Here is a 71415-nt window from a genome sequence, read left to right on the forward strand (position 1 = left end):
TGAATGAACTAAATGTGATATGTATATATAGAGGAATGCTGTTCAGCCTTTGAAAGAAAAGGAATTCTGATAATCCTGCAATATAGATAAACTTTAAAGAAGTTACACTAAATGAAATAAGCCAGTCACAAAAAGACAAATCCTATATGATTCCACTGATATGAAATACACAGAGTAGTCAAATTCGTGGAGATAAAAAGTAGAATAGTGCTTTCCACAGTTGAAGGGGGAAGGAAATGGGGAGTTAGTGGCTAAGAAGTGCCATATAGAATTTCAGTTTTACAAAATGAGAAGAATCCTGAAGATGGGTAGGGTGATGCTTGCACAGTATAAGTGTTGTTAAAGTCATTGAACTGCATACTTAAAAATGGTTAAGATGATAAGCTTTAAGTTAGGCACATTTTACCAAAATAAAAAATCTTTTAATAAATGAATATGAGTACACTAAAATTACATTTTAAAAAATTATCTGCTCTAGACATCAAGTACATTTGGTACCCCAGGGGAAGGGGATTAGAAAGTCAGATGACAGCACAAATGAAAATGATACTAATTATGGAGGGCTCCCTGGAGGAGGTGTGGCAGTTGCACTGATGCTAGGTCAAAGGAGAAGTTTCTAGTGGTAAATTAGTCCACCTTAGGGTCCATCTGAGTTACTTCTTAACAGTTTCCAAGGAGACAAGGAGCTTAGAACATCCACATTGCTGTCACTTGGCAACCAGAAACTGGTGGCTTCGGCTACCTACAAAGTTATTTCCAGCATCCTCGGCTTTTATCTCTGACATGGGATCTGTTCTACTTAGTACTGGGGGCCCAAATGGGGAGACACGTGTCACCTGCTTCCCTTCTCAGTAACTCATAGACCTCATCGGGCACACAGGACCCTCACTGATATCGGTAAGTCCACAGAAAGTGCTGGATGATCCAGGGCAAGACACAGGCGTCTTCCAGCCCCCGAATTACTTCTCATTTGTTCCCATTCATGGAAGACCCTGAAGTTCAGGATGCACAGAACACAATCCTTGCTCTTGGAGACTCAGCATGTTGTTGGAGTTAGAGTTCACCTCATTCTCAGTTTCTATGTATCAATGCCTCTGCCTTGTTGGTGGGTAGGACAGACTTTCTGAGGTCTGACCGTTCTTAAATGGAAGTGAGAGAGCCACAGAAGATGCCACTGCAATGCCCTGCTCCTCCCTGAAGCCACTTGTATCACTTCACTAAATTCTGCAACTCTATGCAGGATTTTTCATGACCCCAAATGAAGCTCTCACTTTTAGCAGTTGAAAATGGGAGTGAAAATAAATTACCCTAGTTCTCATGGTGTTATTATAGATTTCTAGGTTAGGCAGAAATATTATAGGCGGTCAGACAGGACTAGGTCTTCCAGAGAAAGTCAGTATAGATGAGAATATATTACAACTTGGCTGAAGGCATATCTGTTAAAGGCCAAGTCTTAAGATAAAATGACCAGGCCTATATACCTCTCCAAGTGACAAGCAATATACCATAATTTTTAACACCTGATCCAATAAATCTAGATATACATCAGTCAGCCAAGTTTGTGACCAGGACTTTTTGACTCATCTCTTCCCATAAAAGTCCATGTTCTATCTGTATACACTTGCTACATGACTTGCTTCCCCATCGGATCAACATTGACTAAGCAGCTATACTTGCAATCTTATTGGTTGATCATAGTTTCATGATTTTGTACCCATCTCATCATTTTGCTTTATAAAACTTTCTTTGAAAAGTATGCTTACTGGCAACCTTCTTAGGCCCCCATCTATCTCTCAGGAACTCTCTTTCCCAATAAAGTTTTCCTACTTTTAACCTCCATTGTTACTTAGAATTCATTCTTCGATTTGAGGAACACAAACTTGGTGTATGTGACATCAAGTAGATTATGATATCACTATAACTATATCATTTGGAGGTCCTATATCAGCCTCACATGAGACAAGTCTGAGCATGTCCTAAACGTGCCTCACCCCCATCCCCCGAGTTCCCCAGCTGCAGGTGTCTGGCATGTTTGTGCACTATCCTTCTCTGCTCCTTGCCTTTCCTGCCATTTCCTGGAATCAGCTCCCAAATAAACCACTGAAGTCTTTGTCTCAGCATTGGCTAAGACAGGGATGATGTTGTACAACAATAAGTCAAAGTTCTATAGGATGCATGTCATGACTGATCTCACACAAAATAATAGAGAACAAGGAGTAGGGCAAGGAGCTGTCTTCTCAGGGACAGGCATCAAAGAGATGTATTGTCAGTAAAAAACCTGAAAAAGGATGATAGAACTGATAGAAAGCTAGTCTGTTCTTCATTATCATGAATCAGCAATTCTAATCAAATTCAGTGATAAAATACTCCTCTCCTTTCAGGCTAATAGCTTTCATTGTTGCATGCCCACCCCTTGGTACCCACTGAGATCCAGCATGTTGAGGACAGTGGGCAAGAGAGAAAAGAAGGCCCCTTGTAGCAGGGCTGACCTGACCATCACACAGAATGAGATGTCTTTCATATCTTCATCCATGCCTTTACAATTGCTCTTCTCTTTTACTGGAACACTTTCTGTTACTTAACCTATTCCCAATCTACCATAAAGGTCTGTACAGTCAACATTTACCATGGACCCCTGCAGTGATCCTCCAGTCCCCTGCCAGGTATTACAGAGCACAACAAGAGAGAAAGAGCAAGAGACAAGATGGCAGTACAGTGGGGATCTGGGATGACCAGTTGTCCAGGGAATATAAAACACCACGAGTCATCCAGAACCTTGGCATTTATTGATTGAGGAGGGGATTATCAGATGACTCAGAGGGTGGTAGTGATCTTAAAATATTGAGGATCTTCTCCTGGAACATCTTCAGTCTTAGTAGTCTTTGTCTTAATCTTAGTGATTTTACTCTTAATCTTAGTGGTTTGAGTCTTAGTTTTAGTATGTGGGAGAGAATGGCCCACCCTTAATGGGATAACAGGAAATCTCAAAAGTGAGATACCAAAAATCCCAAACTTCTATTCATCTCTTAGAGAAGTATGTAAAACTAGCTATTATGAATTTGTGGTCCCCAATAAACCTCCTCTTCATGCAAAAAGTTCTCCCTGGCCCTAAGACTGGCTTGTATGCTTCCTACTTACATATATCTCTGAATACTTCTTTAGCATGGCAGTTTTCACATTGATTTACATTGTTCTGTAATTTTTTAAAACCACTAGACATTGAGCTCCAAAGGGACAAGAGTTATGACTTATTCATTATCTATTGCAATAGATATTTAAGGATGGAGCTGAATGGAAACTTTTGCACAGTGCATAACCTACGACATGATCTATGGCAGCTTCACCTATGGAGAGTCATGGAAAGAAAGAATAAAAATCTGGGAATGCTCCATAATGGAGGAATATTGGGGACCCTTGCAGTAAGCCTTCAATCTCCTGCTGGGTATTAAGGAACACAAAAAGAGAGAAAGAAAGAACAAGAGACAAAATGGCAGGACAACAGGGACCCAGGAGGACCAGTTGTTCACAAGGAACAAAAGGCCATGAGGCTGCCAGAACCTTAACTTTATTGATCAAACAGGGGATTTGAGGAGGGAACTACCAAATGACCCAAGAGGGCCGAGGTGATTTTGTGCTAAGAAGGATTTTGCTCTAGAGTCTCAATCTTAGTGATTTGAGTTTTAGTATTAGTGGGTGATAAAGGATGGTCCATCCTTAAAGAGATAATGGGAAATGTCAAAAGAATGATACCAACTGTTCATCCCTTAGGAAAGTACACAAAATTAGTCACTGAGAATTTGTGGTTCCCAACAGGGGAAGGATATTAGGATCAGAAGGGGCTAAGCAAATAACGTCAGGGAAGACTGAAGGTAGAGGGCTTCTTGGTAGAAACAAAATAGCTTTACACCATAAGAGAGCTCTGTGGACATGAACTTTAGCATCATCTGGATTATGATCAATATCCCAAAAGTCCTTCTCTGAAAGTGTTATCTAGTCTTTGTAGATGGACTTCAGGAATCTGCACAGCCTAGGAAAATCTTAGTTTTGAGAGACAAAGAGCCAGCTGACAAAGTGGGTGGTGGTCAAGGGTCAAATTGGTTAGGTGTAGGTCAAGAATTCATTCATTCATTCATTCATTCACTCATTCATTCAATTTGCTCATATTTTTTCTTTCAATAAGTGTGTAATGAGCCCAGATAGCATTCAAGTACAGTTATACACAAGTGAGACATAGTCCCTACTCCCTCATCACAGTCATTGAATAAATGAGCAAACAAATAAATAATGTAGTATAACGTTATACTTTATAATTTATAGAAAAGAAAGCATGGTAAGAGGATGAAGAGTGGAGAAGGTAATTTTGAATGGGTTAGTTAAAGAAGGCCTCTTCTAGAACTAGTAGGTGAGATAAGGAGCTACTTAAAATGAAGAAGCAAACCATGAAGATAAAAAAGAGCACTCTAGGCAAAGAGAGCAATGTAGTTGCCCACCCTTTCCACAGCGTCCTTATGTATGGATCCAAGTAATAGTGCGCTGAAAATATTCAAGAAAAAAAATAGACTTTTCCTGACACTAGTCCCTAAAAGATATGTTACATCCTGGGGTGAGCAGTTCACTACACCATGCTATGCCATGTCACTGCTCTGCTGAAAATGCAGCTCCCAGTGACCCTAAACCTAAACCCAGTGCCAATAAAGAACTAAAAGAGAGTAAAGTTTAATACAACAAAAGACAGTTTGGGAAAAGAAAGAGGATAGATAGCTCCCATGAGGTAGTGGGGGCTTCAGAGCTAAAAGCCCAGGAGCTCTTATTCCTTGTTCCTTTTACTGGGAACCAGTGTCTTTCCTATTCCCCAGGTGGGCACTTGTCAAGAGAAGTGATCTTCTCTTAACTGTCTTTGATCCTAAACTTGCCTACATTCCTTCTGGCCATTTGGTTCCTTCCTGTCCCTTTGTAATGAATAAGGAGGGAGAGCAGCTTAATGATAGAGGACACATGTGTACATGTGTCTATCCAGTGCAATATTATAATGATGCTAAAATGAAAACATATATACATATGTACATATGCATAGGTTTCTCTGTATGTGTGCATGCACATGTGTGTGTGCTTGTGCATGTGTGTCTTACATATGACATAAGAGTCCTTAAGAGGCTGTGTCTTATTCCCTTGCATTCTGTCAGGTGAGTCAGGTGAGCTAGCCCTTCAAGTCCCTCTTGTCCCTGGTTTTCTCAGTGTCTAACTGATAAATGAATTAACAATTTAGCTTTTCTCTCCTTTCTTTGCTTTTCTCCAGTTTAGCTTTTCTCTTCCTTCTTTGCTTTTTAACTGCTTTAATTGCAGTCTACCTTTGAAGCCACAAACTGCTTTTAGTAAGTTTCCTTATTAATCTTAATAAAGCTCATTGAGGCCCCTTTCCTATCTTTCCCCTATTATGGGTCCACTATCCCTACAGATACAGTATTACAACTATTTGCATAGCATTTACACTGAATTAAGTAACATAAGTAATCTAGATATGATTTAAAGTACAAGCTAGAAGAGGATGTGCAGGTTATATGCAAATACTACACCATTTTATATAAGGAACTTGAACATCTGCAGATTTGGGAATCTGAGGGGATCATGGAACCAATCTCCCATAAAATACTGAAAAACAACTGCACATACAAAGACCTAGAGAGCAGAACATATGAAAGAGGAAGACTGTTAATAAGCTATTACAGTAACTGAACATGAGATGCTGGTGGATCAGACAAGGGGAAGGCAGTGGAAGTGGTGTGAAGTGGTCAAATTCAGAATATATTTTGAGAGGGGAGCCATCCAGCTTTGCTGTCAGATCAGATAGTAAGAGAGGGATCCGGAAGTTAAAATCATAGCAGTCCAAAGTAGTACAGGGGTTGAGAGGATAATTAGAAATGATAGCTACCCGGGGAAGAGGAAGTCCAACCATACACACTTTTCTGCAGACCATGGACTGAACTTTTATTTTTTAGTGGGCTGGGAACATAGCAAGGTTTTGAGCAGGGAGACGAGAGCTCACTTGTGTTCTAACAGGATTTCTCTGCTTGTAGGATGCAGAATAGATGTATGCAGTCAGGATGGAGTTCAAGGCTGCTATTTGGCATCCAAGTGAGAAAGGACAGTGGCATACCCCATGGTGCTGCCCAGACTAATGAAACTAAATTTATTCGAGTAGAAACAATAATTGAACTTCAAGAAACTTGTTAGAGAAATAATAGGTATTCAAAATAGGGCTGGGGGTTTACCTCAGTGGTAATAAGTGCCTGCCTGGCAAGCACGGTGTCCTGAGTTAGACCCCTGGTACCAAAATAATGATGATGATAATAATAATAATAATTTTTTGATAGGCAAATAAATGCCTGAATTTGGTCAGGAGCTTTGTTTTCCTTAGTGACTTGAACTCTCTGCTTTCATTTGGTCACTTGCAAAATGGGGATGACAGTAGATCTATCCTTTAAGATTTGAGGGGAGTGTGCAAAGGTTTGGGCACAAATTTTTGCTACCACACGATAAACATGTAATGAGTGTTATCTTAGGAGCCACACGGCTAGGTTCTGGTATCGTCTCTGCCATTCACTGGCTAGCTGTACCATCTTGGTCAAATTATCCGTTTGTGCCTCACATTGCTCATGTGTGAAATGCTGCTGCCATTAACACCAACTGTATGAGTTTGGACCAGAAGATGAGCTGTCCTGCCTGCTGTGGGTCAGATGTGCACGCCAGCCCTAGCGGAACCTTTCAGGGTCACGCTCCCGTTTCCAGCCCGGCGCGCAAAGCAAGCCTGCGCAGGGGTTTGGAGCTACTTCCGGCAGCAACGCCACACCCCCCGGGGCTGCCCCATTTTGGCCGCAAGTGGAGGAGACGCCACCTTAACCCGCAGAGTTAACTGAGCAAAGTAAAAACTCCCTCGAGGGCGGAACCAGCTCACTTCGTCACCCTTTCTTCCGCCCACAGAAGCCGGGCGCTCATGGCAGGCTTGGAGGTACTCTTTGCTTCCGCGGTGCCGCAGATCACCTGCGCGCAGGACGCGCTCGTCTGCTTCCTGCACTGGGAGGTGGTGACGCACGGATACTATGGCTTGGGCGCAGGCGACCAGGTACGTCCCGAAGCCGACGGGGGAGAGGGATGGTCTGTCTTCCGCCAAAACTCAGAGCCAAAGGCCTAGTCTCCCCACCCTTCTCCCTTAACTCTATGCCCTGGAGCGCCGGAAAGTAAAACACGGGGACTAGGTGGGTCAGGAGCTCAGCTGCGCCAGCCCTGACCGAGGCTTCCCAACACTGGTAGTGCTACACGATTTGTAAACAAAACCCAAAGACGGAAAGCTGTGTCAGCACAGCTTGGCAGTCTTTCTGGGAAGCAGCTTAGTACTGTGCTATACCCAACCCAGCCTCCACCAGACAGTCGATCCAAGCATAGGTATAGGAGTAAGCTTTAATCTACTCAGCCCCAGTCGTGTCCGGGCTTCAGCCCTCAAACATAGCCCCCAGGACACTACACATCCTTCACCCTTTACTGAAGGGCCTGGTGCAGTCCACTTTACTGTCATCCCCAGCTCAGGCTCTGGATAACTACCACCCCACACATACATAAGCACCTCGGTGTGAGGATCTTTCTTCTAGCAGTCACCATGTAGCTATCCTTTCCCACTCTGCCATCCCTTTTTTACCTCTTAAGAACTGGGGCCTTGTTATGTCTCCACAGATGCCCCAGGACTACTGGGTCCAGCCCACCTCACTAATTCTTTACTGTAGTATTCTATCTTCCCTGTCCCTGCTCTGTAACTCTTAACCACCACATCAACTTTCTTGGAGAACTGGGCCTGACCCCTAACTACTACTTGGTTTTCATCTACTTCATCAGCAGCCACGCTCCCCTCATACACACACTTGGGCACTTGTCACTCCAGGCCTGCCTCCCATGGTCACTGTCCTCAAATTCGCAAGACCAAGACCAGCGCCAGAAAGCAAGCCATCCTACTCCTTGCATCTTGCAGTAGGATTTTTTAAACTTCCTCTCGTTTCTAATTGCTTCAGTTCTCAAACCCATGAGTCCCGTTCTAGGTTCTCAGATATACACTGCCGTCTTACTAATTTCATTCACCCTCCTCAAACACACTTTATATATTCTGAGCACTTAACCAGTATCTCCCATCCCCGTCACCACTTTTCCAATCCTTCCGTCCCACAAAACTAAGGATTAAGATCACTATATCTTTACTCCCATCAGCAGGAAACGGAGCAACTGTTATTGCTTTATGGCTCTATTTTTTCTTTTCCAAAATTCAACTATCTGCTGGGACCCCAGATACACATGCAATATCCCCATGCCCATCTCCATACTTATCCTTCTTATGGGCTGTAGGACTGGGATTGGGGACAAAGCGGGGAAAAAATGCCTAGCCTTGTGTACAAGTATGTGAATGCATGCACACCCTTGGAAGCAAGAATCATCTCCTCCTCCAAGATTTATTTCCCTGGACTTTCTTTCACAGTGTACTTCATTCCTGGCTTTTCAGCATCTCAGACCTTGGAACCAACTAAAGAAAGCCTCCTGTCTATTCCCAGATTTCAGGCTCCCCTTTCATTATATAATCTCTCCATTCCTCCAGCAGAAGCCTTAAGTCTCCTTGCTTGCTCCACCTGTATAGTTTTCTAATCTTTAGCTGCTGTTTCTTGCCCCAATTGTTTCATTTCAACTTTTCCTGGAAAGTTCTACCAATATGCTGATACTTACAATGTTGTAAGTGATCATAGGTAGGAAAGAGGAGTACAACTTGGTTTTAACCTTGAAGTTTCCCCATTGGCCACATCCCAAAAATGGAGGAGGTCTGTCATTCCCTGTACCTTACCCCCAGCTCCAAACCTGCTATATCAACTCTGCCTCACTGTCAGAACTCCTACCTCCTCTCTCCCAGGACCAGCAGCTTATAACAGGGACATACATTAACACTTCAGGTTTGCTCTCACCACTCATTTCCTTCACAAATCTTGTGAGCATCTAGGCGGCGCTTTGACAGATTAGAACACCAGTTCAGATAGATTGGTGCCTTCTAGTTGGTGTCGTCCTCTTGCCAATACATTAGACCAGTGATAGCAAAACTTTTAGAGACTGAGTGTCCAAACTGCAACCCAAAACCTACTTGTTTATCATAAAGTGCCAGCACTGCAATTAAACCTGAATGCTCAACTATTGGGTTGATGTTGGGGCACTTGGCTTATAGACCCTCAATTTTTCAAGTAAAATGTACAGAAAGAATATACTGTATTCTCCATTTAATGCCGATTTGTAAAAATAAGCCCCTGGCACATTCCCAAAGGTCTTTCTGCTCAGCATACCCCTTGTCAAGCTCCTATAGATGAGAAAATGATGCTGGCTCCTGACATCTTTGGGGAGGCCAAGGATCTTGGGAGTTTCAGAAGGCACTCCCCACTGGCTCCGTCCACCTCAGTGCTAAATTTTGCACCATCAGAGGGGACAGTTGTTTGCACTGTAAACTCTTAGAGTGTGCTGCTATTGGGCGTCTCAGCCTTTTCTCCTGGAGACGTTTTTGGATTCAGGTTGCTCTCACTTCTGCTGAGTCTGCTCTCATTCACAGTAGAAGTCTTTTGGAGTGACACCTTTCCTCTTAGTTTATTTAAGAGAGGGTTTAGTTTTCCAGCAAGGGTCCAGCAGTTTCATTGTTTTCCAAGCTTGGAGAATGTTTGTATTCCTTTCTAGCACCTCTTGCTCACTACTCTTCTTGTAGGTAAGAGGGAAACAAGGGTCCCAAGAGTATGCACTTGACTGTATAATACCTGAACAGTTGTAATAGAAAGCTAGTTTGTCTAGTTTCTCTTTTGAATTGTCTGAATTTTGAATTATGTGTTTGAAAATTGGCTAGAGGAGCAGTATCTGTTGACTGTAACAAAAATTAATATTTGAATTTCCTTCCTGAAGACAGATGCAATACTCTTAAGAGCTGTGTAGTTATATCAAGTGGTTTAGATGGCAAGGAGACTTAAGCTGTGACCATAAACAGGTTAGAGAAATTAGTTTTCTGTTGTGGGAATCTAAGGATTATGTAGAAAAAGAATATGCCTAAAATGCCCTGTTGGAGTTTCTTTGGGTGCCTTCCAGCCTCAAGAATTTGCCTAAGAAAATTGCTTTTTTGGGGCCAGTCTGGACCTTGTTGGGAACAGTCTTCTCCAGCCATAACCTGGGCAGCCAGGAGCTCTGAATTTCAAACCTAGCTCTGTACCCAACTTGCTATGACCTTGAGCTGCTATAACCTAGGATGAGGCTTAGCCCCTCTAAAGCCTCAGAGTTTTCATCTGAGAAAGTTACACTAGAGGACTGTGCACTTTGGCTACTTTCCAACCATGGGTTCTGCAGTATTTGATATTTGATCTCAGGGCCCAGAAGGCAATCGAAAGTCATGTTTGGCATGATAATATGAGGACTGTCCTGTCTGTCCCACCTTGGTTGTCTGGGGAACATCAGGCCTACTATGGTGAGAGGTATCAGGCTTATCTGACCACAAAAATCCTGCCTTAATCTGGAAACCAAACATGATGGAACTATAAGCAGACCAAATTATCTATATTCCAAGAGAGAGTTCTGGTAGATTGAGCGCTGTGCATGAAGAATATATTAAAAATTAAAAAGAACCTTGACAAAACAAAGATAATATGCATCCTCATACCCCTGGCTTCCAGAATAAATCCATAACACACTAAGCATGTCATAGGAAATTTACCATTTTGGGTAAGAGAATAGTTTCTCTTTCCTGCTCAGCAGAATGGTTTGATAGTTTCACTTTTGTTTTTTGCCAGTCTCATTTCTCTGTTTCAGCCCTATGAATTCCATTGTCATCCAGCCAGGTTTAAACCATGCCAGTTTAACATCTAACATCTTTGGAACCACTTCTCCCAGTAAATACTTGAGCACCAGAGGTGACCAAAGAGTAGAGGCAGCAATTTCAAATTCCTGGCCTCTTTTTGTCTTTGATGTGTGGAAAGTCTTGCATTGCTAGACCTTTGTCTTTTGTCTGTGTTCTTTATGCTTGGTCACACTCCTTCCTTTCTGTATTCTTGTGAATACAGGCTGCCCAGCTACACATGATCTGGTCCATGTTGATAATATAAATAGGCGCCCATGAGAAAGTATGGGAAATTTCTGTGCTTTTAAGTAGTTACTCATAATACAAGCTATGGGCATAAAAGATTCTCCAACCCATATGAGCATGAACCTTCCTTTTCAATAAACCAAGAAACACTTCCTTTTCCTTTACTTTCTTTTCCCTTTGCCCCCTCCTAATTCCTTTTTTCCTTTTAAGCAATTATGTCCCATTTCATAATATCTACTGTACATTCTAGAACTTATTTACCCTCACCAGGGAGACAATATGACATTTACACAGATAATTCTGATTTATTTCACTTATAAGTATGTTTTCAAGTTGCATCGATTTACCTATAAAAGTCTCAAATTTATCCTTCATTATGGCTAAGTAATATTCCACTATATAATATTCCACATCTTTTTTATCTATTCCTCAGTTGATGGACACTTAGGTTTTTCCCAAGATTTGGCTATTACAGATTGTGCTGCTATAAACATAGGTGCACATATATCACTGTGGGATGATGTTATTAATTCTTCTGGAAAGATCTGAACTTTAGACCGTTTTTTTTTTTTTTTTTACTTTTGTTCAGAATACTACAATTAGATCTAGTTTGTTTACGCTGTTATATAGCAATCCCCTGTAAACATGTTTGCATTTTGCATGCAGTGGCTGCCTTACCCCAGGCTAAAGATCCCCTGTTATGTCTCCTGTTTGTGTCTGTGCCTGGGATTTCTTCCAAAGTATACAAGCATGGTGTTATAGCTCCCCCAGTTGCACTAAATATTGCCAGATTGCTCCTGAAAGTGGCCAGATGAGTCTGAATGCCCACCAGCAGTCCCCATACCTACACAGACATCTGGCAGAAAGTAGAAAAGTGGTAGTATCAATCTGATGGATGTAACCCAGTGTCCTTATTTCTGCAGGTACTTTTCTGATTGCTAGTAAAATTGAATAAGCTTCTATAGACTGTTAGGTGCTCTTTTCCTCATTCATTCCTTTTTGCCAGTGTTTTGGTTTCCCAGTTTTTATTGTTCACTTTTTTTAGGCATTGGCTTTATGTGGCAGTTACTAATTTTTTATTGGCAAATGTGGCTAATACTCTCCTAACCTGTGCCTTCTGGCTTTGTCTTTTGAACAGTCTCAAAGGTAGCATTTTTTTTTTCTTTTACAGTCTTATTTAAGAAACTTTCCCTATCTGCAAATCACTGGATTTGTTTTTAAATGTAGAAATAATGCTGGGCATGGTGATGCATGCCTGTAATCTCAGGATTTAGGGAGCTGAGGCAGGAGGACTGCTGCAAGTTCAAGGCCAGCCTGAACTGCATAATGAAACCCTGCCTTAAAAAAAGAAAAGAAAAAAGAAAGAAAGAAATAATTTGAGCACTGTGTTAAGCTTTAGTATCTAAGAATTATTAGAAAGTAAGAGAAAATAAAATACCACAACTCACAGATGATGAATTTTATACCTATCAGGTTGGAAGGAATTAAAAAGTTGGATAATAGTAGTGTTGCCAACCATGTGGAACAGTAGGAGCGCTCAGGCGTTGCTAGTGGGAGTGTATGTCAGTAATTGTTTGTAAACAGTTTCCCATTATCTTTTCTTTCTTTCTTTCTTTTTTTTTTTTTTTTTTTTTTTTGTATAAAGGATCAAAGTCATGACCTTGCACTTGCCAGGCAGGTGCTTGTGCTGCTGAGCTAAATCCCTGGCCTTCCTTTATTTTATAATTTACAAATTTTAAGTTCTTCCTTCAGGCATACTGTACAGAAATGCATCCACGTACACACAAAAATATTCAGAGCAGCATTGTTGATAATAGCAAAACAAACAGGAAATACTTCTCGTCTTCATCAACAAGTGGACATGTAAATTGCAGCACATTCATGCTAAGGAATGCTGTATAGTTGTGAATGTGAATCAGCTGTAGCTGAATGCACCAATGCTGATGAATCTCCAGAAACACTATTGAATATAAAAGCAACAGGCAGAACTGATATTATTTATACAAAATTCAAGATAATTTGAAACAGTATATTTATGTGGTTGCTGCTATAGTAAAACAACATGAAGGAAAAGTAAAAAAAAAATTTAAAAAATATGGAGTAGTGGTTATTGGTGAGAGGAGAAGAGAGAACTGAAACTTGCTGTATCATCTTGAGCAGATCACTTCTTTTGTATGTGTATGTGTGTCTGCGTGCGTGTGCCAGGGACTGAACCCATACCTTGCAATTGCCAAGCAAGTACTTATGCCACTGCACTAAATCCTCGGCCCCAAAGTCATTTCTGTTTACCTTTATAACCTCATCTGTACATTGAGAAGTGGGGTTAATTATATATAAGGTCCTAGCTCTACTTCTGATCCTTTTCTTCTCAACCCTGTATCTTCTCAGCCAGGTCCTAGTGATAAGAAGTCAGAACTGCTACCAGCTGAGTGGAGCAATAATAAAGACCTGTATGTCCTCCGTTATGAGTCCAAGGATGGGACCAGAAAGCTCCTAGTGAAAGCTGTCCCTGTGGAGAACAGCATGATCATCAATGTGCTGGTGAGTTTCTGAGCCCCAAGAGGGGCTATTGAGGGTGGCCGCTTTGAAATGCGTTTAACAGTATGGATCCAGATCCGTACCCAGTGATTTCACTCTGGAACTTTATCCTGAATTGAGAACCTTAAATATAGAAAAAGTTAGTATGTTGAGATGTTCAGTGCCTATATAATGATGGAAGGACTTCCATCCACAGGACAATAGCTAAATAATAGGTAAACCCCTTCAGTGACAACACAGGAGAAAAAAAGCTTATTGTAGCCCCAGGCAGCTATTTGTAGTTTCTTTGACAGTTGAGATTTTGCAGGCTTTGGAGCCTTTATAAATTCTTAGGCTATAACTCCCTGCCCCAGTCTACCATCGTACATACACATGTCCCCATAAACCCATTCTTTCAAGCCTACCTGGAGCCTTCTCTATTTTCACTTACCCAGAAGTTCAGGTCTAAACTGTACCTTAATCATTTTATTTTCCTTTCTGCTACTTGTCAGATCTGAAAAATACAGTGAATGTTTAAGTTTTTTAAAAAAATTATTACAAGTTGGGCATGTAATAATTATAGGCTTATAATAATAATCCCAGCAATTTGCAAGACTGAGGCAGGAGGATCATTGGAAATTTGAGACCAGCCTGGATTACAAAGTGAGCTGAAGGCCAGCCTGAACTGTATAGTGAGATCCTGTCTCAAAAAAAAACAAACTAGTAATAATAATAATAATTACAGTAAAAAAATCCATTGCCATTAATCCTCCTCAGAATACTCCCCCTCACATCAAACACACTCCATCACTCCTGCCACTTTCTTGAAATCCTCTTTCGTGAGTATCTTTAGTTGCACTGTCATGGCTGCCTGTGTCCTGAATCAGCTCAGACATTTTCCCTTTCACGATCATTTTAACTTTGGGGAAAAGCCAGAAGTCACACACTGCTGTATGTGGTTATTCTTACTAATTTACCTTTTCATTGGATGTCATTCAGCAGCAGCATTTACTTCATAAAAACACTTACAGAAGAGAACTTCTAGAACTGCTTCAGAAAGTGGCAAGAATATGGGATAAATATATTTGAAGTGAAAAGAAATATTTTAAGGAGATTAATGGCAATGTGTATTTACTGTAATACATTTTTTAAACTTAAACATTTACTATATATTGTAATCACACCTTGTATTTATTTGTGCTCCACTATAGTATTTGTAATCTGCTACTGAACCAAAAGCACCTTAAGACAGTGAGTTTCTTTGTTATGCTTTTGGTTTTCTGAGTGTGTTGTAAAGTATACTGCTGTATGTATTGGGCAGCACTTTGCTTTTTTCATTCAGTATGGAGGTCTTTACATAGGAACACATATAGATGACACTGCATATGTTTCAGTTATTATGCTCCATTATCCCTTCCTTTATGGATGAACATTTAGATCCTAATGTCAGATTATTAGTTGCAAACAGTGAAAGTCTTCCAGGTTAGTTTAAACAGAAGTGTTTGTTAAAAGAATTGGGACAGCTCACTGAAACAGGTTCAAGGCAGGATTCTTAGGGGCTGTCCTCCAAACCAGTGCTGCTCCCCACCCACTCAGTCTTGGGTACTGGCCAGTATTGCCAGCCTGGTGCTCTCTCTCCTCAGTCACTGATACTGTGATGCCAGCAGCGTCTGCTGCTACCCTGATTAGCAAGATTGCTCTTCCTTGTTAGGCTTGCTTCTAGCCGTTGCTGCAGTTCACAGTTGTGCATCCATTTGAAACTTGATTGCATGCCTGTCCCCAAGCCAGAACCTAAGACACAGGTTTCCTGGTGTGGGAAAGGAAGTATTTCTAAATTAGGAAGTATTCCAGGGGGCTGGGGATTTAGCTCAGTGGCATAAGCGCCTGCCTTGCAAGCAGACAGTCGTGAGTTTGATCCCTGGTACCGATAAAAAAAGGAAAAAGACAAAAGACAAAACAAAACAAAACAAAAGTATTCCATACTTTGCAAAGAGTCCTAACGTATTTCTGTTTGTGAACAGGAGTGTTTCTTTAAGTTGTATACTGTTGTTTTCCCCACCCATGCACTCAGCCCAAAAATATCCCCCATCTCTCATTTTCTATTTTCATTTTTCTAGGAATATGGCTCACAGCAAGTGACAGACTTGACTCTGAACTTAGATGATTTTATCAATGCAGAAGACCTGGGTGACTTCCACAGGTACTTCTAAATGATGTCTTTTCCCTAGGAAAAAGATGAGAGAACCAATGGCAAGAAGTAAGGCACGCAGTTTTGATGCCCAGAGAATCAAGGATAGTTAACAGAATTTTTTACTCCTGGGCATAGATGCTTCTTAGTTATCTTTTTTTATTTATTTGAAGAAAAGACTTACATAGGAACTACCCCCCCCCCATGAAATAAAATGATGCTCCGGTGGATACAGCATGAAACTAGAGCAAGGCGAGGTGGTTCAGTCAAGAGTAAGCATGTCTGGTCAGCCCCCCCACCCAATGTTTGGTTTTTTTTAAATAGATTTTATTTTTCAAACAGTTTTAGATTTAGAGCAGAACGGAGCAGTCTCCCCTATTATCATCCAGCACCATGGTGAGCTTACATTGACATTATCTCTCAAAGAATATAGTACACCTTAAGGTTCATGCTTACTGTTGTGTATTCTGTGAGTTTGTTCAAATGTATGATGACACATGTCCACCATCATAGTACCTTGTGGATTTGTTTCACTCTTGTAAAAATTGTCTGTGCTCTTTATTCCCATGCCCCTTGTATCACTCAGTGTTTTACTAAAGAACTAGATATACTAGATATACAAATATATAAAAAATTACAAGACTAAAGCTAAGAATTTAGCTCAGCAGCACAAGTACCAGCCTGGCAAGCACAAGGATGTAAATTCAATCCCTGGTACCCCACCCCCACCCCGCAAAAAAATTACAAGACTGGTTTAAGATGGTCAGCCACAGAGCTGAATGAGGAAGCAGTTAAAGGTGTCTATACACTGGAGGCTTTCAGTCCAAGATCTGGAGTTAGCAGGGTCTTATACAAGTTCATATCAAGAGACATATAAGTCTGCAGCAGAAGATTGAAGAGTCTAAAAAGCAAGGCACAGGATCCAAGGTGGAAGCCAAAGAGTCTGCACTAGAAGCCAGGAAATGACGTCCAAGCTGAAAGCAAAGACTGGAGCTCTTCTGAAGACTGTCCTTCCTCATTTTTCCTTTACACCATTTAGGTGACAAACTGCCCTAAGGTCGGTCCTCTGCACCCTAAGGTGCAGACAGCCTCCTCAAACAGTCCTCTACATGCGAGGGTATAGAATTGCTGAGCCCACTTAATTAAGCTTCTAAATTTCTCAAATTTCCACCCCTTGTCAAATTGATCACAAGACATTTCTTTACAGTCTCCAGTGGCAGATTTGTGAAAAGTTAACATGTTGGCCTATTCAGATTTACATTAATTAACATGATAGTTACATATATACAACTCTTACTGCACTCATTTTCACACCAAAACAAAATACTCAAAAGGCAATCAAAATTTAAAGTTAAAACCACAATACTCCAACTAATTAACCTGATTAAAAACGTATCTAAAAATTAAGTTGAAGTCATATTAAAATCAGTCACAATCCTTGCTTCCTATTAACTTTTAACAACCGGGGATGGCAACACTAAGAGATGCCTCAAGGGATCTCCTGCATTTCAAATACACTGCCCTTCTGACAAAGGCCTTAGGTCATTTTCACTATCCTGTTCCTTTTCAGTGTTCTTGTCTGTTTTATCCTTGCAGCCCACAGCTCCACTGGAGCTTTCCCTCTGGCCAAATGCTTCAAATCACTTTGCTGACTTTTTACTCTGAATTTCAAACATAGATCTGACCAAAAGCTCTCAACAGTATTCATGACACTGTCTCGACAGTAAATTGCATTTAAATATTTCTGCCATATGTGCAGTATCTCTAAACACAAGCAAAATGCAGACTAACTTCCTGCCAAAGAACAATCCCATTACCTGGGATCCAGCAGCCAGTTCATTCTGCAATAGACACCTCCTGAGCCTCATTTTAACCAGCATCCTTTCCATCAGTATTCTGATTTTTCCAGGCTCTGACTAGAGCTTACCGTATAATTTATAGTATATGGGGCTATCTCTTAAGCCACTCTCAAAAACTTTCCGGATTAATTCCCAAGGCTCTTAAACCACACAGCCAGGTAACGTCACAGCAATGACCACTCTCCTGGCATCAGTTTCGTTGTGGTGAGCATTTTTGAGGAAAAAGATTTAATACAAGACACAATTTATAAGATTGTTTTATAATATTCATCCAGAGTCAAATGCAAAAGAATGCAGGAGATCTGTCCATGCACTCGAGACCCAAAGAATCCAGCTGAGGGCCTGGATCCCATGACAGTGTCCTGTGTGAGTCCAGCTAAAGACCTAGAACCCGTGGCAGTATTTTCCATGAGTTCAGCTGGAGGCCTAGAGCCCACAACAATGTCTCGTGCAAGTCTGTATCAAGGATATGCACTGAGAAGGCCCAAAGGTCAGTCATAGAAGCTAAAAAGTCTGCACCAGTAGGATGAAGGATCTGTGCCAGCAGGCAGAGGGATCTGCACTGGAACCAGGAAGCAATATTCAAAATAAAGACCAAAGCTTTCCCCAAAGAACCACAGCCATCCTCAGGAACATCAAGGACCTGCACTCCTCTGACAGAATATCTGAGTTCATATCAGGACAATCAGCATGACAAGCTTGTCCAGGACAACAACACACCATCTTCTCCAGTTCTCTTTTTATGCTGCTGGTAGTAATCTTCAGGTGAACTATCCATTCCCAGTGCCATGCTGATTCAGTTCAGCTGGGTGTTACAAGTTGACCATTAGTTAATCCACCATATCCCTCTAATTTCTGTGATCTTATTACCGATCTTGTTGCTATCCTCATAATTTTGCTTTTTTCAGAGTGTCAGATAGAAAATGTACCATATGGACTGTCTTCCAGAGTGGCTGTATCTTGTATTCCCACCAATAATGAGTGAGAGTTACTGTTGTTCTGTTGTCGGTGTTTCAGGTTTAAGCCATTCTAATAGGGATATTTTATTTTAATTTGCAGTTTCTTAGTGACATGATGTGGAGCATCTTACACTTATTTGCCATTTTTATTTCTTTGGTGAAGTGTCTGTTCAGATCTTTGCTCAAGTTTAAATTGATGATTCACTTTCTTAATGAGTTTTAAGAATTCCTTGTGCATTTTGGATATAAATCCTTTAATAGTTGTTTTGTAAATGTTTTCTCCCAGTGTGGCTTGTCTTCTCATTCTGTTGTCATCCTAAACTTTTTATTTAGAACTTTGCAAACTGCCATCCCAGAGATGGCGTGCAAAAAGAAAAAAATTATGTATATATGTGTGTGTGTGTGTGTGTGTGTGTGTGTGTGTGTGTATAGTAAACACCCAGTTAATCACCCATCACCTAGATTCATGTTTTTAAAATTTTGCCACTTTTACTTAATTTTTCTTTTTTATTTTTTTGTCTTTTCCCTTTTTATCAGTACCAGGGATCGAACTCACGACTGCCTGCTTGCAAGGCAGGCGCTTATGCTGCTAAGCTAAATCCCCAGCCCCAATTTTTCTATATTTTTTATTCTTGAACTGTCTGAAAATTATTTGCAGCCTCCATAAACTTTCATCTCTAAGTACTACTAACTTAATTTCCTCATTGCTGAAATAAAGTACCTGATACCTGAAGTTAAAGGGAGAAAGATTTATTTAGCTCCCATTTTGTAGAGTCTTTAGTCCATAATTGTCTGGCTCCAAGGCCGGGTAGAACATGGCCGAAGGGCAAAAGCTGATGGCAGTCAAAGGTAGCAAAAGCAGTGAGAGGGTAAGCCTCTTCTGTTCCTTTTATTTTATGCGGGCAGCTGGGCAGGTGTACACTCACATCCTTATTCACAGCATTGGACCATCAATTAGTCACAAACTCTAGATTCAGCCACCTCCAAAAAGCACCCCCCCCCCAGTATTGTATGAGGTTTTGGAGGGACATCTAGACACAAACCATAACAACCACAGCATGGGTATCACAAGGATGACCTCTTACCTATCCTTGATACAGTTATCACACTTAGGAAATGTAGCATCAAAATAATACCATCTAACGTACAGCTCGTACCCTAATTTCTGTAGTCATCCCAGTGGTGTCCTTTTTTTGTTATCCATCCAAAAACTGCACATGGAATAATTACTGGGTCTATTTGGTCCTCTTGGATCTGATACAATTTCCTAGACTTCAATTTTACTGTTTTTCAGGACAGTGGGAAGTGTGTGTTTGTGTATATGTGTGTGTGTATTCATGTTAAGTAAGCATTCTACCACTGAGACACACTCACCCCAGCCCTAACTGGTATTTCTGAAGACTCAAGGTCAGTTGTGCAGCATGTTCAGATTGTTTCCCTGTGATTGGCTTCATCAGATTGTTACCTCATTTGAGTCAGGTTGAACATTTCTGACAAGAACACCACATAGATGAGCTGTTGTCCTCCTCACTGCTGCATTCCTAGGACATGATGTCTGTCTTACCATTGATGCTCATGAATTTGATCATTTGATTAACACTGTATCTTCCAGATTTCTTCATAGTAAAAGCAGCTGTTTTCCTTTGTCTTTAAAAAATAATCTGTGGCGTTAAGCTAGAAGGCTATGAAAGTTCTGTTTTCTAATAGTTTCTTGCCCAGTATTTTAGCATCTATTGATGATTATTGCCTGAATCAAGAGAGTAATTTTCTAGGTCTATTATTCTTTCTTCACTTTTTAAGTTAGTATTTTTAGTATAAAGGAACTCTCCTGATACCCTTTATTTTTAAGGTATTATGTATTTCATGTGTAGGCTTGTAGTTCTGAGGTTTTTTTAAAATCAGTATTATGGTCCATTTATATCATTTTTGAATGTTCAAGTTGTCCTAGAGTTGACCTAGTAGGAGGCCTCATGAGCTGATTCGTTTATTCATTTGACAGCATCTTGGTGGTTGCCAGGGGAGAGGAGAATGGGAAATTAATGTTTTAGTGGCTGTATAGTTTTAGATTAGGGAGATTTAAAAAGTTTTGGACGTGGATGGCAATGATAGTAAAACAATGTAACTGTGCTTAATGCCTCTGAACTATATGCTTAAAGATGGCTATGATGATAATTTTATGTTAATGTGTATTTTACCACAATCAAAATTTTTATTTCTTTAAAAAAATTTCCCATCAGTAAATATTCATAGATTTGGGGGACAAAGAACTAAATCCTCAATGGGACGTTAAAGCCTGGTGCTCACCATCCAGCCTTACTCTGTCACTTCCTCTTTAGTTGCTCTGCCTTAGCCCATGTGGCATTTCCTTCTCTCCCCTTCGGACCTCATCCCTCTGCCTAGAACATGCTTCCCCACCTCATACAGCCTATGCCTGTCAGTCCCTGCATTCCAGTTTAAGTATCAGTTCTCTGAGGGGCTACCCCTGACCCTCACTTTTGGCATTTCAGAATTGGGTATTTTCTGAGTAGCTGCTTGGAGATCTTTTTGAGGGTAGAGCTTGGGTCTGTTTTGTGTGTCATAGACTCATGGGTATCCAACCTTTTGGCTTGCCTAGGCTGCACTGAGTAAAAAAGTAATTATCTTGTACATGTATCTACATATACAAACACACATATATGTATGGTTTATAATATATATAATGAAACTTCCTTTTTAAAAAATATTTATTATGACATTAAGAAGAAATTACAAAAGCCTGCAGATGGAGGTGGTGGGTTGGATGCACGTGTGTGATGCACGTGTGTGTAGATGAAGGCAGGAGGAGGGGAAATGAAGCCAGGCCTGGCTTTGCAGAGAATGCTACTCTTCTGGCTATTACACACTGTGACTGGGACAGAGGAAGGAGCTTGGAGTGTGATGTTTGATACCATCCTGAAATTCCACTAGGAGAGAAGTTGACAAAAGTGTGGAAGAACCCAGGCATTTACCAGCCAGTTTATGCTCATTAGAGCATTTAGTGCCCCCAGCAGTGCTGAAAGAAGGTTGTGATAGTGTCTCATTTGTTTTTTAAAATCCACTTGTTATTGGGGTTTGCATATGTTTGAGGGGAAGATACTTTGTTTTTCTTTTTGATATCCATGAAGTGAGGGACAAATAAGTAACCACCACAGAGCGCTGTTCTCGGAACTGAATGGAAAGTAGTGCGTAGACCGTTTAGTGCTAGGCCTAACTCTTAGTAACAGACAAAGGAGAAAACAAATCTGATTGGCACGAATCATCTCCATGGAAACTGAGGCTCTAGAGCTGGGCTATGGATTGCCTCCTCTGCTCCCAGGCAGCAGCACTGTGTGGTCACTGTGGTGTCTCACTTACCTTTGGTAAGAATTTGTACCCCTTGAGGCACACTGGATTTGCTAAGGAGTTTAAACCTGTTTTGTTCCTTCCTGCCATGCCCTTTCTATGTCAGACAGGATGAGAGGCTTTTGCCACACCAAAATGATAGTTGCTCTACCAAGGCTTAGAAATTATGTAAGAACTTCTGTTTTAGGACTTGACAGTTCTTAAATCAGGGCTGAGTTCTGTAAGTAAACATATATCTGGGTGATTTTAGAGGCCTTCCACCTGTGTCACTCTCAGTTCATCTGATTGAAAGGGAATGGGTGTTACATTTCTCCCCACCAGCTTGGGCAGGGAAGTGACAGAACCCCCAGGTTCTGTGTACCACATAGGAACCTGATCTGTGCCGGTTTATATGAGCAACAAGTCGTAGAGCTTCCAAGCCATTGAAGTAGTTATGCTTCTTAACTGTGGAACTCTTTCTTCATACATAGCATTCTTCAGGATTGACATACTGTGCTAGTAAGAGTGGAGTTGGTCTGGTGAGACGAATCAGTGCAGGAATAGAGGTCCTGTGCCTCATCCATCTTGTTTCTCCATATCCTCCTTGTTATTTTATGGTGATACATAAAAGTATTTTTAAATTCAACTTTTTATTTTGAGATCCTGTAATTACAGACTCAACTTGCAGTTGTAAGAAATACTAGACTGTTAGCTACTTTCCTGTCATTGTTGAGTCAAAATACCTAACAACCAAAGCTCAGGAAGGAAAGGTTTATTTATTTCACAGTTTGCAGAGGTTCCAGTTCTTAATTGGCTGACTCTAAGGTAGCGTGACATGGCAGAGGGGCAACTGTTTATGGTACCTGGAATGGCAGAAGACAGCAAAAGCATCAAGAACAAACGGAGAGAAGCAAACCTCTTTTCTGTCCTTATTGTATGCAGGCTACTTTCCCTTGGGCACATGTAGTACTCACATCCCAGCACTAGACAGTGAACCAGTCACAAAGTAGATTCAGCCACCCACTAAGCCTAGCCCCCTATGAATGCTTGAGGGTTTGGGGGAACATCCAGACAAACCAGACCTTTTTTGGCCTTTGTATATTTAACTCCAAAGGTACCATTATACAAAACTATACTACAACATTACAACCAGTTACTAACTTAGATGTAATTATACATCTGAGTTGTGTGTATTAATAGTTTGTATCTCATGTTGGCTCTGTAGTATTTTCATAGTACGTATGTCCCACTGTTGAACTATTTACTAGTCAAAGGACATTTGGGGTGTTTCTAGATCTTGACTTCTATCAATAAAGGTGCTGTAAACATTCATACACAAGTTTTTGTGTGATCTTAATTTTCATTTATCCAGAGTACAATGACAATTTCATATTTAGTTTTATAAGAAAGTAAAATGTTTTTACCACTTTGTACCTGCCACTAGTTATGAGTGATTGTTTTTCTGCATCTTATATTATTAGTATAATATAGTAATTATTAAATATTATTAGTATAATAATTATTAAATATTATTAGTATAATAGAGTAATTAAATTTTTCTTGTTCTGTTAGATGTATAGTGATATCTTATCATGGTTTTAATTTCCATTGCCATAAAATATCTAGTGAGTTTTTTGGTAGATTTCCTTGGGAATTTCAAAGTAAATCATTATGTCACAGGCAAATAAAGACAGTTTTATTCCTTTTTTTTTTTTTTTTTTTTTTGGTCTTTTTGACACAGGTTCTCACTATGTAGTTCAGTTTGTAACCAGACTGGTCTCAAACTCACAACACTCGTGCCTCAGCCTCCCAAGTACTGGGATTCAGGCATGTACTACCATGCCCGATTTGTTCCTTACTTTTTGATGTCTATGTTTCTTGTCTTCTTGTGCTGCCTCTGAGTTCCAATATTACGTTAAATAAGCATGATGTGAGACTTGCTTGTTCCAGTTATCAAAGACAAACTATTGTCTTACCATGAAATATATTTATATATTTTTTTTGTTGATACTTTTATTACGCTGAGGAAGTTCTCAATTCTTACTTCCCTCTATTGTTAGTTTTTGTAAATTTTTTAAATCATAAATATTTACCATATTGGATTTTGTTAAATATTCTTTTTCTGTATCAATTGATATAATCATCGGGGTTTTTTCCTTAGTTTATTGATATATATTATATTGATTTGTAAATATTAGAACAGCCTTGCATATCTAGGCTAAATCCTACTTGGTTGTGGTTTTTCAAGACAAGGTCTCACTATGTAGTTCAAGCTAGCTTGAATTTACTGTGAGGCCCAGGGTGGCTTCAAACTGAAAAGGATCCTTCTACCTTAGCCTTCCTCATTCTAGAAATGTAAGCATGAACCACCATGCCCAGCTTTATTCATTGTTTATACATTTTTTTATTCAGACATTTTTATTTATATATTTTGTACATTTATACAAATTGCTTATACATGTTATTCAATTAATATTTCACTGAAAGTTTTAGAAATGTTCAGATTATATATTTATATAATCAGATTATATATTTGACTGAGTTGTAGTTTATGGTTTTTTAAACAATTAATTGTTGAATGCTAAGTCATTCTTAGCATTCTCTTACTATTGTAGAATTTCTAAGAAACTGGAAAGACCAACAGGGATTTTTTTGGGGAGGACTTTAATAATGCACCCTCCCAGCCACTAGGTGCTTAAAACTAGTCTGGGCTCTGAACCAAGGAGAAGTTCCCTTTTATACAATTAGTGACATGAAACAAGTGGAGATACAGAAGGAAAACAAAGGCAGTTAGTCATCCCAACAGCTAACTCTATTTTAGCCTTGGGAAAAAAACATCCTGTGCATCTCAGAATGTTAGGATGCTGTGAAGCTTGTTTATAACCCCATTTGTTAGTTTGATTAATGTTGGTACCCAGTATTCCCTCTCTAAGAGAAGAGATTCCCATGAGAGAACTACCTGAAAGTTTCTCCCTTATCAGTGAGAAAAGCACAGGACCTAGTTAGAAAACACAAGTCCACTTTTCTGAGGGAGAGGCTGCCCGAAGAGTTGCTTTCCTGAACTGGGAAGGTTTTACAGAGTTCTGAGTTCTGCTTTACTATGGATTCAGTAGTTACAAATCTTTTGTCTTTTTTCTTTCCCTATTTGTCAATCTTACTAGAGATTTTTGGATCCATTTTTTTAAGGACTAGCTTTTTGTTCCCTTAGTTTCCTCTATTTTCCTTTTCTTAACATTATTGATTTTTGCTCTTATTTCCCCACTGTACTTGCTTCAAGTTTGTTTGCTTCTTTTTTTGCTAGGTTCTTGAGGTCAGAGTTTTGATGATTTGAGATCTTCTTTCCACATATAAGCATTCAGCGCTATTAAGTTTCTTCTGGACAGTGGTTTAGCTGTATTCCACATATTCTAATAAGTGAATTTTTTTAATTTAGTACTGTACAATTTTTTCAGAACTTCCTCCTTGATCCTTGCATTAACTAGAAATGTGTTGATATTTTCAAGGACTTCCTTTCTGTTTTGATTCCTAGTATGACTCCATGTGGTCAGGGAACATTCTGTATGATTTTACTGTGAAGTTTGCTTTATAGCCCATGATATGACTCATTTACCAGATTTTTAGAGTCCTGACCACTACCTGTTGCTCAGCTATACCTCATATTGTTCATCTCCCACAAGTAGAGGAAATAGGCCCTGGCAGGATGAGACAAATAGTAGGGTCATCTTCTGAGGATCCCTGGATTATTGATAGAACTGACCTTGAGCCCTGGAACCCTGCCTACCCTGACCAGGAACCTGGTTCATCCTCCCAATGGAGCGTTTGTTTTCCATGACCCTTCCCATGACACGTGATGAGCACACAATGGAGCTGAGGGAGGGTTGGGGACAGAGGAGCAGCCAGTCCAGCCCTGTGCCCCTACACCCTTACCTCTTTCTAATGGGGTGGTAAATGAAAAGGGGCAACTCAGATGCCTAAGAAGCTCAGGCCCAAATCAAGGAGACAGCGCCGAGCAGTTGTCCCCCATCACCTAAGTCCACCACTGGATGGCCCATTGCCACCCTTGCAGACAGGCCAAGCTCAGTCTGAGAAACGTCAGGGCCACTGCCCAGGTTGCCGCTGCCCAGGTCGCCGCCGCCAGAATACTGTATCCATGGTTGACAGCCAACAGCAAACTGTTGATTCCCCATCTACCTCCTATAGGACCTATAAGAACAGTGAGGAGCTTCGGTCTCGCATCATATCTGGAATCATCACACCTATCCATGAGCAGTGGAACAAGGCCAGTGAAAGCAGTCCCCATCGGGAATTCCCTCCTGCCACCGCCAGAGAGGTAGACCCTCTCCGGATTCCTCCACACCACCCACACAACAGCCGGCAGCCTCCCTGGTAAGTACAGAGAGCCCAAGTGGGCAGCCCATGCTTCTGCAGCACCCCCATATCCATTCCACATCTTGCCACTTGGTTCCTTCCTGGCCCCCAGGTGTCTTCAATAGAATCACCAAGCTTTTGGTATGTGGCAAGAGAAAATGGGGGCATAGGTGGATCAGTGAGTTTTTCTCTGCTTCTAGTCACCCTGTCTACCCAGCATCTCAGGCTGCCTGCCTCCTTTCCCAGGGCCAGTTCTCTGGGGCTGTGTACAGTAGTGTAGAGTTGCTGTCTGGGTGACTCACAGTAACTGGTAGAGTGCTCTGGCTGTCCAAGGTTTTTGCTGTTGTTCAGGACGGCAACATTAGGACTGGAAGATTCTGCACTGGAGGAAGGAACAAAGACCAAAAACCTTAGTCTGTAGTTGAGATAACATATGCCAGTGTGAGGCCCATGATACAGTGGTAAATGTGAAGTTGACAGAATTAGAAAGAAGGGTTCACTGTGTGTCATACATAAGCACTCAGTAAAGTTAATTACCACTTTATTTGGCTTGCAGTTACATGCTTTTGGTTAGTAAAAATAGAGAAAACTTATTGTAAGTAATAATTGTCAATTCTATTTGGCAAAATCTTTAAAAATTTGGGTCCCGTAGATAACATTGAGAACAATAAAAAGTGATTGGAAAAGTTGAGAACAGAGCTAAGATACCCTAAGGTTACCAGTCACTATACGGAGGCAGAATCAGGGCTGGCATTCAGGTGTCCTTACTCCCTTTGAAATGCCTTCCTGTGGTATAATCAGAGTACGCCTAACCCTAGACAGTGGTCAAATTGAGGACTTTTAGACATGAAATAAATTACCCCATGCCCAAACAGTGAGGTTTGATGATCCAAGCAGCAGAAACTACCTCTCCTCATTCCCATAGGACACAGAACTGTGTCTCATCTCTCACCTTCCATATTTACATTTTACCTGAAAACCTCCAAATGCAAAATGAATTTGGAGCATCTGCCCTGGCACATAAAGAGATTTGTTTTCCTAAGTGCAGTGTCCTGTGTCAGGGAGAATGAGCTATTCACTTCACACCGGGTGTGTCTGCATGAGGAATAGAGCTAGAGAGGGCAGTGCATTGCAGGGAGGGTTGGAGGTAGACAGTGGGTCTGTCCTGTTCCTGAAATGACTAGGAAACAGTCACTAAAAGCAACCTATCTGTAGGTGAAGGCTTGTGTTCTTGTTTGTTTGTAGGACTTTTTATTTGGTCTTCTTTTAAGCCTAACTTTTTACTATTTTCATTATAAGTCTAACCAACTTCCCTTTGTTCCTTAGATAGTCAGGGAACTGTCTGCCCCAGATACCGTACCTTGTTTTGAAAAAATGAATTTTTCCTATGCTTAACCAGCTTCACTGAAAATAAATCTTGAAGTAATCATTCTTATTTGGAATTTTAAATTCATTTTTTGATCCTGATCATTGTGTGTTTCTATGTATAGATTCATAGAGACATAGAGATTCTGTGTCTCTATTTTTAAAATGCTCCAAAGGTTTGTCTTCTGCATTCTTTTTAAATTTCATAGTTGGGCAGCATGGCACATGCCTATAATCCCAGCACTTGGGAGGCAGAGGCAGAAGGATCTTTGCAATTTGAGGTCAGTCTGGGATACATAGTGAGTTCAAGGAACTACTTAGAGAGACCCTTCCCAAATAAATAAATAAACAATTTATATCTTTATAATACTCATAAGCTAACTTAAATCAAATTATAAGGCAGGTACCCTGGGAAAGGTGTGTAGAACATACATGTGTTAATTTTCTGTTGCTACATAACGAAATGGTACAGCCTTACTAGCTTAAAATTATATCCACTTTTTTCATAGTTGTTCAGGTCAGTAGTAGTATATATTCAGCTGGACTCTGCCCAGGATATCGTAAGACCAAAGCCAAAGTTTCAGCAGGTATAAAATCTTTTCTGAAGACTCTAGCAAACAATTTACTTCCAAGTTCATTTGGATCACTGGCAGAATTCATTTCATTCAGTTCAAATCACATTTGTCCCCCTGAGCTTCATAAGACCTCTCACATTTCATGTGCTGTCTTCTACCTTCAGAGCCAGTATGTTGTTTTAAGACGTCCTGATATCCCAGCCCCCTCTTTAGCCTTCCTCTTCTGCCACCAGGCTGAGAAAGTTCACTGTTACAGTTTCTAGGTAGTCATTTCTTTTTGAGGTCAGCTGTGCCATATAACAAAGCAATCACAAGTGCTTTCACATCACTTCAGCAGGTTCAAGGGATTAGTAGATGTGGAATCTTGAGAAGGTCCAAATTCTGCCTATTAAAGTCTACCCTCTGTCCTCTCAAATGCAAATACATCTCCTCCTCCAAGATCCCCAAGAGTTAGCTCACTGTTGTGTCAACTCAGTTGAAAATCTTATCTACATTTTATTAATGTAAAGGAGCCAAATCTCATCATCAAAATCAGGTACAATGAGCCTCCTGAAGCAAAATTTCTTCGTGCTAGTTGACCAAGAAAGTAAGTTATCTGCTCCTACTGCTGCCATCATATAGCCATGACATTATTTATGGTTACACATTTGAACACCCATGTCAGAAACAGTATCAGTACCTGCAGTGGAAGATGAAGTAAATTTTAAAATTTCACTTTACCTAAGTGTTATTTCTTGCCTATTAAAAAAGTTAATAGCAACTAGGGAAGAGGTCAGGACAAGAGAATGAGGAAGGCAAAAATGATCAAAATGTATTATATGTATGTATCTGTCTACCAAAATGAAACTGATTAATCTGTATAACCAGTATGTAGTAATTAGGGAATAAAATACTTATACATTCTATTTTTAAAAAACGTTAGTAGCAAAGATAACTTGAGAAATGGAATCCTACCTACAGGAAATCATTAAAATTATAGTTATAGTTGAAATTATAATGGAATAAAAATATGCTTATGAAAGAAGACTAGGAGAGAGTAGCAAAATAATCATTATGCTAGAATCAAATTAAGGTAATGTTTGTATTTTCTGAATGATTTATAAATTTTTTCTGCATAATTTATGTATCTTTCTTCTAAGAATCTTTGGTTGTTTAACCTACATGCAGTATTTCTGAGCCCTACTGACCCCTGGCTTGCCTTCAAACTCAGGATATCCCGAGTAGAAAGGAGGAAAAGATGATTTCCCTGCGTCTCAGGATGCTATGGCAGATGCTGTACTTGTACACTTACTCTTCTCCAGTTATAAGCATTTCCACTTCCTGATCACACTTTTCCATAGGTGGCAGAACAAGATAAAAAACGTAGACCACTATAATTTCAGAGCTAATCTTTAACATTGATTAGGAAGGAGCCTAAAAGGTTGTAATCCCCAAACCAGTGATGTGAGAATATCTGGAAGATGAGAAACTGCATTCTCAGATCCCACCTGTGATCTTCTGAATTCGAATTCACATTTTAGCAAGGTAGCCCTTCCTTGGATTCATGTGCTCATGAGAATTTGAGTAGCAGTGCTAGCTGAGTCAATGCTGCAAGATAAGGGATCCGGATATAACTCAGGTCATCACTACTGGTCACCCATGAAACCTCAGTCACTATGCCTAGAGAAACCTACAATGCAAGCAGAGTGTTGTGCTTGCCCCTGGTAATATCTGTAGTTTCAGACCAGCAGCCATATTATGGTCTGCACTGGTTAAAGTGAATCTGGTCTTCAGTAAGCACAGCCTATCCCAACTTTCATGTAAAATGTTTGAGATATCTGTTTGAAAAGGTCTCAGACAGGAAGCAGGAGAATACCAGAGCTAGAAGTACCACCAAGCAGGCAGTGAACTCGACATTGTTCCGCTCCAACATCCTCTAGTCTAAACTTAAGGATAAGGCAGGAGGTATTGACATGGCAGGAGAGTGCTCCTAGACAAACCGCACTTCAGGCTAACAGTATATGAAGAGGTTGGTTAGCTAATGTCCAGAGAGACGAGGGAAAGCCTCCTATGTTTGTTTTCCTTTTCCTCAGCCTATGGTAATGTACAAACACTGCTTATAAGGGACTCAAGACCTCCTTTCCAGTATAGTCTCAAGAGCAACCTACTGTTGGTGGGGTTTTTTATATGTTTTTTGTTTTTGTTTTTCCCTCCATGTATCCTCATCCCACTTGATTCCAGACAGAAGTAATCATGGGTTATACACAGAAGGTCCAGCTTTCTGACAAAGAACCAAAAATGGGACTACCACCAACAACATGCCCCCAGAGAAATAGAAAATACCAAAGAGATTATAGAGAGGGAAGGGCTCAGAAGGAATCCCAGGAAGTTGTACAAGGAAATCTGGTCTTACTAAAAAGCTGTGGAGGAGAAAATATACATAAGTGGATCTGACCCTAAATACTGTTACCAAACATTAAGAGTGGAACTACACGATAGCTCACTGTCCAAGTCTCAGATTGGGCACTGGATAGCACATACATGGTACAGTTCCTAGTACTGCACAAGGCCTTTACAAAGCAGAACTGACTTTGAAACCAGAACTTGGAGTTCAGACTCAACTGGGTTGATTACCTGCTAAAACAAAAAACCAGTATTCTCCATAAGCTTCACAACAAAATGTTCCACATGTCTGGAATAACCTCCAAAAAACTGGACATAAAAGAATCAAGAAAATTTCAGCTTACACAAAAGACAGCTAATGCACACCAATACCAAGTTGACATAGATGTTGGAATCATCTTGACAAAGACCTTAACTATTATAAAAATAGTACAAGAAGCAAGGGCAAACTTTGAAATAAATTGAATAACAGAACATCTCAGAAAATAAACAGAAGATGTGAAAAACTAAATGGAAATTCATTCAACCAGGTGTTAATCAAAATTGACACCTAACCTACTGAATCAGTAGTAGAATTATTTGAAGAGTCGGTAATAGATAGATCAATAGAAATTACTCAACTGAACAACAGAGAGAAAAGATTTAGAAATAGTCTCAGGAACCTGTGGATCAGTTATAAAAAAAAAAAATCTAACACCGGGGCTATGGGAGCCCATGAAAGAAGAAAAAATACAATATAGAAGAAATACTTAAATATGGCTGACTTTTTCTATTTGGTAAATAAAATCAACCAAGAGATCCAGAACACTTAGGAATGGTCTGGGGACTCGTGGCACAGTGCCTGCCTGGCAAGTGCAAGTTCATGAGTTCCATTCCTGGTACAAAAAAAAAAAACTACTTGACAAATACTAAAGAAGTCCATGCCTAGACATATCATTAACTACCAACAGCTAAAGACAAAATAAGTATTGAATGCAGCTAGAAAAAAATGCATTGAGAAATAAGAATTTAACTGCATCTTTCTCATCAGAAACCACAGAGACCAAACAGAAGTAAAACAACATTCTTAAAGTATGAAGAAGAAAAAAATTGCCAACCCAGAATTCTACATCCAATGAATATTTCACCTTCATTTCTGAAGGATAGTAAGATTGTCTTAGTGAAATGATACTAAAAGAATCCAATGGATCTTCTTAAAAAGAATTAAAAGGAATATTCATCAGAGGAGAAGTGAAATGAGATAGAAACGTGTCATCAAATATAAAAGGAAGAGCAACAGAAATGGGGACTACTTGGGTAGAGGAGACTATTCTCTTGAGTTCTCTAAAATATGTTTTATCATTGAAAGCAAAAGTTATGACAGTGTATGGTAGAATTCTCAGTGCACTACAGTACATGACAGCTGTAACACAAAATGGGAAGAATTAAGGGGAATCCGTATGCATTGGTAAGGTTTTACTTTACACTTGAAATGATAAAATGTTATATCTAAGGAGACTGAAAAGTTACGTATAGTTAAATCTCTTGAGCAATCACTATAAAATCTGTATAAATAATAGTTAAAAAATTAAAGTTGAGTAATAGAAGAAACAGTAAAATGCTAACATATTAAAAATCACATTAAAGGTGAATAGCCTCAACATGTAAAATAATATGGATGAATTTTGGAGTTGGGCAGGTGTAGTGTGCCTCCTGTCTTTGCTATTTACAAATATCTGTAGCTGCTCTGAGCCTGTTTCCTGGCATCCTCATTTTTAAAACAGAGAAGATAATAAAACTTATTCAGGGCTGCCACAAACATGAAATAAAATAACATACATAAGGTGATCAACAGATCCATTTATTTAAAAATTAGGAAGCATAATACTTGCTCCTGTCTGCACAGTATCTTTGAAGAAAATACAAGAAACTGGTGTTATTTGTCTGATGGACTAGGGGACAAGCATAATAGCTTTTTTGACCATTAAAGATGCATATTTTTTGTCTTTAATTCCAAAATAAAAAGTGATCTGTAAAGCTAATGTTTCATAGGTTGGTGCCAGAACTCACTGGTGGCAGACCTAACCTGAAGTGGCAGGAAGCTCTTTATATCTTTAGCTATCCTACAAGTGTAAATATTCATGTATTTTGCAGAAATACTGGGGTATTGATTGTAGCAGGGTCTTGCTTGGAAGTGTTAAAATATATTGATGTACCTATCATATTTGGAAAGATGTACCCTTTACAAAATAAAATGAAAACTTCTTTTAAAAATTAAAGTTAAAATTAAATTTGACAAGTCTGACATAAAGCAACCTCCTGGTAAATGATGGTAGCTGCTGTTTGTCCGTTCTTTCAGGCATTTCCTGTCAACCAGTCTTTTTATGTCCAAAACTGTCGTCCATCATCTGAACAGCCCCTGTGTGTGCTACTGTTAGATTTTACATCTTAAAAGACTGAAGTACAGAGATTTTATGACAAGCCAGCTAGATAATCCCAAACCCAAAGTTGGAACATACTTCTGCCTCCTTGTCCTGAGACCTTTCTAAGTTTGCCAAGCCACATCCACTTCTGTGCTGAGGTGTTGTTTCATGTAAGACAAAAGGGTTATGCCTAAGGAGGGAACCCTGTGTGATGAAGGTCAACATCCAGCCCTTTAGTAGGACCACTTTTGCAGCAGGGACATCCTGCCCCAATGGGCGCAGCCTTTCTTTTTTCCTCAAGGGTTAGAATGGATTTCTCTTTCCTTCAGTTGATTACCAGATGATGGAGTGGGCCTTAAGTTGAGGGTCCCTGAATAGAAATGATTTTTCAATTCCCTGGAACCTTATTCAGTATGTCTAAGACTAATATTTAGCCACTGGAGCTATGGGAAGTTGGACTCTCTGGGCTCTTCATTTTAAATGAACTCTAAGCATGCACATAATGAGTTCCTAAAAGTGTTTTGTGTGTTACAGCAAACCTGTGTTGAGAGCGTATAGAATATGCTGTGACAATTTCGAGTATACAGATTGTTGGTCTGGACCTTGTAGCTGTCTTTCTATCCTTGTTCCTATTTCCTCTCCCTTCCAGAGAGAAAAATAGAAATGTCTGCCCAATGCAGGAGCAGTCAGGCTTTTCGTTCCCAGATATTTTATTTTATTTATTTTTTTTATTTTATTTTTATTTTTTTGTCTTTCTCATTTTTATCGGTACCAGGGATCAAGCTCACGACTGCCTGCTTGCAAGGCAGGCGCTTATGCCACTGAGCTAAATCTCCAGCCCCCCCCCCCCTTCCCAGGTATTTTAACAGACAATAGAAACCTTTATGTCTACTGCTCTGCCAGATCACTTCAAGGAGTTAGGTGAATGCTTACTGCACACACGTACCACTTGACCTGTCTTCAGAGGTCAGATGTTGTCAGCCTCTGGAAATGGTGACTTCTTGCTGCATGAACCATGGCTAAGGGTCAGAGGTCAGATGTTGGCAGCCTCTGGAAATGGTGACTTCTTGCTGCATGAACCATGGCTTAAGGGCGATAACCTAAGTCAGAAGAAATTTCCTTCCCTTGGCATCTTGGCCTTGTACACCACAATTGCAGTATCTTTTCTAGCCCATTTGGTGGAACTGTTTGAAGAAGTGCTTACTTTTGGATTTCTTCCCAGTTTGCTAATTAATGGCTTCTTACCTGTAAGCTCAGATTAGTTGCTACATATAAAGCTTTCCTAGTCTGGCAGGGCCTGCCTCTGCCCCAGAACTGTCAAGTTTGTGTTGCTTACCAGGGCTGCAAGCAGATTCCAAAGCACACACTTTAAAATACAAAATGTTGCTTATTTTATTGCATCTATATCCTTTATGAAAGTATAAAAAGGAAACTCCCCAGGAGTGACTATCACTGTTTACATTGCTAATATTTTTCTGGTATTTTATTCATACATATATGCCCTCAAATCTACACATAAACCCACATTTTTAGAATTGATTTCCCTAGGCTATTGGTAATCCTCCTCTTCCTACCCTTACACTAGAGCATGAATACTTACCACATCTAGTTGTAAAGCACTCTTAGACCATTGTTCCTGTTGTTTTTATGACTGTATATATGATTATACCACAATGTACCTATCTGTCTCCTTTTGGGCAGATTCCAGTTTCCCTGATACAAGTCTTTGTGGTATATTTTAATTTGATTTCTGTATACTTCGAAGATAGATAACTAGGCATAAAGTTATTGGTCAGAATATGAAGATACTTAAGATTTTTGAAAAATAATTATATCGTTTTCTGTGTATTTTTTCTTTTTTATTTTAAAAACAAAAAAGGTTAAAAGCAACACAGAACTTCAAAAAATGTAGGAAATTAACACTAGTTAATATAGTGCATATTGTTATCTTAAAAGTAATTGTTCAGATTACAAGATTTAGGCATGAAAAAAATGGTCAGTAAAAACACAAACTTCTTTTTGATGAACTTACAGAGATTAGTAGTATAGTTATCTATCTAATACACATATATAAATTATACCTAGACTTTTTTCTACTCCTTTGGCCCAGGCATTCTCAGTTAAGGAAAAGATTGGTTCCTGTAAAGAGAATCTCAAAGATTTGTAGCCTGTAGCTATCCAGTAGACTAGAATAAATAGATACACAGTGTAGAGTGGTCCTGAAACTCATACGAGCACTATAATGAACCAAGAAACTGAGAATATTGTTCTAGTGCATGTGACTTCATACCTCTACCTCACTCCACCTGGGAGACTTTAAATCTTAGCTTTGTGATTTTGATTTTGATTTTAGAGTCATATTTTTCTGATGTAAAAATTCTTGGTTCCTTTTTACAAAGTTTCAGAATTTGAGAAAGTTGTGAGTAGAATATAGAATATTCTTTATGCCTAGCTATTCTTCAGAATATCTGAACCACTGTTGATATTTTTACTTTCTATAGAACTGGGATTCTCCATGTTTTTAGCTTTTGTTCCACATACTTGCAATTGTAGTACAGTCAATGTTGATGTGCACAAGAACCACTGTGAAGTGTCCTTTGTGTTGTGTTCTCATGCAGGTATCTCCCCTGTCCCCATGCTTGGGAGTGCATTTGTGACCCCACAGGTGTCAGATTTGGTGCCCTGGGACTTGAAGTAATTGTCCCTTATTTGTTTCAGGTCTGATCCCCTGGGCCCCTTTGCTGTCGGGGGAGAAGACCTAGACCCCTTTGGGTGAGTATTGTTGGAGAGGTGGCACCTGTGGCTTTCAACCCTAGCTCATCTTCTAATTTTAGAGCTTTCGTCAGAGGAGGCAGGTGTTTTGAGCAGCTGGGAAGTCACTGTCACTTTCTGTATTCTGCCATACTCAGAGCAGTGCAGAAGGGCACTCAGTACTGGAGGGGACTGGGCACACCCAGCAAGCAGCTTTAGTGTCATTTCTCAGTCCCCCATACCTCATCAAAGATGGGAGTCTCCCTGGATGGAAGGATATGCGTAAAGTTTTACTGACGTGCTGCTTAAAAGAGCACGTGAGGTTGAATGACAGACATAAGGCGACTCAAAGGTTACCTCACTTGGTTAAGATTCTCAGAGCCCTTTTAGTCTCTATGACAGCTGTCTTGCACCCAGCAAAGTTGTTACACAGCCTTAGCTGTGGTGTCTGATGTCTGAATGATTTAAATTTGTTTTAACCTCTGCTACAAAGTGACCCCAACATTTATCATCTCATTTTTAGCCAGTGGAGAAATCACTTGTTTGCATTGCAATTCAAATATTAGGAAAATATCAGCTTATTCATCCTGGTTTGAGCACATGAGGTTGCAGAACTCTGTGAAGGACAGGGGTCGTCAGGAGCCCAACTTGACAGCCCAGAAAATGTCTAAACTGCCCTGAAGCCCTGAGGACAGTGGAAGAACTAGCCTGCTGAGTCGTTTCCATGCTATTTTTAGTCTTTAGGCCTAAAGTAGTATCCCACAGAGCCAGAACCTGTGACAGTTCACATTGACTCTGGTCAGTTGTAGCCCCTGTTCTTGATCAGAACTGGTATTCTAGAAGTTTTTAGTTTTTGTTCCACATAATTGCCATTATAATATAGTCAGTGTTGATCTGTACCAAGGACCACTGTGAAACATGCTTGTTTTATATTCCTTGCATATAGCATGTGGCAGAGATCTCAATTTTGTAGACTTGGGGAGCCTTACAAAACCCAAAGTACACAGGTCTCTCACCAGTGAAGGGATTCTGTGCATATTCTTGTTCCTCATTTTCTGCTGGCGGTCTGCTTGGACCATCCAGAGTAGACTTCCGGGTCATTATGAGTCCTTTCCCACCTTGCTCAACAATTCTGCAAGGGCAGTCCATACAGTAGCTGCTTATCCATCTTCTTTCTTGCCTCAGGTTCCGGAGAGGTGGCATGATTGTGGACCCCCTGAGATCTGGCTTCCCAAGAGCACTTATTGATCCATCCTCAGGTCTCCCAAACCGGCTTCCTCCAGGTGCAGTTCCTCCAGGAGCTCGATTTGACCCCTTTGGACCCATTGGGACCAGCCCCTCTGGGTAGGTATCCGGTCAGGTGACTGAAAAGTGGAACTTGATAACAGCTCAGCTTATCTTGGCATTGCAGCAGCAGAGGTCTCTGATATGTGGTGCAGAGCTGCATAGCCACCACCTCTGGCTGTTTAGAGAGAGGAGCTGCTTCTGGACCCTGCCTGTGTCTCCCTAGAGCCTTCCAAAAGCTCCCTATCCCTTCAGTTCTCCTTCCTCCAATTCCCCTCAAGATAAGAGAGAGAGGAACTAGCACAGAGTTAAGAATGTGTCAGAAGCCTATTGCATCTATATCGGTAGTAGATAGTACTGTCCATATCTTATAGATGTGAAAATTGAGACCCCAAGCATTAGCTAACTTAGCCAATGTGTGAAAGTCAGGATTCAAACTCAGGCATTCTGTCTGTATAGTGTGTGACTGAAAGCTCCACAAGCCATTGTGCCATTCCAGAGAATAGACTTCCTCATGTAGAGTCATGACTACCAATATGCCTTGCCTCCCATCACTCCAGCTCACCAGCCCTTTCTTCCATTCCAGACCCAACCCAGACCATCTCCCTCCGCCGGGCTTTGATGACATGTACCTGTGAAGGTTTCAAGAATGTAACATCCCAGTCTTCCCTCTACTCCTGTAGCTGCCACCACTGGCCCCACCAGCAGCCATGTTTTTGTAGGCTGGGGGTGACTCTGCCCATGTGTTTGCAGGCCAGCTGGGATTGCCTCCTCACCCATTCTCCAAGGCAAGGCACCTGCTGCAGTCTTCCACCTGGCTCTCATAAGTCACAAAGAGAAGTCAGTGTGTGTCTCACCACCAGCTCCTCCCTGGTTCTTATGGGAGACTCCAGCAACGCACACTCTCCACCCAGTACAGCCCCAGTTGCAGCGCTATAAGAACAGAACGCATTTTGGATGTTATTATTAAGAACCAAATGTCAATACAAAATTCACGTTGCCAGTTTCCCACTTTTTTTCTTTGTTAACAACTCCTCCCAGTTAAGTAACCTCAAAGTTTGAGTCTTTGTTGGACTAAATTAGTCTTTTTCTGTTCAGATTCCATTCTTGTTTCTCAGATCTTCCTTGTGTAAGTTGCCATTACTCCCTCCATCACTAAAATGGGCCCTGGTCATGCTATGTAGATAGAAATGTGTGACTGGAAATGCCACAGGCCACACAGTGACTTTCACCTAGATAGGCACACTGTTAAAAAACTGCAGTATTGTGATGAGGGCAAAATACCTGAATAGCTACCATTCTGGACCATCCATGCTATGCTCTGGGACCATCTGTGCCTCGGCAGCACTGGCCAATAAGCAGAGGAATAAAACAGGGCAGACCTGGAGCCTGATCTCACTTTTTACCCATAACTTGCTGAACAACCCATAAGTAAATCAGAGGAAATGGGAGTTGCCTTTCAGGCTCTGAAATACTTGGACCTCTTCCCATGGAAGGCAATACCCCTTAGGAGCCAGAGCAAAAGTAAAAGAGTGAACTTTCAGGACTTCTGTTGTACCTTCCTACAAAGTCTGTAACTGTGTTTCTTATCTCTGCTGTGGCCTGGCCAAGAGCACATGTCCCATCTGAGGTGGTGTTGAACTTTAAAAGCAGGGAGTCCAGCACTTTGCAGATGTGTTCTATGTCCGGAAACCTCTGGCCTTTGACATTCTTCAGGTCCTTTACAGCCGGAGTCTATCACATATGAGCATGCTGATCCCCAAGGCTGCAGTGAGAGAGACCACCAGGTCAAGAGGTACAAAAGTGAAGCACTTGGCAGCCCACATTTCAATTGTGTGTGGGTCTTTTACTGTTCAGTCCCTAGATTCCTTTCCCCAAATTAGGCATCCCATTTACTTGTAGGCAGCAGCAGGCTACCATAGCCAGTCTGAGAAAATCTTCTAGATCAGTTTCTCTATCTGACAATTGCCTCTCTGCTTAGCAGGGCCAGGCTCAGGTGGGGCTGGGGCTGGGTGGTCAGGCTAGCTGATCACGTTCCCTGGCTGTCCCCTTGTCAGGCAGTAATGCAATAACTGATTCCAGCAACATGGCTAGCCACCATGAAGCCTTTGGGGGAGAAAGGCCCAGAAAATGAGCAAAGACAGGAATGCTATATACAGTGAATATTTAAATTTTTATTCATAACCTTCTCCCTCAAGGAATAACAGCAGGGTAGATTGTTTTTGTTTGAAATTTGGACCAACTTGCAAACAACAGTCTGGAGCATTTTGCTCATGAAAACTGTTTTTTTAAGCATTTAATGAAACATTAGAAAAAACATCAGACAGATAAAGGTATATAACTTTAGGGAGTCTGACTCAAGGAAAAGAAAATTTAATAAATTCGCCATTTAGATTTTCTAGTAGCAAAGGCTGAAAAGATAGTCATATACATGATATCAAAAAATATAAATGTTTTTAGAAAAAAATGTACAGTAAAAGAAATTACCATTAAATATTCCCAATATACTCCCTTTTGAAGAATTATGGGGATTTGTGTGTAGAGATTAGGACATGGCAAAACTGGCTGGAGAAGTAGGCATGACCTCTTTAGTTACAAAATCCTGGAAAATGTGTACGGAACAGTTCCCAAAGCCATGCACCGGTTTTCAATAAGTTGCCTAGACCTAAGTTATCCAGAGGCATGGAATCCTAGCACCACCTCTCAGGATCGGTATGTAGAAGTTCTCATGGGTTTCCTTGAGATTTGGACATTACAAAAGAACACAGGCACCAAGAAAAATTTGCTTTAAAATACTCCTTTTTTCTTCAGACACATTTATCCTATCATTTTTATCACTTTGTGAGGCAGTTGTACATACTCATTGCATGTCTGTGTCCTGAATCAATTCAAAACATTTACCTTTTATGGCATTTTGACTTTGGAAAAGAGCCAGAAATGACACAGTGCCAGCAGATGAATAAAGTAGATGAGGAGGACACACCACACTGTTCTTCGGAGCGTGCTTTTCCATTAGATGGCACTTAGCAGCACCATTCACAATATTTTTTTGTTACACTGCATAAAGCCACATGCAAAAGAAAACTTTCAGAAATGCTTCAGAGAGTGGGCTAACCATAGAATGTGTGCTCACAGTATTGACTATTTTGACGTGTTTTACTGAATTTTTTTTAATTTATATATTTTCTGTATATTCTGATCATATGTATACCTAATTCTGTTTCTTGAAAACCGAAAATGTAGTGATTCATCTGCAGAATCAGCCATTATTGGTGTGTCTCCTTGCAACAAGGACAGCAAGGAAGAGTGCAATGTGTTATGGGTGTGTGTGTGGGGTAGGGGTGGGAAACATTGAACAGGACCTTGAGGACCTAGTCAAGCTGTTGGTGATTGTTTTGATTTGGGCTGTTTTTCTTCCAGCCGTGAGTAATCACCAGCAACATGCAGCAATGTTCCAAATATGTGTCCTATAAAACCTCCAAAACTAGAGCCTTAATAAACCCGTTCCTCTTTTTTAAAAAAAGTTTTATTGAGAATTTACAGAGCCATAAAGTTCACCCTTTCAAAGTATACAACTCAGCGAGTTGTGATATATTTGTTCAGTGTTATGTACTCATCACCATAGCTAATTCCTCAACATTCTTACCACCCCCAAAAACAACCCTGTTCCCATTAGCAGTCACTCCATTACCCTTCTCCCAGACCCAGGCAAATCCTTGTGTCTTTTATCTCCAAAGATTTACCTATGCTGAACAATTCTTATAGAGTCACTCAATATGTGGCCTTTTATGTCTGGTTTCTTTAACTTAGCATAATATTTTCAAGATTTATTGATACTACAGCATGTATCTCCACCTCATTGCCTTTTTATGGCCAAACAATCCATTGACTGGATATATTATTTGCTAATGAATAGCAGGGTTATTTTTACTTTTTGGCTATTATAAATAATGTTGCTTGTGAATATTCATGTACAAGTTTTTGTGTGGACACGTCTTTTCATTTCCGTATATACCAAAGAGTGGAGTAGCTGGTAATACAGTTTATCTTTCTGAGAAACTGCCAAAGTGTTTTCCACAGCAGCTATACTTTCATATTTCCATCACTAATGTATGTTTCAGTTCCTCCACATCCTCACCAATTTTTGTAACTCTTCATTTTCTTGCTTATACCTATCCTAGTGGGTATCAAGTCATTTCATTGTGGTTTTGTCCATTTTTAAAAATCTTTTGACCTAAGCCAAACAAGGCGGTAACCAGAGCCATTCACCCTGGGGAGCAGACTATGGCTTTGATGGCAGTAAACTGCAGAAGAACTAGGTTTGACTTTGGGCTCAGTGTGATACAGGACAGATCCTTTCTCTAGGGAAGTTCTGTAACCTTTTCAGATCTAGTGAGATTCACTTGCTTGGTTTGAAATTTCACTATTTATGCAGTGACTTACAAAATGAAAACCTAGTTAAAAATCTGCCTTGTGGTACTGAAATGCCATAGACAGTCCTACTATTTCTGGGATGCACTGGCCTGTAGCCCACCTTCTCTTCCTTGGCTTCTCCTCTTCCAATTCTTAGAGCTGACTGTTTCTCATTGTGTGTATCTACTCAGTCATGAACTTCTGTCAGCCTCCATTGTAAGTGAAGAGTCTCTTTAGACCTCAACTTCAAGAATGTATTTTGCTCAAAATGGAGGCTGTGGATACATGGTTGGGAAATGGGTAGCAAATCCCACACACCCTTACAGCTTCTCCTGTGACCTCTCTGTCATTAGTGATATTTTGTTACTGACTCGTGTCTTCACAGTAGGAAAATTAGAATCTGTGGCACAGTTCATATTCTCTGCTACCTAATCTTAATCTACTTTGGTGCAGTTCTCCCACCAAGGAGAAAAAGAATTTCCCACATGCATCCCCCCAGTTTGCTGTTTGCTTTGGGGGCCATTGGGCTTTTTGCTTCAAAGGATAAGTTCTCAGGCAGGGATCTTAGCCCCAGTCTTGTTTGCCCTTAGACACACTTCACTCCAAATGCGCTTGGCCCTGAATCTGCCCATGAGGGTGGATCAAAAGGCAAAAGGTGGTTGGTTGTGAGGGGTAATGAGGGCAAGGCCTAGGATACAAACAGCAGTTCCAGGAAGTTTTGAATACTCTACTGGTGGCAGTGCTGGTAGGTGTGCAAAGTAGAAAGTCGGGCCTGACATAAAGGATCATGAGGCTGGCAGCTTAGTCTAACAGAACCCTGGGTGGCCAGGTAATGCTGTGTTCCAGATAAAACAGTATGTGCTGTGGATCACAGTATGACATTGAGAGGATGAGGGAGTGTGAGGGTGCTGCTGAAGTGTTAGTTGTGGGGTTCAACTGCAGTAAATATTCTAGCTAAAAAGTTAGGATCCAGAGAATAGTGCAGTCATATCAGCAGAGCAGGAACTCCAGCATTGCAAAGTACCTGCATGTATACCAGAAAGTGGATGTCCTTCATACTGCCACCTCCACCTCCTCCAGCTCAGGTCTAATCCAAGGGTTAATTGAATACATTTGATTATCTGCATCATCTAGCAAACCCTTAACAGCAAGAGATCCTAGGAAAATATCCTGGTTTGCTTACCACCCCTCCCTTCTGGAAGGTATATTGGGATAGTGATCTGGTGAGCCAGGCTCCTGTATCTGCACCATGGGCCATGGTACAGGTGAGTACCACAGCCCTACCTACCCAAGCATAACTCTTCTCAGATGCTTGCTCTAAGTACACATTACCACACCTTGCGCCCCAACCCATATCCACAAAGACAGTTCTTCATGTCCAGTTTTTATGAGTTCCTCTTGTGATTCATAGGATCATGCAAGTTTCAGAGTTGAGAAGACAATGCTTTGGACTGAGCTCATGAGTGGCAACAGTATCACCTGGGACCTTGTAGAAATGCAGCATCTCAGGCTACACTCCCAGATTATCAAATGAGAATCTGCACTTCAACAAGTTCTCTGTGAGATTCATGTTTATGATAAATTTGAAAAGCTTTGTACTTTTCCTTCACCCTGATATCAGATGCAAGTAACTCAGCCTATCAGTCTCTTTGGCCGATAGCACATGATAAGTGCATGGTAGAACCCCCTGAAAGATTTCCCTGGTTAAACTTCAGTATCCACTCCATTCCTTTACCCCTGGGGATCACTCACGTGTGTCTAGTGTGTATCTTTAAATATGATACATTATATCTTCAAATTATAACAATAATGAGAGTTACTTCCATTTTCTAAACCAGAAATAGTTTGGAAAGATCTGATAATATGTTCAAGTCAGGCAGGCAAGGGCATGACTACAGGCACTTCTTTGTCAGTATGTGGCCTTCACCTGCAAAATGACAGTCACTTTTGTCTGGAGGATTGGATTATTAGTGGATAGTGAAGGGCTCAGTGGGCATCAGCTGCTATTATATGAAGGTCATTTTACTGAGGTAAAGATGGGACTCATAGACAGCAGGAGAGGAGACTTGAGCCATTCCCAGTGCACAAAATTAGAATTTACCTGGTGCTCACAGTGTGCTGGCTTCTTACTTCATGTAGTCCTCACAAACTCAAGTTCAACACTGCTGGCAACCTCACTTGAGGTGCTAGACATAATCCCTGAAGGATGTTAGAACTGGGTCAGCTTCTTCATTCTGAAGCCAGTGTTCTTTTCAGTAGAACTGCTGTGCTCATGTCTCATACCCTGGTCTAATGAGGATCATGGGTGCCTGAGCAAAATCCATGCCAGAAGCTGTAAAACAAGTCAGAATGTGTGTAAGAAAGGAAGGTGCTGAGTAATCCCCAAGATGATCTTAGACTCCAAAATTGGTCCTATTTACAAAGTGTGCCTCACGTTCTGGAGTACTGCTGCCTGCAGCCACTGCAATAGAAGCCCCCAGGTAAGAGTATCTGAAACCATTCAGCAGACCTCCATTGTGCAGTGGGGGACAAAGACCCAGAAGCCCTCCATGAGTGTGAGCTCCTAAGAACTAATTTGGACCCCAGGGTTGGACTACAGGGACCTGTCACCTGGGCCCAGATGTTGCTCACCTTGACATTCTGAGTAAGGATACAAGATACTTTCCCATTGAAAAGGTGAAAAAACAAGCCCAGGCAGATGAATGATAGTGACTTTCCCAGGGGGTCACAGATGGCATAAATCCTAAATTTAAGTCCCAAGATGTTTCCACTGAACAGTGGCCAAAACAGTCATGGAGAGGCTCTGAGTGACAAAAAATGTGAGGGTTCCTTTCCCTTTCATTTCCCTGTTCCCTCAGTGAGGCTATAAGAAGAGCAGCATACCGGTAGGTTCAGCACCCTGGTTAGCGCTCCCGTCTTGGACACTTTGGGAGTTCTTTGCGCCAGGTTAAAACCAGACTCCTGATTCCAAATCCAGTATGGTGCACTTCTCAGGACAAGAAGAATCTTGCAGTGCAGAGGACATAGATGTCTGACCTCCAGTACAAAGCCCTGCTCTTTCCCTTCTCTTCAGATTCACAGTAGCAGTTTCATCCTTCAAGCTGCTTGGTTCACAGGATATAAATTCAAGTGAGAAGCCATTGAGAGCAATGGGCAGGAGGCCTGAGCCCATTAATCATGACAAGTCTTTAGCTTTCTTCCCTTCTGTAAAGTGGAGATGGGGAGGAATTGACTGACTACCCATCTGTAGGTTCCATAAATAAGCAAACCATGGGCCGGCCAGCTCTCCACAGAATTCTCATTTCATGACAAGCCATGGGCCTCAAAGTGGCAACCCACAACCCAGATCTGCCATAATTATGCTCCAACTGGCCTATATGTTACTAAACTTGCTAACACACATGATGGCATATTATTAAATTTGACTCTGCTGTTCATCAGCTGTGTGACCTTTGACAAGTCACTTAACCTGTCCTTGCCAAAATTTCCTCTTCTGTAAAACAGGTAATGATAGGAACTCCTTTACTGAGTTATGATGAGTTTTAAATAGTAGGTAGAAAGACATAGATGAGGACCTGATACCCAGAGGACACTAACTTATTTTTCCTACCTGCAGTGTAGAAACATGAAATGTTTTTATTTAGCTGACTGCTGTCAAATCCTCTTTTCTCATCTCAACATCTAGGGCCAGTCAATAACAAGCTGTTCAGTTTGATTTCAAATTCAATTTCAATCAGTTTTAAACTTTTCAACTCACATCTAATTCTAAGGAGTCTACCCTGGTCTCTTCTGGACCTTTACTCTTCCAGGGTGTGGATGGGACAGAAGTAGAAAACCAAGTGTCTTTGTGGACTTCTTATGATGGGGGTGAGGACAGGTGGGCTTACTCTTATTCATAGTAGGTCCACTGTCCAGTCCCACAAGAGGCTCAGGTTGTCTCAGCTGGACTGCTCAGTCACTGTGCTACCCCACAGGCTCCTCGTTCCCTGCTTCAACATTTGGAGCCCCTAAAACATCAGTGCCCTTCACCTACTTTCTCAGACCTCAGACACTGGGAGGGAACACAGGACTTCGTCATCTCTCCTTCCCAACACCACCATCCCTTCAAGCTGCATGCATGATCCCCATGGGCCTCTAACCCCAGGAATTCTCCTTGACTGCCTGCTCACAAACACCCCTAAGCTTCAGAAGACAAGATCAAGTCTCTCAGGAATACACTTGCATTTCTACCTGTTCAGTTCTGAACTGCTAAATCCTGGCACTGAGTAGCTGCTTGGATCTTTGTTGAAGGAATGAATGAAGGATACCTGGATGGGCAACTCTCAAGTAGTGTCTCAGCTCAGCAATTTTCCAGTCAGAAGGCAAGAAAGAGGAGGCAAGAGGCAATCCCCCTGTTGGAGGTGTCCCCATGTCTATGAATGATGGAGTAAGCTCTGGGAAAGGGGAGGGATGTAATGTCTGACCCAGCAGGTGGCATCTCTCTGGGACCTCTTTTGACCTCAGCTTTAGCCTCAGTCAGTCTTCAGGCTGGGGATAATCCTTTGCAGGATCTTTGTACCCACACCAAGTCCAGCTGTTCAGCTGCTTTTGAAAAGCCAGCAACTATAACCACAGAACAGCTGGTCAGGGCTAGAGCAGGCACCCCCTTTAGTCCTGCTACTGTCATCCAAGGCCACCTGCTATGTTCACTGATGTCACCTGCTGAGCTTTGAAGGCATCTGCAGTTGGGCCTCTACTCTGATCTCTGATGGGGGACCCTGAAAATTCCCAGGAGAGTCCAATAGTGATCACTTTCCTCCAGATGTCTAGCCTTCACAGTAGCTTTAAGGAAAGGAGATATGGACACTGGAATCAAAAAAAAAAAAAAATAACAAGCAAGAAAAGATGAGAGATGTTTTTTGCTGACTGTCATTGGCCCAAAGTCAGGACTGGCTCAGACACCGTGTTACCCAGGAAGAGGTTGGTATGGCAGCCGCCTTTTTCCCTAGCTTATGCTCCCCTGGGGCCAGCTCTCCTGCCAGAGAAGCTGATTGGTGTTTCCTTTCACTCACTAACCATCTCATAAGCCAAAAAGATCAGCAGCCGTTATTTTGACCTTGGTGTTTATGGTTAAATGAGGATGAGACATGGAGGTTGAGGCCTGGAGCTGAAGTTCATGTCTTCTGCCTACATCAGAAGCCCTGAGAAGAGGTCAGGGGATGCTGGACCCCACAGTGCCAGTGTCAGCTCTACATTGCCTTAGATATCTAAAGACTCTTCCTGCCTCATGCAGCTGTAAGCCATCACAGGGTGGACAGAACCCTTTCTTCATGTGCCATGCACAGTACCTATCATCACAGTTACACATCATGGCTGACCCCCTTCTGCAGATGATGAAACACAAGTGCCCACTATGGCCTCTGTCCTGCTGCATGACCTTCTCAAACTCCTGCACACCTCCCTTCCATCTGCCCCAGTATAGGACACATATGGCTGCTGAGGCCTCTGATCTCTGCTCATGCTGTCATTCTCTGCCCAATCACTGTTTCTTCTTACTGTTAGCTGACCCCCAATTCTGCCTCAGTGTTTCAGAATCCTATTAGACATACCTTTCAGTAGCACCTTTCTGAATCCAGCTCTATTGGGTGGCTTCTCTCCACAACACATGGGCACACAACCCCTAGGTATCATGTCTCCCAGCAGCAGCCACACCACCCTGCTTCCCCAGACAGCCTGGACACCCCAAGGGCAGGAGCTATGTGCCCACACTGTCTGGGTCAAAATGCAGAGCAAGTGTGATGAATGAACATCTAAGAAGTGCTTAGGAAGTGCGAGGCCTTGTGCTAGGGTTGTATAGGCCTCATCTCATTTGCTGCTTATGGCAACCTTACAGGGAAGGTGCTGTTATTAGCAGTGCAATTTACAGATGAGGGAATGAGCTAAAGAGGCATGGAGCACCATCAAGCACCAATGCAGTACATCAGTGGCTCACACTCATCTGATGAACAATACCAGTGGACCCCTCCATGGAGCTCTGCCTTCCATCTCTTTGAGCTTTGAATAGAGAGAAAACACAGAAGTTCTTGGCTCCTTGGGAGGAGAGGGGAGGCAATCCTGTCACCCCTTGTACCATGAGATGTCCTGGTGTTGCCCACCTATGTGTGGACAACACAATTCAGAAAGAAGAAAGATCTAGGGAAAAAAATATTTGGGACAAAGACAAGAAGATAAAATAGAGCCAGAGTTGCCACTGTATCCAGGCTGTAGCCACTATGCCACTGGCTCCTCAAAAGAAGTGGTTTGGAACCATCTTGGGTAAATCCAAATCTAACTCCACTATACTCCATCCCTAAAGGTACCCAACACCTAACCAATAAATGCTAACATGCTTCCACTGACAAGGAGTTCCCTACCACTCCAAAGTAGGCAAGACCTCAGCACTTTCTCTCTCCTCTCTCTCCTGGGTGCCACTAAAGGGGACCTGCTCTCCAGGAGAAACCAGCAGGACCAGCATGAGGGTATCTCCCTGCCTTTTTAGTGCCCCTGACACCCTACTTTCCTCCTGACCTAACTCTGCCCCCTATAGATTCTTCCTAATGCCCCCTCTTTCCTCCTCCTGTCCCCTGACATGAAGCACCATGTCAAATTTTGTAAGTGCTCTAAAAGGAAAGTGTCCAGTTTTCCTCAGGAAGATCAAAGAGGTAGATCTGTTTACCCAAAGGCCCACAGGAAGAGTGATCACCAGGACCTGGCTTGCCTAATTCCCAGCCCAGTAGTACAGTCCTTTCCTGAAATGCTAGAGTGGAAATGCTCTTGGATATATTTCCTCTTGTCCCCTAAAGGAGGGAGTAGGAAAGATATGGCATGGGGAAGAGACAAGAGGCTGCTGCTGTAAGGTCAGCATGCTGGGAGCTGCATAGCCATAGCTGAGGAGAAAAAGGAAACATTATCACTCATCCAGAGGATTCCCTGGCTTGAAGCCACTTCCCCAGGCTGTGTGTCCTTGGCTTTGGAGCAAAGTGAGACAGGAGAAAGCTATGTGTGTGTGGACAGGGTGTGTATGTGAGGATATGCATAGCAGTGTGCCTTTATGCATATGTGCAGGTATGGGTAGGTATGTATGTACAGAGAGGACATGTAAGGAAAATCTCAGGAAAGGCAATGCTTATTCCCAAAAGAAAGCAATGTCAGCAGGGTCTTAGGCAGCAGACACTGTCAGCAAGGAGATTCGCAGGATGCCTGCAGGAATCAAACAGAGGTGACCTCAGGCACTAGGGTTCCAAAGCTTCCGGCCTAAGAGGAGAATCAGGCATACATATCTCATAGGCTCCTAAGCACCCAGCAACCAACTTCCAGTCTGGCATTTGGCTGCATCCTAATAAGACTGGAAACAGGGCTTTGCCCTCCTCAGGGAAATGCCTCATAACACCTCCACATGAAGCTGTACCAATGTCCAGGGAGAAGAAGGCAAATGAGCTACAACAGAAGGGCCCAGGAACAAAATAATCCCCTTAATACTTGGCCTATGACCTTCTGTGTCACTGACTGCTACCGCAAGACAGGGTTCTAGGAGGACAACCCAGTCTCCAAGCAAGCACTACAGGGCTGCAGGAACCTGAATAAGGTCTAGCAGCGCTGGCAGCCATAAGAAACTTGTTTCATTCATTCACACATCAAAGAACACCTACTGTATGTGTCAGTCACTGTTTCCTGAGCTAGAAGAGCAGCTTGAACCAGTGCAACTAAATATCACTCATAAAGCTCACAATCCAATGGGAGAGGAGTGGGAAGGATAGACACAGGACACAGTACAGCTTGCTGGTGGTGATCAGCAGGTAAAGAGAAGAAGTGGTGGGGTGTGACTTTAAGTAGAGTGATCAGCAAGATTTCAGTGAGAAGGTGATGTTTGAATAAGGCCACAAGGAAATGATGGGGGTAGGCTTTGCAGATAACAAGGGACAAGCCTTCCATGTGGTATAAATGGCTTGTGCAAAGGTCCTGAGGTTGGGGTATGCCTGGCAAGGTTGAGAAATGACAGAGGTGAGTCTGAGTGTGGCTGGAGCAGAGTGAGTGAGGGACCAAAGAGGCTCAGCAGTCAGACAGTGAAACGCATTATAGGCCACTATGAGAGGTGGGCCCAGGTTTGGGGAAAACCTAAAGCTTAAGCAATTTCAGGGAAATTCTTAAAAATAAGGTTGGATTATAAATACCAAACTATTTAGTGTCTCAGAAAGGAGCCTGAGGGGTCCAGACACACATGTGTCACTCATCTTGTAGGTCCACCTCTGGCTGCAGTGAGAATGAGGAGGCCACTCAGGAGTTGAGCAGATGAGTGACACGACCTGTCCTCTCAACAGACTTAGATGACAGAGGATAAGCTGGGGACAAGAGCTGGGCAGAAAAAAAGTTAGGACACCAGTGAGAGACTTGGCCAAGCAGTGGCAGGCAAGGGATGAACAGTGATCAGACTCTGAACAAACAGCAGACAAGATTTGTAGCAGGTCGGTTGTAAGGTGTGTGGGGAGGCAGAAGGGCTGGCCCTGAGGTTCAGGCCTAATTGAGTTGGCCCAACAGAGGTGAGGAAAAGGCCACCTTCCCGAGTAGGTTTTCATTAATCTACAAAGAAACCCAGACTCAAAGAGGCACAGTAACTTGCTCCAGGTCACAGGGCCAGTAAATGGCAGAGCACATATTCCCAACTCTGAAATCAGCACCAAATACATCAGAAAAAGCCTGAGTTTGGGGCCTTAGTAGAAGCTCCTAGATGTGAGGTACGTCTGGTAACCAGAGGAGCTCTCAGAACAGTTCCACACCTACCCCATAGAATCATATGTACAGAGAAAGCTCTCAGTGCTCCTTGCTTTTCCTGGACTTTCATAAACCTGTGTCTGCTTCACCAGCTGGGAGATCTCAGCTGCACTCTTGGGGAAATGTTTTTGGCATCTCTCAAGTTTTGTTAATTTACTGACAAGGTAATGACCGCCTCAATCCATTACACACATTTTCTAAAGGAGTTTCTACATTAGAATGCAAAGCAGGCCTCTCTGACTTGGAGAAAACCTGAGATTCCTGGACTTAATCTAACAAATTTATCCCCCAAATACAATTCATTGCATTTAACCTGATAAGAAATGATGGTCCCACATGCATTCTCTCAACAGGTTTGGTACCCAAGTCCCCCACTGTCACAGTAATCCAAATGGCTCAGATTGATGTCTTTATTTATTATCTTTATGGACTTGAAAAGCCTTAGCCCATCATTCAGGATGCCCAGTTCTTCTGGAGTTCACCTAGCACAGCTCATGCCACCTCTGCATCAGTCCTTGCTTGAAGCCTGCAAGAACTGCACGCATCTACCCATCTGGAACCTCGGGCCCTGTGCACCATTCACCATCTTGGGCTTTGTTCTTTTCTAACCACACCCTTTTCACAACATGACAGAGCAGAGGGGGCCAAGCTAAACAATCTTCACCCCCTCAGCCCTCCCCCACCCCTCTCTCCCAATGAAAACTGCCAGCAGGAGCAGATATTTGATCTGTCTCAGGAGCTGTGAGAGAGCTGGAAGCCCAGATGTTCAACTCAGTGGATCAAAGGCTCATGTTACTGGTAACGAGCATTTACAGACCCCACATCCATCCCCGCCTTCCATCCTGGAGACAGTTAGATTCATGCCCCAGGTGGACAACCTCAAGTAAGTAAGTGGGACCTACTTGGAAGCAAAGTTTCACTGAAATGGGCCCTTCAGAGTCTTCATACCAGTGGCGTAGAAAGTAAGCACTTGGGAAGTGCTTTAGAGTCACCTTGCCTGGACAATGTCTCCCCCAGTTCCCTGCCTGCATGTCCTTGCCACTTAGAGCTTACTTTCCTTCCTCGTCAGAAGTTGAGAGTTTGGAAGTAGCCTGGAAACAGTCCACAAGAGAGAGAACAAATAAATGGTAATCAATGAGGCCAGAGTGTCCCGGTCTCCTCAATATGCCTGATTTCCCCCCAAATAAACTGCGGCTGCACTTTACTACTAAGAAGGAAAGCAGGAGGCTACAAGTTCAGCATTTAAAAAACAAAACAAACTTCTTTTTTCTGCTAACAGAATGAGGTCAGGCCCAAGAGACATACTGTTGAGGAGGGAAGATGATAAAAGCATGTGTCACACCCACAAAAATACAACAGTCTTCAAATACAAAAAACCTTCATACTTTCTTATATAAAAAGTCTTTTGTGCCCAGAGGATGGGTCAAAACTGGGCACTTAACTCTGTAAAATGTGCCACTGCAGAAATTCACTACCAGAAATTAGACACCCAAACCAAAACTAGGCTGTGGCAAGTTAAATGTAACCCACCCAGTCAAGAGGCTCTTTAGCAGGACCATGAAAGTAGCTGGCTTCCTCACACTGGTGGTCACCAAGGTGGGGCCAGAAAATGGCATGACAAATGATCAGTGCCTCGAAAATACCTCTTCTTCTGAAAGGGTGGAGACTGGGTTCCCATTCTCAGGACAGAACTGGCCTGAGAGGTCATCAGTCCAATCTCCTTGCTTGACAGAGAAGAGTAACTAGGGCCTGAAGCAGCAAGGGTCGTGGTTCAGTCAGTGGGGTACTACAGGAGGTCACCCCAGGGCTGGCTTCTCCCTTACCATGAAGCTACCTCGCAACCTAGATTGTCATGACTGAAAGGTGCTCCTCCATGGTCACCCAACACCCTTGCTTGGCCAGTGAGGATACAGAGATTCTGGAATTCCCCATGGGAGGAGGAACATGATAGGCAATCTTTCAAATGGCTCACAACCCTCAAAAATGCCTGAAACCTTATCTTCTAAGAGCAGCAGTTTCCAAACTTTGTATTTTTAGCAGCAGAAGCCATCTTCCAAACAAAACCTTATGCAAAACCTCAAGCTATAAAACAGATCAGCAGGCGCTTGCCTCAGTGGGGACTGGGCCAGGCCCAAGTCCCCCTTTGGCACCCTAGACTCCTTCCACTGGGCCCTGTGTAGAACTATTTGAAACCCCAGGCCTCGGAGCCCTGAAGCTAATGTACCCAAATAGAGTGGGCTTTTACTTAAGACCCCTGGAGGGTATGGCTAGCCTCCAAGACCTGGACAACTTCGTTCTCCACCAGTGCTTGGCCTCTCTCCCCATTTAGCTGTCTCATGCGCAGGTTAATGGAGCCATAGGTCTTTCTGGGACCTCTGCCAGGGATGAAGGTCCGCCTGCGGTACAGCTCGCCTTTGCACAGGGAGACCATGAGCAGCACTGACAAGAGCATGCCGCCCACTGTGAGCAGCCCCAGGCCCGCGATGATACACTTGTCCAGGTGGGAGCCCAGACGGGCATAGTACATCTCTAGTCGCTCCATCTCCCTTGCAGTCACTGTATCTGGGTTGACACGGGCCTCACGGGGAATGGCGTATGCTGTCACCACCAGGAGGATCCCACTCACCAAGAAAACCAGAGCACAAACAAAGCCATAATCCACAGGGCGGCTCACAGGCTCCAGACCTGGCCCCTCCTCTGAACATAGAGACAGATCATCCTGCTGCGACCTGGAGAGTGAGGGGACACCCTCTGGGAGACTAGGGGAACTGCCCAGTCTGGCATCTCCAGGGTTCTGGAAACAGGTCTCATTCTCCTCCAAGGAGAAGCAGGCATTCTCCACACCAGCCCTGGGTGGGGCCACTGGGCCCAGAGGAGGAGGTCTCCTTGGGACCTGAGGACCATTGCTCAGTGTCTTCAATTCCAGACCAGGGGAAGATGCCATTGGGAAGGAGGACGCCAGCTCATCCCTTGGCCCCTTGGCAGCTAGAAGAGAAAACAGAAAGCCAGTTGAATTAAACAAATCTCTACCAAAGACTGTTGGTGCTAGACATTGCATTCATCCAGGGTGAAGGTATGCTAGGCTCCAGGATGCATGCTAGGCTCTAGCTCCACCATGGATTAGCATATGGCTTTGGGACATTTATCTTTTCTGGGCCTCAGTTTCCATATATAAAATTACACTAATACGACTACTTCCTACTGCACAAGGCTGACATAGGGATTGTGACAACCTATATAGAGTATTCAGCAGAATAAATGTTCAATAAGTATTAGTGATGATTACTGTGATGGAGGAGTTTGGACAGAATTCTTGTTGGGTTCAAATCCTAGTTTTCCCACTTGGTCTTAGGCAAGTGATGGGAGCTCCTCTTCAGACTAAGTTTTCACATCTGTAAAACAAGAAATAAAGTGCCTTCCTCATAAGATTATTGTAAGAATTTCATAAATTAATGTACAAAGCCCTGACTGGTTAAATTAATGGACATTATTGTATGAGGAGAGAATGACATGGCAGGGAGACAGGATGGTGTTAGAGATACTAAGGTGTTCTAGGAACAAAGAGGAGACAGCAGGGGGCTTCTGGGAGTTGTCATTTGAGCCAGACTCAGAAGAGTGAGAAACTCCCAGCAGTGAAGGGGATGGGTGAGGGTATTCTGGAAGGTCAGTGGTGACTCCAAGGCTGACTAGAGCCAGTTCACAAGGAAGCCAGGGAGTGCTGAGATCTGCCTGGGTCAGAAGGGAGGACACGATAGGTTAGAAGGCACGGGTTCCAGAAAAGAAGCCAACAGGTGGGGGATAGCCTGGAAGATTAGGCTAACAGAAAGGTGCAGGCTGAGGTCAAAGTCACATGCCTTTATGAAAATAAAGGAGCCAGAGGTTTGGACCAGGAGAACTAGGAGGGGAATGAGAAGTGGGTACACCCTGTGCTGCAAAGCACATCTCCTCTACCCAATACCCAAACCCACACCCCAGAGCCAAACACACAGCGCTGTGTAGCTAGCCATCAGAGGGCACCAACTCAGTCCTTAGGCCAGACTTGCTCCTCCACCAAGCTTTGCTTTATTTTGCGTCTGACCTATTCACTTGTTTTTGGTGAATTCATTGCCAACATATAAAAAGCAAAAGATTTTACATTTTAAACTTTGGATCCTTGGCTTCTCTTGCAAAATGGAACAATCTGATCACATTCTATTCCCCTCCTCTCCCAAATCTCAGCAGGACTTGGCCATCTCACCCTCCTTCCCCTCCTGGCACATGTCATTCTTGAGCCTACATCAGAACCATAAACACTATGATGCCCTTAGGACACGTTCGTCCTGGGCTCCAGGCTCTGTTGCCCTGATGTCTATCCTCACATGTGGATTCTGTGCATTCTGTAGAGTTCTGTGACTTATGTGTGTGCACCCATGTATGTGCATGTGTGTATATGAATAAATTAATGAAGCAAGAATGAGATGAATAAATCAATGAAGCTCCAAAAGGGCAAGAAGGCATATTTTCCAACCCTTCTGAACTTCCTTCCAATATGAAATTGCAGCAAACATCTTCTTGTAGCACACACAGGGTCTTTCACCTGAGCACAAGGCTTCTTTCTACTGACAACTCATTTCTGTCACTACATCCCTCTTTCCAAAGATCCAACATAACATATATTTCCTGAGGACCTACTATGTGCCGGGCCCTGTTTGGGGCACCGCAGTCAGGAGTATCCTATGTAACCCTCACCAACCCTGTGATGTCAGGAATCATGATCTGTGTTATAAAACAGAGGCAAGATTCCATGACATGGATGGGGGGAGCAAGAATTCTCTAAGAATTATTAACTCATGAAAACCTGCAAACCCACTCACTGTTGTGCTCCTCCATTCCTTAGGGCTGGGAGATGCCTAAATTCCATTTGAGTGCCCAGAACCCTGCCCCTTTGCATGTTTTAGTGACTAGAAGGGAACATAGAGTGTGCTAGTTGGCCTTTGACTTTTAGCACCCTAATTCAAAAACAGAGTCCAGCACTGGGTCCTATCAGAGCACTCAAATGTGCAACTCCCACCAGGCCCTGGGTACCTTCCACAGAACATAGTTCCCAGTATGGACCCTTTTTTCCAGATTGATACATTGATGAGGCCTCTACATCCCAGAAGAAATCTGGAGCATCCAAATTCGTGGGGGGGGGCTCTCTTTCATTCTGCAGAGCCCATAACTTTTTCCTTAGGATGCCTGAATGAGGAGACAGAAAAAAAGGGGCTCTCCCCACCACAGCACCGGAATGTTTTCCCTGCCAACGATTCCTATGCCCACCAGTTCCACAAGGCCATGCCCATCAATTACCCAAGAATAAGCAGAGACAAAGAGACACACTATTCACACTCCACAACTGTATCGGTTACTCCACTTCCATCTGCAAGGGGCAGGTCCCGAAACACACACTCCAGTACTCCAGTTCTACTCTCATCCCCACCCCCTCACTCTCACAACAGTGTCTACAGACTCGGGGAAGCCAGCAGTGTGCGCCTCTGGTAACCAGGAGAGGGTAAAACTGGTTAGGGAGAGATGGGTGGGGAGAGAATAAATCACCCCCAGGACTGCTGAGATTCAACCCACCAAGCCCTACGAGGCCCAACACCCCACCCATGGCACATACTGACACTTGGGGAGATGACAAACCCGCAGCGAGGATGGATGAAACCTCACAAAATCCAATCAATAGACACACGCAAGGGTTGTACACAAAGCCACAGGGCGCGCAGATACGCACAAGCAGGTTCACGCTGTCATACCCAAAGTTCTGCGCGGAAACCCCAGCACCCGGGCCGCCCATGGCACCTGCGCTCCCGTTGGCCTGCAGTTCATACCCCCTGCTCCTGCCCCTGACCACCAATGCCGTGGCCGTGGCCGTGGCCCGGGCCAGGCCGGCCTCGGCCCTGCAGTGCCCGCAAAAGGGCAGCCGGAGAAGGCCAGGCTCCGCGGGCGCCGGTGTGCCCCTAGGTCCCCTTGTCGCGTGTCCTTCGGCGGGCCGCGAGGTCAGGATACTGTCCTTCGCTGCCACTCCCCGCCTCCGGCCCTCCGCCCGCAGCCGCCCCCTGAAGCTGCCTCTCGGCGCGGGTACCAGTGCGGGGCCTGCCTGCCTCCCCACGCAGAGCTAAGGGGCCGGCGGGCGAGGGCGCGTTCTCCCCGGCGTCCGCTAGCCCCCTCTAGCCCTTAGCAGCCCGCCCGACTCTCGGCTGCGACGCGGCCGGGGAAGGCGCGAGCTCCACGGCCACTGCCTTGCCCTCGCCGCTCCCGCCCCCTGCTCGGCCCGGCTGGGCCGCCGAGGCGCACGTACCTGCTCGCGCCGCACCGGGATACACCGCGGCGGTGGCTGCCGCTGGGGGGCTCCGCGGAGGGGAGGAAGCGAGGGAGGGACCGACCGGGAAGGGGCGGGAGTCAGGATCATCCAGCGCCGCAAATCCAGCTCCGCCTGCGGCGGGCAAGGGCGCCGGGAGAGTTAGGGCGGGGAGGGACCAGGAGGTGGGTGAGGGACTGGGGCGAGGGCGGGGGCTGCGCATCCCTCCTCCCACCCCTCCGCTTGGGGCGCATCTGTCTTGCCTGCGCCTGTCTGTTGCAACCCGGGCGCCGAACCCGCGATCCCCGGGTTCGAGGACGGTGCGGGTAGTGGGGCTGAAGAAGACCTCTCCGCCCTGGGCAGCCCCTGTTGCGCCCAGCCCAGGTGTTCGCCTTCCCCACACACCTTTCCTCTGACATCCACGCGCTCACACACACGCGCGCGCGCCCGCGCGGGTAGGCGTATACACAATCCCGGGTAGGATCTAGGGTCCCCTCAGAAATACAAGTCTAGAATCTCCTCTGGTGCGTCGGGCTCCAAGACTCAAGGGCGCCACCTGAAGTCTGAAAGGAAGTGTCTCGGGGAGCATCTGCCGTGGGCCTGTGGAACAGAAGTGTTCTAAGGGCAAACCACACCACCCTCCAAGGTCCAGTTGCAGTGCCTCCTCTGCTGGGAAGCCCACCACTGCCTCGCAAACACCCCTTACCTCCAGGGCCACTCCATCTGGGCTTACCGGTCCCCTGCACTAGCGGCCTTATCTCTGTTGTGATTTTCTGTTGAAGGATAGCCTCTCCCCTCCCCCATCAGGCTGGCAGCTGCAGGAGAACAGGGCCCACGCTGGATCCCACAGAGCCCAGCATGGGGGTGTGGTGACTGTAGTGACTAGGGTGTAGTGAGTAGGGTGACTGTCTCTGCTTCTTTCCTTGAAAGGGCCTAGAGGAATGGTGTGTTAAGGCGAGGAAAACAAAGGACCCAGAGTACAGAAATCAAGGAGTGGTAAGGCTTGGGCTAACCAAACTTTTCCCATTTTGCAAGTAAATTTCTGCGTTGCTAATTGTCAATATCAGGAAGTATACAAGGTGAGCCTGGAGCATCTTACAGTGTCAGAAAACTGAAAAGCTCAACACACATACAGGCATGCATGCATGGCACACACACACTGATGAAAGGGTGTCAAAGAACGTAGAGCAACTTAAACAATTCCCAATGGCAATAATGAAAAATTTGAGAAACAAAGTAATATTGGGTTATAACAAAATATGAAATAAATATACATGAATTCATACTGGTATAAATAACTGAACAAATAAATGAAGAGAAGAGATAAACCTCTTATGCAGAATTCCAAATAATTGATCCCCAAGGAAAGAGGCCATAACGCCTGAATCTTTAAGTGTTGCATGCATAGTAACTTCCTTTCCGAGTATACAAGATGAAAAGAGAGAAATTGAGTTTGCAGTGGAGAATCCTCACATCAGCCAAGTGACCATGGTCAACATCAAGAGTCAAGTCATGTTGGCAGTGTCCACACTTAATATGGTGTGGTGTAGTACAATTGGTGCTTGCTTTTGTGACCTTCAGTTCCCAACTCATAAACCCAGTCTAACCATGTGTTAACATCAGACTAATGCCAACTGAAAGATATTCTATACAATTTCTTATTTAATTTTTCTCAAAGATGTCAAGGTCATCAAAAGCAAGGAAAGTCTGAGAAACTCTCACAAACAAGAGAACACTAAGGAGACTTCACAGTGAAATGTGGTATGGTATACTTGATGAGTTCCTGGGACAGAAGAAGTACAGCACATAAAAACAGGGGAAATCTGAGTATAGTATGGGCTTTAGCTAATGATAATCATCAATATTGGGTCATTAACTGAAACGAATGTACCACACTAATGTAAGATGCTAATGATACAGATACACTGGTAGCGGGATACATAGGAACTCTCTGCACTACCCTCCCCACTTTATAAATCTAAAACTTCTAAAAATTTAAGTTGCCATTTTTAACAACTGGAAAGGACTAAAAATAATTGGCTGGAAATTATATCTTGGGCTTCTTGAGCACGGTGACACACGTACCTGGGCAGGTTCAACATCTTAGGTTTCATGGGACATGGAAGATTTTAAACAGGATTGGTCCTGTACCTGCCTAGTGGGGCTTCCATTTTGCACCTCAGCAGTCCTGCTCTGCTGAAGGCAATGCAGACTTCTGCTCAAAGGAGCACCTGATGGTACTGAGTGCCATGTTGAAAAACTGAAGTTCCTGTCCTATGTCCTCCAGAGTAGGTCAGTGCAACTGTGGTATATAATCATCTGTTGAGTTTGAATGTGTACTTGAACCCAAGAAGATCCCCTTTGGATTTTGCAGTGAGTAATATACCTGGGAGTGAAATGATCAGATTTACACTGTGAGAATCTTCTCCTGGCAGCTGTCAGGTAAAAAAGGATAAGAGGGAAAACTTAGACCATGTAAGTAGTTATTGTGATCATGTTGGCACATAGTCAGTCCTCAAAAATTAGCTTCAATTATGTATAACAGATGTTACGTGAACCATGAAAGAAAGAATTGGGATCTCTTATTAGAGCATCCACTGAATCCAGAATATTCCAAAGGGAATTGGTACATAATATGATTTTAGGTATTACATAGATAAATATGTGTTTGGTTATCTACTGCTACATAACAAACCACCCCAAAATTTAGGAGCTTAATAGGAAATCATCATATATTTGCTCACAGTTTTGCAGTGTGTGCATGTCTCAGATGGGACAGCTCAGTTCTCTTCTGTATGATGCCATTTGGGTGGCATGAATAGCTGGTGGGACTATTTCAATTATCACCATGTATTTATAAGCTTAGTGATCCCGGTCAGCTGGGGGTTTCTGTTCTTTCACACAGTCCCTTCATGTGTCCAGCTAGGGCTTCATTACACAATGGTGGTCAGAATATGCACATGGCACTGAAAAGTCACTTTCCCCAAGCACTAAAAAGAAAGCTTAAAGTTGAGGACTGGAACTGGCTCAGCATTTTTCTGCTCTTAGGGCAGCCTGGATTCAAGATGAAGGATCCATATAGGGTTAATGAACATTGGCAGACACGGACCATTAGGGATCACCAAGGAACAATGTCCTTTCACCTATATTCTATCTATACACATATCATCACTTCAATGGCTAAGTATTAATTTTAAATTGTTTGAGGAAAGTCTTTAACAAGTTTATGAAGCTGAGATAAAATAAGTAATAATTGCTTAGGGTAGTGGTAGAAAACAATGGGTCTCTATGAAGTCAATGCAATAGAGATCACTGTTTTCCTTTCGTATTCATTCACACCCCTCCCTTTTTCTACTGGGATAAAATCCTTGGTTTGTTCCTACACAGTGTACCTGGAACAAGGATTCCATTTCTTAGCCACCCTTGTAACTAGGTATGGCTAGTGGATGGTAAGCTATCAGGATATCAGAGGAGGTGGCATGGCAAAATTCACTGTCCCTGAAAAGAAGTATTCCTTCCTTCTCCTCTCTTTGTCATTTATGCCATCATAATGTAGACTTGATGATTGGAGATGAGCAACCACTTTGGACCATGAGATGAAAGTCCATTAGGATGAGAGAGCAACAAGATTGAAGGAACCTTGGTGCCTGATGACCAGATGGAAATAACAGCCCGGACTAATTTGTTATATTTTTATGTGTGAGAGAAATAAACTCCTGCTTTAGTGCCACTATTACTTGAGATTCTCTGTCACTCCAAAGAAACATTCTTCTGTACTATAGTCAATTTAAAGACAAACATAAGTATATCCAACTAGAAGTGGTAGGAAACACTGAAAAGGAGGCATATGAGTGGCTGACTGTTGGACAGTACAGATTGAGTCCAGCCTCATGTATTTCAGATGAGAAAACCATGAAGCCAGGCTGAAGAAGTCCAGGAGTGACAAGAAAGTACTACCCCAAGGGAGACAGAGGTTCCCTGGGCAAAGGGGCTGCAAGGAAAGTGTTCCTTGAAGAGGAAACAATACTCACAATGCTCAGAGATGAATAGCAAGAAATTGCTTGCATGTTTATTTTATTTGATAATTATTCATATAGTACACCCCACTCCTCATATGCCAGGCTTATGTTTTATAAGTATCAATGTGATCATTTTAGCTACCTATCACCTAGGTACTATTATTATCTCTGTTTTAGAAAAATTGAAGCACAAAGTTGTTAATAACTCAGTGTCCAAAGTCACACAGCTGATAATGAAACCAGATATCTTGTTTTGGTGCTCTAAACCTCTATGCAAAATTTCATCATTATTTAAAAAGCAGTTACAAAATTCTTGAAAGTTTATTAATATTCACCCCATTTTCATATTTGGGAAAGTCAGGTATCAAGGAGAGAAGAGACTATGCTGTGACCATACTGCCACACTGAAGTAGCAGAAGTTCTAATAGCAGAAGTACTAATAATAGTACCTAGGTGATAGGTAGCTAAGATGATTGCATTGATACTTATAAAACATAAGCCAGGCATATGAGGAGTGGGGTGTACTATATGAAAAGTCTCTGCCTTCCAGAGTGATTTGGAACCTCGGATAGAGATGAAATCCCAGGATCCCTTCCCTCTTTGTGTGCACTTGTGTCCAAATCTGGCTGAGCTCTGGTGTTTGAGTTTGTTTGTTTGTTTGTTTGTTTCTTATTTACCCTCTGCCCTAGCCTAGCTCATTTGCTTTCCCTGGAGCTGTAATGCTTTTATGGAGGAATGCTGATCTCATAATGGGACCTGGCTCAGAGATTTCTGGAAATAAATCAGAGGTCACGCTCCATGCCTTAGAGAAATGTCTACTCACCCACATATGCATATACATCTTTCATCATTCCTACCAGCTCCTTCCTCCCACCTGGTTGGTCTACTACTCTTAGCCTCGGGGAATTAAAAGCTTGGGTGCCATGTTCTTTCCTGATGAAGATGGGGGAGGAGAGAGGGAAACTGATACCCACAGCACCAGCCTCTGTGAAAGCAAATGTCCCCACCCCACAGTCCCTTGAAAACAGAGACCCTGTCTTGTCTCTTCTGTGTACCAGCACAAGGCCTAGTGGTTAGATTAGCTACATTCAAGTCACTCTTCTGGGAGAGGGTAAGATCAGCAGGAGAGAGATGAAGGTACCTCAGAGAACCAGGCCTGTGTAATGCTCCCTGTGTGTTTTCTTACCTGGTCCTCAATCCTTGGACAGGTTAACAACACAGAGGTCACTCACTGGAAGAAGAAGCTGGAATTCCTGTGAGATCAGTCACTGGCATCAGTCACAGTGAAGATTAGTTGAAATCAAAGATGCTCTTCTTAGTGTCCCAACTGCTTCATTGCAGACTTCACACCTCACCAGGTTCAGGCTGCATTTTGACCCTGACAGAAAGGTGCAGGTGAGTGTAATAATGGATACATGGATATGTGACAGGAGTGTATAGGTCACATGTATACAGGGAGCATGTATACAGAGCAGAAGAACTTGTATTTCCTTGGGGAGGACATTTATGTATAGTGCTGATACATGTGTAAAAAAATGTGGAAGTGTGTGTCTAAGATACATTTGGATAGAGACTATCTTAGCCTATTTGTGCTGCTATAACAAAATTCTTGAGATTAGATAATTTTCAAAGAACAGAAATTTATTTCTTAGAATTCTTGAGGCAGGAATGTTCAAACTCAAGATACCATCACGTGAGGGCTGCTCTCTGCTTCTAAGCTGGTCCATTGTTGCTGTGTCCTTGGATATTAGAAGATAGAACAGGACCAGACCACTCCCTGCAACCAGGAGTCCTTTTTAAGGGTGATAATTACATCCCATTAACCAGAGCTCTTCCCACACTGACGATCAAATTTCAGCATAAATTTCGGAGGGGACACCACCTCTCAAGTCAGAGCAAGCATGCTACAGATTGAGTCCCTCCAGAAGTAGGCTGCAGAGGAGAATTTGAGAGCAAGAGGTTTGTTTGGAGATCATCCTAGGAAGCACAGTAGAGGAATTGGGGCATGAGACCAGGAAGAAAGGGCAACAAGTACCCCACAAGTGCACCAAGGGGTAGGTGACTGCCATAGCATCTGGGTCTAAGTCCTGCTAGGTTAAGTGTCATACTGCCAGTGTCCTGAGGGAACTGAAGTATTTGTACTCCAGACTCTGTCTGTCATTGTTGGCAGACTGTTCTCTGCACTTGTAGCCCATTTTATGCTCAGGTCAAGATGTCCCCTAAGCAGGTCAAAATACTTGCAGAGGAAGCCTTAGGCACATGTGGAGAAGGTGAATGGTGAGGGGCCATGTACAGGGTCCAACAGCATTTGCTATGGAACATGAGAGCACAGAGAATATATGTTCAGAATCCACTAGGGAACAAACATAGGCAGAAGGCTGCTGGGTAGAGACAAGGAGCCATAGAAGAGATGGGGCTAGTGCTCTGGCAACCTGGATGCTCTGTGTCCACACCCCTTGAGTTGGTGTGTTGGAACTAGCTTGCATAGTAGGAAGGGAGGGTGGAAGGACTCAAAGGTGACACAGTGTGAGGTTTTCTCTGTTGGACTTCACATAATTAATATTTTGAAAAGTAGATGAGGTGGCCAAAATACAAAAAGAGATAGTCTCAAAGGTGGGCAGAGCCCTAGGCTAGGGTTTGAACTTAGGGAAAGAGCTAAGTGACATCTCTGAGCCTACTTACTCCATCTGAGAGAGGAACCTGACTGCCCCTGTCTTAAGGCTGCTCTCTGCTCCCTGTCTACCTAGTGAGGGTCATGGAAGTTCTCTCTCTACTATGAACCAGTTTTAGTCATGAAAAAGAAAACACTTGAAGAGAATGAACTCTTAAATGCTCAGGTAAGGCAATTAAGGAAAAGTCTTGAGTGAGGAAGTAAAAGACTAAACTTCAACTCTAGCTTTGCTACTGTATTGTTAGGACATTTGTTAGGCTCCTATAACAAGAGCAAGTCAAGTAGTCATACCAGCAATAAAATAGAATTCATTTTTCTCTCCTTTATAACTTTGCTTCAGGGTTGAGGCTAACATGATGGCTCACCAATTGCAAGGAGCCGGGGTTCCTTCTATCTTGTTCTGACGTCCTCATCTTGTAGGTTGTCTTTGTCACTTCTTTGTTATGGGGACAACATACACAACACCTACAACTTAAGGAAAAGAGGTTTTTTGGCTCAAAGTTTTAGTCCATGATTAGTTAGCTCCACATCAGGAACAGGATGTCAGAGGGACACGGCAGAGGAAAATGTGCTCAATTCATGGCAGTCAGGAAGTACTAAGAGAGAGGAGAGAAGCTCAAATGCACCTTTCCAGGTCACGTTTTGGATGACCCACCTCAGTCAGGTCCCACCACCTAACAGCACATTCAGCTACTGAACCCAGTTACCTTCCACACACTTGAGAATTTAGGGGGACATCTGAGATCTAATTCTTTAACATGGTCAAGATGGCTGTTCCAGTTTCAACTCTTATTGCTACATTGAAGTCCACAGATGGAGCTCAGTGAGATGAGGGATTATGAACATAGAATCTCCACTGGTATTCCATTGGCCACAATTTAATTATAGGGCACATTTATCTATGAAAGAGCCTGAGAAGGGTTAGTATTTTGCCCTGAGAAAACGAAAGGAGGGATTCAAGGATATCCTGCAATCTTTGTTATGGCTGCTGACTTGCTTAAGGAAGTCACAGCCCCATCTGAGATGTAGTTTTTTCATTTTCAAACTTGTTCATTAATTTCATATATATATATATATATATATATATATATTCACTTGATTCACATATACATGCATGTGTACATGTATATACCAGGTATATGAGGCAAAAAATAAGATTTTTGAACCAAGTGATTGCTAATGGGCCTTTTGCTTACCTCTGTGTCCTCAGTTGCCCTGCAGAGTCTAGCCCATGGAAGCTATACTTCTGGCGCCCATGGATGATGAGTGGATGGCCACTCTGGCTTTCATATTTGGTGGTACATTTTTCCTCATTCAGGGTTGAAGTTCTTTTCCTGTTCAGGCCTCCTGGCTCTTCAACTCCCCATCTCCATGTGCCGAAGTCTTTCTGAGCCTTTAAAGTAAAGTCTGCTCTGGGCCAGAACCCTGAGTGAGATTAAAAATAAATGAAAGTGCATCAGAACAAGTTAACCACAGAAAGTGTTCCAAGGTAATTAGGCATCAGGGCTGGAAACCAGGCAGAGAGCAGCAGACACTAACTACTGAGCTTTCCCTTAGAGGCTACTGCTGGGTAGGGCAGAGAACACACAGGCTGGCTTGAGCCCCTGCCTGGTCCTTCATTCTTGTTAATTGGTGAGACTCTCCCTGCTCTGGCCAAGGAGAACTATTTTAATTCCAGCTCTGTTGCCTACCCGACGGAATGATCCTAGAAAAATCCATGCCTCTCTAAGCCTCAGGTTTCCTTACCTATAAAAGATAGTTAATAATAGGACCCATTGATAATCATCTACAAAACACAGATATGATGATACCTACTTCAGAGGAATTGGTTCCTAAATCATCTCAGTTTTCCATACACTTAGCATTCAGTACTTTTTCAAAGTGCCACACTGAAAGAAATATTTAACATTTTCTAAAAGTGTAATTTCAGACAACTTAATGACAGCTGTTTTTGAAGCATCAGGTGGATGTTGCTGTGCTTCCTTCAAACTTTTAACTGTTTTTCACTGCTGTATGGAATTTTCTGCTGTGCCCGAGAGTGTCTCAGCACATAGTTCAGGATCTGCAGTCACAATAAAGCTTTGAAAATGGAACAATATTGTGTGTACCAAAGATTTAGCATGACATGTATTTCAGAATAGGAGATCAATAATGTAAATGGTAGTTGTGCTACATTATCCTTCAAGTCTCATTCTGATATTACCTTCTCTCTAGTTCTTTCTGTGTCTCTCACCATAGTGAGGAAGCCATACCTCTGACTCTTGCCATCATGTGGCCTCAGCTTGCCATCTCTGAGCCGCTCCAGCCTGTGGTCCCATGTTTTAACTGACTACTGGTTCCATTTCTTCCCCTCCCTGACTACCCTCTTGTATAATTTCCTTGTAGATGAGTGTCCATACTAATCCCTTCTGAGACTCAGTTGTTGGTCATGCTCACTTTGCCCATGATAGGTAGAAAAATGGCAATGTGATAGCTCTATGCTTAGGTCTGAGTGATCTCTCATGGTTCCATTTGTTCTCTTACCCTTTGCCACTGCCAAGAGAAGGAACCAGAAACCCAGTGACGCCAGGAGACCACCAGGCAACCACAAAGCCTCAGACCTGCAAATGTGCAGCCTGAAGCAGATCATCCTACCAACCCATAAACTTATGTGCAAGAATATATGATTGTTCTGGTTTGTAAAAGTACCCCCAAAGACCCAAGTGTTGTTAAAGACTTGGTATAGGTCCCATGGTGCTACTGAGAGATGTTGAACCCTTTTAGAAATGGTGTGAGAGGGAAATCTTTCAGTTTCTATGAAGGAGATATTGGGACCTCACTTACAGGGGTGGTTTTCCTGTGTGTGCTATCATTTTGAATTATGAATTCATCTAAGCTTTATTTGTGGAAGTCTTATACAGTTGAGGTTGAGAACAAGTCCTCCCAACATGGACTGAACTTGTTTTTCTGGTCACCTCAGATCTTTTTGTGGGATCACTATTCTAATTCTTGATTTTGGGTTCTTATTGCAATGAATAAAATGAATTTAAAAAAAACAACAACCTTTACATGAGAATGATCCTATTGTTTGTTTCCATCTACTAGGATATTAGCTCCAGGGTCACTGTCTCTCTGCTTTTGGGCTACACACCCAATGCCTGGAGTAGAACTTGACACATACTAGACATTCAATAAGTGTTTACTGGAAGGGATAATTAAAGAATACCCACTTCATAGTGTGCTATAAAGAATAAATATGCAGAGTGCCCAATTACATATGGAGTCTATTGTCCCACCTAATAAGAAGATGCTGTCGCTGATTCTATGACTCAGTGATTTCAAATGTCTTTAATTTTGTTGGCCTTTGTCTTAAGGTTGCAGGATAGTTGCTGTAGCTCTAGATATCACAGCCACATTCAAGGCAGAAGGGAAGAGCACAACGTAAGAGTAAAGAGAATACATCTGTAGTGTTTTCCCTTGTATTAGGAAGGTAAATGATTTTTTAAAGTGCAATGGCAAATTTCTCCTTTTGTCTCATTTGCTAGAAATGGGTCACAGGATATCCTAGAAGTGAGGGAACTTAGAAAATGAGCCTTTCCTCTTATCTGGTGGCATCTAGATAAAAGGAGGAAAAGAGGATTGGGGAGAGGAAAGGAGGAAAGAGAGGGAGAAAGGAAAAGAAGAGGAGAGGAAAGAAAGAGAGACTCTGGGGCCACAGCTGGAATATCCACCTCAAGAAGGCATATATACACTTTATACCTAAAGCAGAAAGCAAACCCTTAGAAAGGGACACACATCTCGTGATAACCATTTTGGTATCATTTAAAACTTTGTGATCCCTGATCCTATTGATATCAGCTCTCCTGGGCTTCTGGAACTGGTACACACTCTGGTCCCCAAGCACTAATAGTCTCCCTCCCCTCTTTCTTGCTCTGTTCAAAGCAGTAAGTCCTTTTCTAAAAAAATGAAATTACATTTTCCAATGTGAGCTACTTCCTGTCCTCATTAACTCTATCCTCAGTGACTTGCCTGGAACCTGCAGCCAGCCTGAAGGAGGTCAGGGACTACAATTAAAGGTTCTTCGGGCTCATAGCAGGTCATCACCAAGGTCTTTCTCAAGGACACTGACATGAAAACAGCAGGACAGCCTGGCCTGAATCTTGGGCTGACTCTGGAGTGGCTGAGGAAGGAGCTGGTAAGTCTTGACATTTCCTTTAACCCTGTGTTTCTCTACGTCTTCTAGTCCCCCTTCCAGGTGCCCCGTTGACTGGACAGAGGTTGCATGCTGACGTATGGCGCTGCAGGTACCTCTTTGGGACCAACCACACAGTATAGGTCACTGTCTCGGGTTCGGGAATAAATAGGTCATGACCTACATGTGAGATGTTGGATGCTGTGCTCTCTAGACTGGTCTTAGAATGATACTGGATCCTGAGAATGTGCCCAGCTCTGCTGCTGCATGACCTCCAGTGGGTGGCTTTACCTCACCAAGCCTCAGTTTCTTTGTCACAAGAGGAAGATAATATTAGTACCAACCTTGGAGAGTTTATCCAAGAGAGGGGCTCATCATTCACCCAGTGTATGCTTAGCACCAGGTGTTGTAACCAAGATGCTACTGCACAAAGAGCATCCTCTCTTAGCCTAGTTCCTCTAGAAAACAGAGACTGAGGCAAGGATTCAGGAGCTAACAATCCTGAAGAGATAAAAACCCAAAATAGTAAGAGGGAGAGAGTAGGGACTGGAGGCAAACACTCATTCTATGCCAGCGGCACATGGTAGTACCAGCAAGAGCCGCCAAAGTTCTCTAGGTAGCTGACTGCACTGCTGCAGGACCTCTCTGCAGGAATTGAGAAGGAATCCTGGAGAATAAAGAAAGGAAAGGAAATGTTTCTGCGAAGTTTGCACCAGTCTCATTTCCAGTAGGCAAAGATCCATCCTGTGTGGTGCTATCTCTCTTGAATATATGTGCTGTTTCTCGAGCCCTTGGTGGCTGGTTGGAAAGTAAAGTCATGCTGGAGTATTGTCTCCAAGTCCAAAACTAATGGGATGGCCCATTATGCACAGAAACCAGCCACGTGAGAAAAAGAGGCAGTTCAGAGAGCTGAAGAAGAAGTTTTTACCCCAAAATAACCTCCTCTTGTTCTGGGGTAGGACAGAGAGGAGTATCCAAAAGTGACTTTATGGATTGCCAGATAACAGGTAAGCTGAGGCCCAGAGGCTGTCTTCACCTCCAAAGAAAGAGGCTGACCTAATAAGATTTCTCATGGGGTCAGAGAATTCCAGCAGTGGGGCTGCTGCTGTGTCCAATCCACAGGCATCCAGAGTTGGGTAGCTGGCCCTGCCTGGTCTCCTCTGCACAGGGAAAGCCTAAATGCAGATCACCTGGTGCTTTAGCTAAAGTGATTGTTTACTCACAGAAGAATAGACAGGCAGCAAAGGACCAGTGTCCTAACCAGAATTCAGCTACATAGACTCAACCACCTATATCACTGGAAGAGCCCAGAGCCTTTGTGGCAGATCCCTGATTTTTTATCATACAATTTCCACAATTCCTTTATACACCCTTGACTGTTGTCAGGAGAGGGCACATACAATCACTCATGTGGCAAAAGGACACAACAAATAAGGAAAACCAGTGACCACCACAGGGAAAAGTTAGGTGTTCTCCCTCTTTTTCTGGAATCCTGTGAGTCCCAAAATCTTGATGGGTCCATAAGAAGAGAAAGAGCAGTAGCTGCCTAAGACAATCAAGCCCACCACCCTGATGTCTGAATCCCCTTCTCTGCAGAGGGAGGCAGAACTGTGCATCAAGGAGATTGAATGCACTTCCCTGCTGTGGAAGCCGGTTTGGTCAGGCATGCTGGTCCTCAGTGTTCAGAGACATCAGGTCTATCACCTCCTTAACACCACTGCAGTGCTGGTGCCCTGTCATGGTCTCATCAACACATATTCAGAAATGGTATTCAAAGTTGAACCAAAAGTTATGTAGAAAAACCCTAGAAAACACAGGATCAGTGTTTGCCTACGAGTGAAAAAGGAAGGCCCAGGTTTTTTGGAGGAAACCAGAGCAATGTCCTCAGGGATGCAGTCTGCACTGCCCTTTCTCCCTTCCCCCTTCTGAGTTCTCCTCCCAGCCCTCCTGCTGGGCAGTGCTACTAATGCTAAAAGGAGGACACAGATGTGGTCTTTTATTTGTAAAGCAGTTGGCATGAAAAGCAAAGTATGTTTTCTTTTTGTGGTTCTGAGAGTCAAATAAAATGGGCTTTCACATACTACACATAGCTACCACTGAACTACACCTTAGCACCCCCCTCAAGATAATATATACATATACATATACATATACATAGTACTAGGGATTGAACTCATGACCTCACACTTGCCAGGCAGGTGCTTATGCCACTGAGCTAAATCCCAAGCCCAAGATATTATTTTTTAATAGAAAAGTAATATTAATCATCTTCTCTTGTAAAGTTAGACAGAGAAAGAGAGAAGTTGAAAATCTGCCTATGTGATCATGAGTTGTGCTGGGAGATTAGGTTGGATTGGGCTGGGAGAATCTTTAGCTGGAACCAGCCTCTGTATCTGCAGGTTCTGCATCTGAGGAGTTGACCAAACATGGATCAAAAGCATCATATTTGGGTAAAAAGAAAAATTGTGTCTGTACTAAACATGTACAGACTTTTCTTCCTTGTCATTGTTCTGTATACATAGTGTTAAAATTGTAGCTAGTGTTTTAAGTAACCTAGAGAGGAGGACTGTGTAGGTTATATGCAAATACTGCATTTCCAATAAAGAACTTGGACAGCCTTGGATTTTCATATCAACGGGGTTTCTGGAATCAAGTCTCCATAGACATGGAGAGGTAACAGAATATGTCTTTTTGTGGCTTTTACATGTTGTCATGTGTAAGAATTACCTAATCAAAAAACAAACTTAAAAATTTTAAAAACAGATGTAAAACAGAAAGTGTATCAAAAATTCCAATGGCAAAGCAGCAGTTTTGCAGTGGGTGACTGATGATAGCAGAGTTCTTATGGAGCAGTTCTCAAAACTTTGATCTTAGGATCTCCTTTTGTTTCTCAAAATAATTACATAAACCACATTTCTTGTGTATGTGAATTGTAGCTCTCAGTACTGCCTGAATTAGAAATCAAAGCTGAGAAATTTATTAATGCAGTTTTAAAATACACTCTTTAATGTTTGTTTGTTTGTTTGTTTGCTTGAGACAAGGTCTTATGTAGTTTAGGCTGGCCTCGAACTTATGCTGTTTTCCTGTCTCAGCCTCCTGAGTGCTGGGATTATAGGTGTGTGCCACCATTCCTAGCTCATTATATGTTAACAAAACAGTATTTATTTAAAATATAAAACAATTATTTTTCAAAGCAAATAGTGAGAAAAGTGGCAATGTGTCCATTGTTGCAAATCACTTTAACAGACAATACCTGCATTTTCCTATTTCTACATTTAATTTATTGAGATATTATATCTCATTAGCTTTTAGAAAACACCACTATACTAACAAGGAAATGAGAGTGAAAAAAGAAAATATTGTGTATTGTAATGAAAGTAGTTTTAACCTCACTGATCCCTGAAAGATTTTTTGGCACCCAAGAATCCCCTGACTACATGTCAGAAGCCACTGTTCTAAAAGGCTCAACCAGGCAGGTTTAGTTCATTTTGTTTTAATTTGAAAGAAGTCACTATCACCTTAATACCAGTAAAGAAGTATTTATTTCAGTAAGGATTAAAGGATATAGTGGAGTTATGCCTGTTACATTTTAAAGTGTTATTATAATTCATTTGTTCCCCATAAGCGCCCTGAAAGGTAAGTAATTTGCTTTGTGCTTTTCAGATGAAAAAGGTGAAGCTTCTGCTGGGTTGTGTGACTTCCAGGAAGGGGCTTGATATGGAAGGGCAGCCAGAGATTTTCAGATCTCCCACTGAATCTTTCTGTCTTCTAGTCTGAGATGCAGATCCAGGACCAGCAGCTCCTGCTCACACTGAAACACCTCCATAACGTCCTAGAGGAGCTGCACATGCAGAGCGCTCAGTGGGAAGATGCCAGGTCCAGTGGGGGAGCATCCCCCATCAGAGCTCGGGCAGG

At 42.6% G+C, this 71415-nt stretch overlaps 3 protein-coding genes across 5 annotated transcripts in view; 2 read left to right on the forward strand and 1 right to left on the reverse strand.

Annotated features, from left to right (window-relative positions):
• The first annotated feature begins 6622 nt into the window (after nucleotides 1-6622).
• Psmf1 (proteasome inhibitor subunit 1) lies at nucleotides 6623-38123 on the forward strand. 2 transcript variants are annotated; one of them, XM_003476328.5, is made up of 7 exons: nucleotides 6623-7120; nucleotides 13517-13669; nucleotides 15763-15845; nucleotides 26191-26376; nucleotides 35801-35854; nucleotides 37019-37177; nucleotides 37704-38123. In XM_003476328.5, the coding sequence occupies exons 1-7, from the start codon at nucleotides 6992-6994 to the stop codon at nucleotides 37753-37755; spliced, it is 816 nt and encodes a 271-aa protein (XP_003476376.1). In that variant the 5' UTR covers nucleotides 6623-6991; the 3' UTR covers nucleotides 37756-38123. The 2 variants fall into 2 exon arrangements, with proteins under 2 accessions (XP_003476376.1, XP_063104649.1); XM_063248579.1 differs by lacking the exons at nucleotides 6623-7120; nucleotides 15763-15845.
• A 1148-nt stretch (nucleotides 38124-39271) lies between these two features.
• Nucleotides 39272-57199, reverse strand: Tmem74b (transmembrane protein 74B). 2 transcript variants are annotated; one of them, XM_023560143.2, is made up of 2 exons: nucleotides 57045-57199; nucleotides 39272-53302 (listed from the first exon to the last, which is right to left on the reverse strand). In XM_023560143.2, exon 2 carries the CDS (start codon nucleotides 53259-53261, stop codon nucleotides 52563-52565), a length of 699 nt encoding a protein of 232 aa, XP_023415911.2. In that variant the 5' UTR covers nucleotides 53262-53302; nucleotides 57045-57199; the 3' UTR covers nucleotides 39272-52562. The 2 variants fall into 2 exon arrangements, with proteins under 2 accessions (XP_023415911.2, XP_003476397.4); XM_003476349.5 differs by lacking the exon at nucleotides 57045-57199 and adding an exon at nucleotides 56640-57019.
• An 8204-nt stretch (nucleotides 57200-65403) lies between these two features.
• Nucleotides 65404-71415, forward strand: part of CUNH20orf202 (chromosome unknown C20orf202 homolog) — a 6336-nt gene continuing 324 nt past the window's right edge. Inside the window, exons 1-2 of the mRNA XM_063248580.1 lie at nucleotides 65404-67503; nucleotides 71273-71415. The exon at nucleotides 71273-71415 is cut by the window's right edge and continues 324 nt beyond it. Coding sequence (XP_063104650.1) covers nucleotides 67438-67503; nucleotides 71273-71415 — 209 coding nt within the window. The 5' untranslated portion in view covers nucleotides 65404-67437. The remainder of the gene's footprint in view (nucleotides 67504-71272) is intronic.

Source organism: Cavia porcellus, unplaced genomic scaffold (genome assembly GCF_034190915.1).
Source record: "Cavia porcellus strain 051 isolate PalLab524CR breed Dunkin Hartley unplaced genomic scaffold, mCavPor4.1 scaffold_5, whole genome shotgun sequence".
NCBI lineage: Eukaryota > Metazoa > Chordata > Mammalia > Rodentia > Caviidae > Cavia > Cavia porcellus.

What these genes read in the sequence shown, in the direction of transcription:
- Tmem74b (XM_003476349.5), bottom strand. Translation starts at nt 56,862, where the DNA reads ATGCGCAGCCCCCGCCCTCGCCCCAGTCCCTCACCCACCTCCTGGTCC. An exon ending in TCCCGGTGCGGCGCGAGCAG is followed by an intron (nt 53,303 to 56,639) that starts GTACGTGCGCCT and finishes TTTCTCTTCTAG; the next exon opens with CTGCCAAGGGGCCAAGGGAT.
- Psmf1 (XM_003476328.5), top strand. Translation starts at nt 6,992, where the DNA reads ATGGCAGGCTTGGAGGTACTCTTTGCTTCCGCGGTGCCGCAGATCACC. An exon ending in GCTTGGGCGCAGGCGACCAG is followed by an intron (nt 7,121 to 13,516) that starts GTACGTCCCGAA and finishes GTATCTTCTCAG; the next exon opens with CCAGGTCCTAGTGATAAGAA. An exon ending in ATTGGGACCAGCCCCTCTGG is followed by an intron (nt 37,178 to 37,703) that starts GTAGGTATCCGG and finishes CTTCCATTCCAG; the next exon opens with ACCCAACCCAGACCATCTCC.